This window comes from Medicago sativa, chromosome 4 (genome assembly GCF_051527215.1).
Source record: "Medicago sativa cultivar Bolivia chromosome 4, Bolivia_mono, whole genome shotgun sequence".
Taxonomy (NCBI): domain Eukaryota; kingdom Viridiplantae; phylum Streptophyta; class Magnoliopsida; order Fabales; family Fabaceae; genus Medicago; species Medicago sativa.
The window spans coordinates 88,754,745-88,817,059 of record NC_140752.1 but is presented as its reverse complement, the minus strand read 5'-3'; the positions used below and the strand labels follow the sequence as shown (position 1 = coordinate 88,817,059).

General features: G+C 33.7%; 2 protein-coding genes, 1 long non-coding RNA gene and 3 pseudogenes across 9 annotated transcripts; 1 reads left to right on the top strand and 5 right to left on the bottom strand.

Annotated features, from left to right (window-relative positions):
- Positions 1–5,707: 5,707 nt before the first annotated feature.
- LOC146933409 (receptor-like protein EIX2) lies at positions 5,708–8,660 on the bottom strand (annotated as a pseudogene).
- An 897-nt stretch (positions 8,661–9,557) lies between these two features.
- Positions 9,558–11,341, bottom strand: LOC146933408 (uncharacterized). Its single transcript, XM_085707835.1, has 2 exons — positions 11,212–11,341; positions 9,558–9,823 (listed from the first exon to the last, which is right to left on the bottom strand). The coding sequence occupies exons 1-2, from the start codon at positions 11,339–11,341 to the stop codon at positions 9,558–9,560; spliced, it is 396 nt and encodes a 131-aa protein (XP_085563961.1).
- Positions 11,342–13,997: 2,656 nt separating this feature from the next.
- On the bottom strand, positions 13,998–20,401 carry LOC146933407 (uncharacterized). 6 transcript variants are annotated; one of them, XR_015007455.1, is made up of 14 exons: positions 20,240–20,401; positions 19,949–20,029; positions 19,308–19,393; positions 19,164–19,222; positions 18,832–18,933; positions 18,695–18,737; positions 18,567–18,611; positions 18,124–18,415; positions 17,190–17,327; positions 16,723–16,807; positions 15,039–15,105; positions 14,844–14,933; positions 14,542–14,653; positions 13,998–14,435 (listed from the first exon to the last, which is right to left on the bottom strand). It is a non-coding gene; the product is annotated as an uncharacterized LOC146933407 (long non-coding RNA). The 6 variants fall into 6 exon arrangements; XR_015007453.1 differs by lacking the exon at positions 15,039–15,105 and having other exon boundaries at positions 19,160–19,222; positions 19,308–19,448; XR_015007452.1 differs by lacking the exon at positions 15,039–15,105 and having other exon boundaries at positions 19,308–19,448.
- Positions 20,402–26,087: 5,686 nt separating this feature from the next.
- On the top strand, positions 26,088–59,153 carry LOC146933404 (pathogenesis-related thaumatin-like protein 3.5; annotated as a pseudogene). Its single transcript, XR_015007456.1, has 4 exons — positions 26,088–26,220; positions 53,246–53,678; positions 58,164–58,387; positions 58,712–59,153. The product of XR_015007456.1 is annotated as a pathogenesis-related thaumatin-like protein 3.5 (transcript).
- Positions 27,306–30,212, bottom strand: LOC146933406 (receptor-like protein EIX2; annotated as a pseudogene).
- On the bottom strand, positions 45,237–48,247 carry LOC146933405 (receptor-like protein EIX2). The gene has a single exon (XM_085705193.1). The coding sequence runs from the start codon at positions 48,206–48,208 to the stop codon at positions 45,419–45,421; it is 2,790 nt and encodes a 929-aa protein (XP_085561319.1). The 5' UTR covers positions 48,209–48,247; the 3' UTR covers positions 45,237–45,418.
- Positions 59,154–62,315: the final 3,162 nt, after the last annotated feature.

Genomic DNA, 62,315 nt, shown 5'->3' with positions numbered 1-62,315 from the left:
TTTAATTCTTGTCATTTATTATCCGGCAATTAGAATGTATTTAGGTCCAATGTAAATATAAATGAGAAGAATCATGCATGTGTCCTTTTATTTATTCTGCTTTTATATATCAAAAAAAAAATGCAAAAAAAGTTAGGTTAGATTAAAGGATGTCGTGGTGATCCAACGTCACTACGAAATTCTCGCGCTTTTATTTCATTGTCACGTTAGTTTTATTTTTTAGTTTCTAATTAGTATTTAAAAACAACAAAAACATTCAAATAACAAAAATTCACAAAAAAACTTTTCAAAATAAACCTTGATTTTCAATCAAGTGATTCCCATTTTTATTTTATTTTCTTAATCAAATTTCAATCAATTTAATCATATTTTGAGTAATTTTCTTTTAATATTAAAAAACACAAACAAATTCTTACTTTGCCACTTGGCTTTTATTTTAAAACTTTTTCAAAACTAATAAAAAACACAAAACAAATCAAACGGTATTTCTACCCCAAACTACAAGGTTTTGATCCCTCACGGGTACGTAGGCAAGAGACTTGTCCTTCCAAATCAATAAAAAATGTAAATAAAAAACCTTCTTTTTCTTTTATTTAATCACCACTCTAATTTTTTTTAAAAGCAAGCAAGTTTAAGCACGAAAAGTTAAATAAAATCAAGAGGTTCTCGTAGAGTACTACGAACATAAAGGGTGTTAATACCTTCTCTTTATGTAACTAACCCTCTGTTTTATCTTGGTTTTCGGGTGTCAAACATTGATTACGTTTGAACCTTTCTAACCGGTGATATCTTATTTTTTCTTGGGAAGGGAAAAAGTAAGCAAAACCCTTGAGAATCGAGGTCCGGGAGTTGTTTTCGCTACGGGAAGGTGTTAGACACCCATAACGACTATAGTATTCTATAGGAACCGTCTTTAATTTCTACGCGCGCGCTTTATTTTTAAATGCTATTTTGAAAATGTTATTTACACCTAAAAGTTACTAAATGAAGAATTGGAGGGAGAAGAATGTTTTTGGATTTTTATTTTAGTTGAATTGAAGGAATTTTGTTCCTTGCCTACGTACCCGTTTAAGGGATCAAATCCACCGTAGTTCTCTTTCAAAAATGTTTTTGTTTTTGTTGGTTGATTTTAAGTTTGAAAATGGGAGTTGAAGAATAGAAAGAGGCCTCAAAGGCATGAGATTTAGAAAAGAGTGGGGTTTGATTAGTTATTTGCAAAAACAAGTCAAAGTATGATTAAAATTTGTTGAAATTTGATTAAGAAAATAAAAGGAAAATTCAATGGGGTTTTGACCCCAAGGTTTATTATGAAAAATGCTTGAGTGAAGTTGTTCACATTTGCTTGGAAAATTGGTTTTTTCTAAGTATAAGTCCTAGGCATTCATCTAAACATACAATCCTAAACATACATCTAAACATGCATATTCTAACTATATAGTGATGTGTGTGCATGTGTCGGTGCTTGTGTCGGTGTACATTATTAGAGTCCATTGTCCTTTACATCATTGGCCTAGATACATTCTATGGCCTCTTTGCCAAGAAATTAAAATTGCATGAAAGTAAAATACAAAAATTCCTAGGTTTTACATACTATGCTTTGGTAAAAATTAAATTGCAAGAAATAAAACTATAATGGAAGAATGAAGTATGCTTATGAAACATGAAACAAAAGGGTTAGTAGAACAAATGATATGGGATACTAGTATTAAAAAGCATAGTAAAGCTATTGTAACTTGCAAGGGAAGTAAACTAATCAAAACTTGATAAAAGGTGTTAAAAGAGCTTGGAATTCAATGTAAAGCTTAGGCAAAATCGACACTTAGGTTCTCATAATATTGGAGGAGTTTGAGATGGCCTATTTCAAGAGGGCCAACATGAGAATCTAGAGTTTTCACTATGCCTAAAATTTACAAGATTTTCAAGCCTTTTATGCAATTTTATTTTGCAAGAGATTTTTCATTTTTCACAATGTAAAGGATCCACAAGGTTCACTCAAGCAAAACAGCAAGTATATACCAAAATAAAGGACAAAATCATTCCAAAAAATACATGTTCAAGACTACAATTATGTGCCACAATCCTAGCTCAAGGTTACATCACAATTTCTCAAAGAATATTAACAAACAAATAAGCTACAAGTAAGAAAGGCTACATATGATCTTGAAGTGAACTTTGGCATGAAACCACATCTTTAAGTGATAGGTTTCAAGTGCCAAAGTTACTACAAGAAACAATGCACCAACACCTAAGATTTTTAACAAAAATTTTACCAAGAATTAAAGCATTTGGACTAACAAGTACAAGAATATTTTCCTTATACCTCTAATCAATATTCAACACAAAAACAGTATCAAGATGCATCAAAAACACAAGAAAATTAGCGGAAAATTATTTGGAATTTTTTAAAGGGTTTTAGCAAGGACTAAGGTGTAAACAGCATTAGGTAGTGTTAAAATAGCAAGAAAATTGCAGAAAATTGAAATGTTAAGCCCAGGCCCAGTCCAATGTTGAAAACGGGTTGGCAGGAAGCACAGGGGTCGTTGGATCGATCCAATTGGGTCAGATCCAAGATCCAACCGTTACGAAGGCCTAAGAAGCATGGTAATATGGTACACTAGCGCGTAGGGGATAAAAATGGAATGAAAGCTTTTTAAAACAGAGTAATCACGTGAAGCAAAAACTCAGTTCCTTCTCTTTCTTCCTTCTTGCGATGCTTCTTCCTTTAATCCTCATTTTCATGGCAGATCAAAATAAGACATGGACGAATTGATTCGGAGTTAAACCACACAAACATAAAGCTTCAATCAAAACAAACACATCTCGTATAAGGAAACAGGGCATCGATTTGGATTTGGAAGATCATTTTCAAGCAATTTGTTCAAGAACAGAGACAGATTCATGGTGTTACAGGCGGATTCAAAGCATTCCTAAGCAAAAGATCGAAAGAAAACAGACCTTAGGGTTGAATCGGAGAAGAAAGGAGTTTTGCCACGGAAAGCTTCTGCTAGGATTCGGCTTTGATCTTGTTGAGATTGAAAACGGGTTCAGATTCGTCCCCTTCCTTCTCTCGCTCTTCTCTTTACTTCTTCTTCACGTTCGATTTTCACCTTCGTTTTGATACATTGCTGCTCGTTCCCAATTCACGTTAGATTGCCGTTTCACCGTCGTGTTTTTCATTTCTCTGTTGATTTCGGATTTGATGAGTTTTACTGATGAGGATGATGATGATTGTTGATATGAGGTGTTTGGGTGAATTTGGGATTGAATTTGGTTATGAATTGCTGAAATTTTTGTTGAATTCGAGAGGTTGATGGTGGAGGAAGTTGGTGGTTATGGAAGAGGAAGGTGGTTTGTGGTGGTTAGGGAGGTTGTTGTGGTGGAGAGAGAAGGTTGTTAGGGTGGTTGAAGTGAGTTAGTTATGGTGGTGGAGTTAGTTAGAGGTGAGAAAAAATGGTGGAGGAAAAGTTGTTACGTGAGAGAAGAAGAGAAAGAGGGAAGAAAAGAAAAATTATTTTGTGACTTTTTTGTGGAATTTTTGGTAAAAATGATTGGTGAATGAATGAATTGACCCTTTGACCAATTTATAGGCTAAGTCATTGACCTTGGACCAATAGGATAGAGACATGTGGCACTAGACTTGTAACAAACTCTTAAGGACCAATAGCATTTGGACACATGGCACTTGGACTCTAACAAACTTAAAAGGGATTAAAATGTAAATAACAAAAGTGCGAGGACTAAAATGAAAATTAAAACTAAAATTGAATTGAAAAAGTAAATTGAAAATTAACGTAAAAATGAGACGATTAAAAACAACAAAGCAGATTAAAATGAAACAGAAATATTATGTGAAATGACCAAAACGCCCCTAGGGACTAAAACGACTAAAAACGACTCAAATGCAATTTTAAAATGATTTTTTAACAAGGGATTAAAGCAAGAGTTTATACAAGCGAATTAAAAGACTCAGAGACAATTTTTAGCATTTTAAACAGGGTTTTAACACATGAAAAGACTAAAATGCCCCTAGGGGCAAAATTGACTCAAAATGACTTCAAATGCAAATTTTGAAATGGATTTTGACATAGAATGAAACAGAGACTCATTCAAATCAAATGAAAAGACTCAGACAATTTTTTAAAGGACTGAAAGGAATTTTAACATAGGAAATGACTAAAATGCCCCCTAGGGGCTAAATTGACTAAAAAAATGACTCAACTGATATTTTTTGAAATGAATTTTGACATGAGATTGAAACAAGGACTTATACAAACCAATTTAAAAAACTTAAACAATTTCCAAGGATTAAAATGAGTTGAATGCAGGAAATGACTAAAATACCCTTCTATGTGAATTTTGCAAATAACATTGAAATAAAATGCAGAGAAAGATGCAATTGATCAGAGACTGTTCAGATGATTTATAATGCAAGAAAAGAAAAATTGACTAGTATTTTTAGGTCCAAAATTAGGGTATAACACCCTCGAACCTAAAATCTTTTAAAATGTGGTTTATTAGAACTTTTTTCCACTTTCTTTTGAAAAATTTTGAAAAATAAAAAGTTCAGTTGTAAAATAAATTATTGAGGTCTATGCTATGACCTCCAAAAAATGACGCGACAACATGTGATACGGTGGAACGATAACCTCAACACCGATGGATTCACATTGAGACAATCAACAGTATATATACTGCTACTGCAGGATGGAATGGCAGAATATGAGATAGACCGACCAGACTGCATATTTGAAAGTAATTGCAATGGAAAATGCCAAATAGGCTGTGGAACAAACATAAAATGTACAATACCATGAAAACCACCTGCATAGTTGCCGATTTTACCCACTGTTAACCTGATTTTTATGATGTTAGTCAATGGTTTCAATTTACCTATAGCAATAGAAGCTATAAATGGAAGTGTGGTATTTGTAGCAGTGTTGGTTGTGATGACGATTTGAGGCAGAGTTGTTGTCCATCAAAGTTAGTTATAGGATCTGTTTTGATTGACTTATTTGAGCTAATCTATTGGCATAAGTTTTGTGAGACTCTTTGGGAGAACTTACAATAACAACTTTTGACAATTTTCAAAAGCTTTTTACAACTTATTTTCATTAGTTCTCTAATATAGTTTAGAAAAACAACTTAGAGCATAAACAAAAATAATTTAATTGTATTTTATCTTTTGCTACAAAAATAGCTTATGAAAGCTTATCCGTAAGCACTTATCATGATAAGTGTTTGTGCTATAAGCTGCAAATAAGTTGTTTACCCAAACATACCCTTAAAGGCAAACGATGAAGTTGTTGCTTGTTGCATGTGGCCCTTCGCCCAATACTGATGAATATTGTTGTAGAGGGAGTTATGAAAACCCTCTACCCTTTAAACATTTCCTATAACATGTAGTTTTGCTCATGATGATGCATCAGGTTTAGGTCATGTTCTGTGGATCAAGTTTTTTTTCTTCTTTACAAACAATTTCTTTCAAAAATTGGAAACACATGCATAGTGGAATTATTAATATTAATCATAATCATCACTATGTAAAATTTATCCCTCACAGCCATCGTCTAAGAAGCATTTACACAAACACGGATACGAGACACAACACTCATGATATTTTATATGAATGCATTCTTCTCATATCTGTGTGGTGTTATATTTGATAGACAAACACAGACTATAGACAGTTGTTATCCGTTATAGATAGTTGATATTTAAGACGAACATTCTTTATTCAAAATCATCAACACTCAGGATACAATTTTTGTCTCTTATATTTCTGAACACAATAAAAGAGCAAATAGAGAGTTTGGTTACATAGGAGGTTGTTGAGTGTGAAACTTCCTCCGCAATTTATTAAGTGCGACAACTACAGTGACATAGATCCTATCATTCATGTCGCTTAGAAAACGGAAATAAGCATGTCTCCAAGATGCAATGAGTATTAAAGATCCCCAAAATACCCAAAATCCAGTTGAAAACCCCATAGCCATGCTTATGTATAATGGATTTATTTCCATGCCCAATACTTTGTCTTCATGGTTGTCGTCACTTTCATGTTCTATGCTCCCTTCAATGTCACTGCAATGTGTATCCTTGAACCAACTGTTTCCATCTTATAGGCATGCTTTTGTGAGTGGAGAACCGCAGAGGTGTGGATTACCTATGTAGCAACCGTTCCAAAATGTATCAAGCTGAAAGCCAGATGGAATTTTCCCAGACAAAGTGTTGTATGATAAGTCCAACCAACTGAGCCTATCAATATTAGCCATGCTAATGGGAATGGCACATGATAAATGATTCCTCGACAAATCCAAAACTTCCAAGTTTTTCATTTCGCCAATATTGGAAGGAATGGGACCCAGCAATCGGTTCATTGACAAATTTAATGAAATCAATTCAACTAGCTTTCCAATTTCAACAGGGATGCCTTGTGTCAAAAGATTTGATGACAAGTCAATCATTTTCAGAAATTGAACGGATCCACCTTCAGAAACCCACTTTTGAATCAATTTAAGTCGAAATATTTCAGATTGATAAATCAAATAACTTTCCTTAATTGTAAGAAGCTCCATATACGATTTTTCATTTACACTTTCTTCGGTAGCCATTGCAGGGAAGACACATCTTGGAATCTCTCCCCTCAATTGATTCTCAGCAAGGTCTAATATTTTTAAAGACTTGAGTTGACATAACGATGTAGGGATATTTTCATCAAAGGAATTCCTACCCAATATAAGTGCCTTTAGGATTGGCATGGATGTACCAATCCAAGGTGGTATGGCCCCCCTTAATTGATTCGACCCTAAGTCCAAAATGGTCAACACTTGGCAAATTATTAGAGAGTCTGGAATTTTTTCTGAAAGATTGTTGTTGGATATTGACAACATATGGAGATATGTGAGGCCACCAAAGGAATTTGGAATTGATTCAAAAAAATTGTTATTTGCCATGTTCAAAATAATCATTTTCGACCCATGTGTCCAACAATTTGGGATGACTCCTGACAAATTATTAAAAGATAAGTCAAGAGTTTGCAATGAGTTATTGACACCCAAAATCTCACACACGTTTGAAATTGTTCCATAAAATGAACTGTTGGACATATCCAAATTCCTCGAGAGGAGGCAAACGAGGCAAGGGACATGAGAAATTATTGTGGCTCAAATCAAGTGTTTTAAGTTTGAATTTTTGTGAAAAATCACATCCACATCCTCTCAGCTCATTGTAAGAGAGGCCCATATACTCAACATTAGGTGACAAATCCCAAAACCAATTTGGCACAGTATCAACGACACTTGTATTTGAGATATCAATAACGGAGAAATTTTTCTGAGTTTGGATCCATTTTGGAAATTTAGGGCCCAAATGACAATTCACCAAACCTATAGTTTCAAGTTGGAAAGGAGGGACCCAATTTTTGCTCATGTTCAAAGTTACATGATTAAAAGATAGGTCCAACACTTTGAGGTTGCTAAAGTTAGCAAGATGAACATCACTGAGATTACCCTCCAAACTGTTTTGAGCTAAATCCAACACAACCAAATTTGATAGCTGGTGAATGCTTCTTTCCAATGAACCATTTAATTGATTATTAGAAAGCCACAATTCTTTCAAGCTATTTAGGCCATGATCTTGTCCCAATGTTGAAGGTATTGAGCCATTGAGCATATTATATGATAGATCAAGTACTACAAGATTCACTAGCCTGTCAAAGAAATTTGGTATTGAACCAATGAGACTATTACCTGACAGATCAAGTGTTTCAAGAGTTGACAATCTCTCAATTGAATATGGTATAAGGCCTTGTAAATTATTCATTGAGAGATCAAGGTTTTGAAGACGATGACAATTTTGAAACAACCAATCAGGGATAGTAGTATTGAAATAATTGATAGACAGATCAAGAGTTACAAGAGAATCAAAATTCATTTCAGGTGGAGGAGATGTAGGTAGTTTGTGAAGTTGGCAACCCGATAAACGTAGTGTTTCAAGGGAAGGAAGTATTATGCTAATGTAATGAAACCAATCATTCTGACATTTGCTAATAACAACACCACTTAAATCTAGAGTTTTCAACGAAGAAAGTCCATGAAGCCATTTTAGATTATTGACATAGAAACTATTGCCACTCAAATCAAGTGATTCAAGTAGAGAAAGGTTTGCAAGATTATCAGAGAGGTTTCCCTTAAAATTGGCATGAGATAGGTCAAGATGTTTTAAATTTTGCATAGTACCTACAAAATCAGGCACTCTAGATTGATTGAAATAATTGCCACTTAGGTTCAAATAACTTAAATATGGCAATTCTAACAAACATGAACTTAAATCACCCTGAAGTTTATCTAATGAATTAGAACAATGGTTAAGGGAAATAACATGACCTGTGGTTGTGTTACATCCTACTCCTTTCCACTGGCAACGATCCTTTTCAAGTGTCCATGAAGATAGAACATTTGAAGGGTCTTTCAAGCCTTTCTTGAACTCAAGAAGAGCCTCTGCTTCAATGGCCATTAACTGAGCGTTGAAGTCTCCATCGCATAGAATGTGTCCCTGAATTAGAAGCCATGTAATTGTTATAAATTTTACAATAAGTTGAAGGAATTTGGTATTCACCATCATTTTGATTCACGAGGGTCTCAATTATGTAACTCTTTCTTGGTTTTCTTGAATAAACACACTACTACTTATAGGAGTTTCGGTACCGTAATAATTATGTCATGTATTTATTTGTCAAAGTCAGACGTCACATTTGATGTCGAAGCAAATAAGAATACTCAAGTGAAAAACTTCAATTAAAATTTGTATTTTTAACCTCGTTGTTAGTATTAGGGATTGAAGTAAACAATTTTTTATCCATTTATCACTGTTCTTTGGAGAAATATTTATGCGCGTTCTTACGGTTTACTCCTCCGTCCTAAATTATAAGTAGTTTTGGTTATTTCTTAAAGATTAAGAAACGTCGTGACCAAGTTCAAACCCCGGCCCTCCACTTGTTCGTGTGATTTTAAAAGGTTATTTTCAATTTTGTCTATCTACAAAAAGAATTAATGTAATTAATTTTGCATGGAACAAAGAAATTATGAGGTATTTTACAAAGTTACCCTTCATTAAAAGTACGAGATAGATAGATTAAAGAAAATATTTATAAAAAAAAGAAGATAAATTAAAGAATTAAAAAAAGAGATAGTAGTAAATAGTTACCGGTGTAATAAGAAAAGTGATTTTAATGATTCATTGATTACTATAAAGAAACTTATAATTTGTGTCATTTTTTTCCTTCCAAAAACAACTGATAATTTAGGACTAAGTGAGTATTATATTATGGGTCATGTTAACTTGTGCCCTTAGGGCACAAGTTAAGAAACTAAAAATGGAATTAAAAACTAACTTTTGTATTGAAAAGACAAAATTTCAAACTTTTAATATATTGAATGCACAATTTCCAATGAAAAGTTTCTATATTTAGTTTCTAAACTTGTGCCCTAAGGGCACAAGTTAACATTTCCCTTATATTATTTATCAGTTTGGCATTAGTACAAAGTCGTGTCTCCAATTTAAATACTAGTTAACTTGTTGTAAGGTGCCCTATCAAAGAGAACATATTTCACATTTAACTCAAGAGGATTATCTACTCTTCGAGTATCAGAGAGGTGAGCTTGCTCAAGAATGTCGGCAGTATACTTGGATTGAGATAGAAGATAATCTCTATGAGAATAGACAATTAAAATCCTCAAGAAGTAGTGAAGAGGGTACAAATCCTTCATCTCAAATCTTTTAGCAAAATTGAATTTAATCTCATCAATCTCATCAACATCTTCACCTGTAATAATCATTCTTCAGCAATCAACATATAAAGAAAGTATAATACGACAATGAAAAATTGTCATAATAAATAAAACAGAATCATGATCACTAGAGCGGAAACCATGAGATGTAATCATAGCGGAGAATTTCTCAAATCATCCTCGTGAACCTTGTTTCAGACGATACAAAGTTTTCTTCAACTTACACATGTGTTTCAGACCTTGGGGTACTGTTAATGAGTTTGACATCTTGTTTTATTCATTGAGAATCAAATTTTGAATGTTGTATGAATAGTGACTTCTTGTTATAGTTATCATCAACCACATATTTGAATTGCAATAAACACATATTTTATGTCAAAATAACCCAATACTATTGCTTAATGTAAAAGTAACACAAAAGTAGCTTTAGTAAGTTTCATCCCTCCTTCCAAGTTCAAACTTCTTTGTGTTCACAAATCACAAAGATGTGAATTAACATAAAGAAGTTACCTAGTTACTTCTACCCTCCTTCCTGCATCTCTAAGTCTCTCCAGTTGTAGTCCACTATGGCCAGTAAGCGTGTAACATTATCTTGACCTGTTTTACTACAAATTATTTCAAAGTCTCTTTATGTTTTGCAAAGAAAGAACTTATATTTAGGTACATAAATTTAATACTTAAATTTGATGGCAAATTAGAAGGATAACGCCGTTTAAATACATGGTTATTTATATTTAATAGATTGATAAATATAATAAGATGTTTCAACTTATTAAACATCAACATAACACAATTAATCATATTTAAAATGTCATTAGCTATAATTATTATGTTTATTTTTCTTCGTCAAAATTTTCAATTTTATATTTAAGCACAAATTATAATTAATAGATATCTCAGACACACAAAGATCTATAATATATATTTCAAAACATGAAAATCAGGTAGAAATGAACACAATTTGAATGGTTATAAAAATAAAAGTCTTTTTTGACGATCAATTTTTATTTATTTTTCGGTAATTATTATGAGAAGCACAATTAATTTGTTCTTGATGTTGTATGAGTTGTGCTCTTTTTTTATTTGATTGGATAAAATGATGGTCTAAGCCCAAGATAAAGCGAGGTGTAGATACTCCCATACAATCAGTTAACAACAAATGTTTACAGTGTTCCGGACAAAGTTATAAATGATCAAATCCTACATTTGTTAAGACATCTGTACAAGAATTTGTTTCACGATAAGAATGACAAATTCTAACCTCTCAATCCATTTCTAAAACTCGAATGATTCAAAAAAAAAAAAAACTCGAATGATTCACTTTCACCACTCTATAACTTGCCACATTATTTATTGCTATATCAACTATTTAAAAAACTAGCCACCACCTTAGAATCAACATAAAGCTCTATCTTGATAAAACCTTGAGAATAAGCCAATTTTAAACCTTCAAAAACACCTTTAAGTTCAGGCACATAAGCACCAGCGCTGCCCAAAAAATTGGAGAAGTCATGTAACCAATTATCAGTACTATCCCTTAAGACGACAACCATCCTCTATTTCCATATGCGTGGGATCAATCACGGGATGGTTGATCCCTTATTTTCTTTGTGCTCTTATTGGGACGACAGTTACGTCATTACGTCAGCTCGTCACATGGTGCAACATAATGATGAGGCGTTAATCATGCAAAACATATCATTAAATTTTCGTTGAATGTTCCAATACGAGTACAAGATCGGGGGAAGGAAGTAGTACATGGTTCATGCATGTTCCAATACGAGTGTTATTCTTATTTGAAACTGCTGAGGCATGGATAAACTGCGTGGGGTTCCAATGGCACTTTATTTTGTTCAAAGTCATTGTTTTTCATTTCATATTGGTCGGACTGATTGTTGGTTTGACTCAATTACACAAAATTCCAAACCTTATTTTTGTTTTTAATAATTGAGTTCAATAATCATTCCCATTTAGACCAACATGTTTTTTGAAAACATTGGGGAATTTAATCAAAACTTGTGTAGAAAAACATCTTCCTCTTTTCAACTATACACATGATTGCACGTGATTTTGAACAAAATAAAGTATCCACGGCTAAAAACATCTTCCTCTTTTCAACCATACACATATAGTTAACTGATGTTGGGGCAGGGACAATTAACAACCACGGGTACCAAACAATAGTTAATTGCAGCTAGGATTAATTGGGGAATTTCGGGGTGGGAATGAACATGAAAGGAAGAAGAACAATTTTCTCAATTCTGTAGTATTAAGTTATAAATCAGATGCTACATTTTTCTCTATTTTTCTTTTTTCAACTCTAATTCGTGAAAATAAGGTAGTCAACGACTTTTACCACATCATTGAGTTTTTTTTTTTCCAATGCACTATGCACAAAACCTTGATGAATAGTCATTTAAATATGGTTTCTTCAACAAAACAAAAAAAATCATTTAAATATGGTACTCCCTTTGTCCCACAATGAACACTTTTGATCATTTAACATAGATTAAAAAAAATTATAAATGAATGAGAGAGGGTGATATTATTTTAAATTATTTTTATATGTAACCAAAAAAATATTTATTTTTATCATGTACTAGTTACAAACCCGTGCTTCGCACGGGGGTTAGCTACTTTTTTGACAAAATATAATATCGGAATAATAGATTGCAAAATGACAGATAATTATAAACCATTATACAATATTTAGAGTACTCCTGCATTACGGATTATAAAATTAAATCTTCAAAACGTCTTATCACAAGTAACAAATGAAAATGTTTGATCCACCACCCTGCATTATGCAGAGTCAAACTAACCTCGTGGGTACCCACTATACGGGTACCCGTGTGTATTGAGGTATCCATGGGTACCCATGGAGTTTTGAATTTATATATTTTTTGGTACAAATAATGACTTTTTTTAATTACCAAAACACCTCAACTTTTAAACATCCATACATAATTCATTTAAAATTTCATAAATCATACATAATCCATAGAAAATTCATGTTTCTTATATAATCTATATGTTTTATGATGTAATTGAAATGAAAACAGTGAACTTAATAAGATGAATTAAAAAAAATTAAAATAAAAATAGGTTATTATTGAGGATTTTTAGGTTATTAATTAGCAAAGAATTGTGTTTAATATCAATGAATTAAATGCATAAGAATGTTTGGATTGTAGAGTATGGACTTACCCACTCTAGCATAGCACCCTTTTGATTCAAGGTTTTTCGAAACTCAAGGGTTGTCATTCCAGTTATAAGCTCTAATAAGAGAATGCCGAATCCAAACACATCAATTTTCTCAGATGATTGGTCAGTCGAGAGGTACTCTGGTGCAATATGTGTGTTGTGCACGGGTTAAATGTTGCGTTTTCGATAGACTTTGTTATATACGAATAATGAGCAAACCAAGAGGAATAGTTGTATTCAAAGGTATAGCGGCTTTTTTACAATCTAGCAAACTAAGGAAAAGAGTATAATAGGATTATTGCACACATATGAAGAACCCTCTCAAGAATTGGCTTATAATCACCAGACATGTCCCTGGTTGATCTTTGTGACTCTTGTCAATAAAAAAATCATGGAGTGTCCTCAAAATTCTTTGGCTGAGTTATTTTTATTAAAAAAAATAAAGGAAAAAATAGCATGAAATTGCCATAAACATTAAGGAATCAAACATTAAATGTGTGTGACAAAATGACTCAATATCTATGGCAACAAAATTGAATGTCACTTTCAATTTATAATAAAATTTATAATTGTCATAATGAACTGAATAGTGCATTGAGAATATGCAAAACCAATCAAAATCCTAGTGCTTGACCCTCCAAACAATCTAATTTGAATAAATTAGTTCGCACGGGTTGAATATCGCGTTTTTGAAATTTTTTGTTATATTTTTTAATCTACATTAAGATGAAAAGTTGTCAAATACACTTATTAATTAGATTTCAGCTCAAAGAGAAATAGTTGAACATACCTAGCAATCTTTCTACAAAAGTGTTTTTATTGAATCCTATGAACGTTTTTATTCCTGTGTTTATGATTAAAAGTGGTTAATTCTTACCTTTTGGAACAATGTTGATGCCATTGAGGTCGACTGTTTCATTCAATGAAGAAATGAGCTCATATAAACCCTTTAAACCTGTGAAGCTAGATCTTGCTCATAGCAAGAGGTTGTTTCATTCATAACAGTTGAGAAAGAAAAACAATAACAGCAACTTAAGCAAATAGAAGTAAACAACATCAAGTAACATCAAGGACAATACATGTCTTAATTCAGAAACATTGTTCACAGATGAGATAGTTAATGGACAACAGATGTGGAAAACATAGCCCAGGCACAACACACATGGAAAACATAAGCAGTTGCCAACATCGTGACCTAATCTTCGACTTTGTAGACCTGAACGTAGTGGCTGAAAGGTCCATCGAAAATTTGAAGTGGATTTTGTCGCCGCATATAAACTCATTTTCAGCACAAAAAGGTTCCCATCCTTGCTGAAGTGTTCCGTAAATGATGTCGTCATCCCTATGGAATCTGACCTCACATGCTTTTCTCGGATTGTTGAGTTTTCCACACAGAATCAGGTGATAAAATCATATTCTCAAAGGAAGTCCTTGAAATCTTGGCTAACAACCACAATATGGTAGACAATATACATATATTTGGTTAAAAGAAGTATTCAAATGATAGAATAAAAGTTTTGAGAATATTTAATAGTTTGAAGATGTGTACCATAAATCAAAGAAGCATTTCACTCGTTTTTATATTCACTTGGGAAAGATATTGATCCAACAATGTCACTGTTAGATAGTCTTTAAGGCTTCAAATCATATTTGAAGTGTACCTGTAAAATCCAAGAAATAAGCAGAGAAAAAGACTAATGATGTTGGATCTACAAAAGAAAATTATCAGCAAAAAAATGGATAAAGAGATCTTTTCACATCTTAAAGAGGGAAAAATACAGAACAATATATAAGGAAAGGACAAGGACAAAAGACAATACATATTAAGGATGAGGGAAATTAGTTATGTACCTTAATTAGCCAGTTGACCAATACACCCCGCATATGAGGAATAATCTCTGTCTGAATTGACATGTAATTTGATAGAGCTTGACTATGTGCCTGTGATCGGAAGTAATTTTTAAAAAACAAATATCAGTTAGAGAGCAAGGAAAAAATATAATATAAATTTGTATGTGGAAAACTAAAAGCTCGTGGTAGCATTACGATTATGCCAAAGAGGATGCGCCAAAATCATCGAAACCATGGCACAAGTAAGATTGCATCACAATTTCTGATAAGATAAAAAGGAAAAAAAAAAATTGAAGGAAGATAAATAAGCATCTAGTATCTAGTAATAACATATGAGATCAGAAGAGACACCAAACTAAAATGTGATTTATTCATGTTCACAATTTTGGGACCCTGATATAGGATTGTTGGATAAAAACGTAGACATTGACTATATTGACTGTAAGATATGATTGTCATGTATTGTGCATATTAATTATGATAATTCCTGCTAGATAGGGATGACTTCCCGGACCCCTTCCCGGACCCTGCATATACGGGAGCTCTAGGGCACTGGGTTGCCCTTATATATCATATCATTATCATATAGACATGGAATAAAGGGGTTTCTATTACTCTAAATGGAAAATAGATTCTATAATGTAGAATAACGTAAAAATAAGTTACTCTAATTTTTATTCCCAATTATGGCTCAAAAGAATCATTATTTTCAGTGGTGTTCTCTAAAAATCAATAGTTGAGGCATAAGATCATAATTATTTCTATTCTAATGTTTTGAATATTTTTCACTGTAACTTGTTGCATAGGACTTACCACAATGTAATACTATTATAACTCAAAATCATATTTACTTACTTTAAGAGCTAATTTCACTTTGACTGCAGACACAATTGTAAACACTAACCTTCTGACATTTATGTTGGTACACTTAATCATCTACTTTTTACTATATGAATGAATGAAAGAAAATCTAACATAATATCACAGATGTTTGAATCCAATTGAAAGAAAGTTAAGGAAATTAGAGCTGATACAATCCAGTTAACATCATAATCCTGATATCTGTCTCTCCGAATATAGCATGAAAGCAATGAGACTACAGAAATTACTTATGATGGAGTTCTATATTTCCAACTGGACTGAGAAAACAAAATGCACAGTTGTTTTTATCCGTGACTAAAATGGATCGACGGCGTATTTTTCATGATGTAAGCATATTGACTACAAATACAAAAACAGAAGAAATGAATAATAAATCTCAAAATGAGTTGCTGCAACATATCAGCTTCATCAAATAATGACTTCACTCATTCAGTTTTTCTTGAAGGAAAAAGAACCAAATCCACAGAAACAAATCTTAACATTTAATTAACAATACTAATTACTTGGTTAATAAGTCCAAAAATTAATTCTGTAATCAGGTTGTGTTTCACTTCAAAAATCAATTTTTACTCTATAAAGATTTCTGAGCTTACTATAGTATATATACATGATGAACTCAAAATTATTTTTTATTGTAACAATGATTCCCAAAAAAAGATATGATTTTCAAAATAAGAATGTTAATGTTAAGATCCTCTCAAATTTAAAAATCAAAGTGAGATCAAATATGGAAATTAGCACTTTAACATCCTCAGCTTGCAAAAGAAATACACAATCTCTCTGCCACCAAACTTTATTAGAGCATGAGGAGAAATATCCAACATAAAATTAGGCTGGAAAAAAGCGAATGTCAGGTTCTTATCAAACCTTAAACAAATGCATTTCATATGCATGTTATCAAAGCAAACATGTAATTTATTATTTTTTTGATACAATCCCTTCACTATTTTTTGTATTTGTTGCTCTAATGTAAAGAACGTTAAAAAGTGACTCTAACCTCTCAAGAACCATGGTTGCGATGTTTTCCTTCACCAATGGACCACCAAGACATAGTCTTGTTTCAAATGTATAGTCCACGGTTCCTGCACAAGGAAAAACAAATACAAAATTTAAACAAAACATGACAGTCCAAGAGACATAATCAAAGCTTAAAAGAAAATTAATCTTGTAGGTTTTAGTGTAAAAAAGGTTATTCATTATTCTCAGTAATGCATACTTGCCAAGCTTTCAACATACTTTTTTTATTCTAAATTTGTGGTTTTATTTCATGCAAAGAATAAATCATATGGAAGAGAAATGTAAGAGTGTAAAAAAACAGAAAATAGTTCAATCATGGTTTTCGCAAGTTTCGTCATTACTATTATCTCAGTTCCATTATTTAACTCTTTCGCAATGTGGAACAACACCTGTGGCTGCGATCATAATTCAAAACCATAACGGATCCCTAAACATGATTCAGCTTACCTTAATCTCATCCTCAAATGCCTTCTGCTGTCTTTCATGTTCCATTATGAGTTTATCTAATTCTATGTCTAGCCTTCTTGATAAGCTTTTTTAATTAAATACCTCCTTTAATTTTATCATGTTTTCCACCTTCATAGCCTTCAAGATGCACAAATATTGAACATAAGTAATGGTTAGTGGTCACAGGACACTATTTCATTTCTCATTCTATGTAATATCCTCATAAAATGAATTAGCAACAACATGGATTTAAATTTGAAATACAGAACAAAAGGTGAAGCTGACCAATGAAAAGAGCATTAGACATTTTGGTGGCTATAATAATCTCAAAAGTGGAGGGAGGAAAAAGTGGACTACTTGAATTTCGAACCCACCCTCTGTCCAAACATTATAAGTGGCAGAAGATCAATTAATAATTAGCAATGTATATACAGATCTTCACAGCAGTCAGCAAGGTGTGGCTAATGCTGTTTACATGACCTCAACTCAAACTCACCTTCCGTGAAAATATATATAAGCAATTTGAACTTAGGATTGTAAAAGCATTCATTTTTATTTAGGATATGTTTTCAAGACAAAAGGGGTGAATTAATGTTATAGCAGCACCTTGCAGTAAACCTAAGGATCTTCAAATCATGTTACCAAACCAAAATCAGTGAGAAAATGAGACTCAACATTAGAAGATTAAGACCAGTTGGATCAAGAGCAGGAAAAATTGATGACAGGTCCTACAATACAGAGTTGCACGGAGGCACATAAGCAATATCCAATAACAGGACAATTGGTGAAAAATAACTCATGTGTATTTGAGAAGTGAGAATTTGGTACCATTGGTTTAAATTTGGGATAGGTTTGAAGGTTAGAAAAAGGCTTTGTTGGTTCAATTGAAAACAAAAACGGGGAAATAAATCATGTTTTCTTTGTGTGAAATTACCTGAAAATCGTCTCTTGTTCATCCTTGCAATCAATTGGTCGGAGAATTGGTTGTCCAAGTACCATCTCACCAAAAATACAGTCCACAGACCACTCACAAGGGGCTGCCACCTGATCTGATGCGATTCAGCGATAACAAATGCTGCAGGAACAGCAGCTGAACTGTCATCAGCAGCAGACTGTTGCTGCAGACCGTGTGGTGCAGGCTACACATCCGTTCACAAACCATTAGCAAACTCCCACAAGCTCCATAATAACATAACCATGTGTTTTGCCCGCACAGTAGAGAGGTTCTGCAGAAGTGAAAAAATAGCCTTAGAGGATTTTTTTAAGAATTAAAATTATTTGTTATAAGTAAAAGGAAGTAAATTCACGCTACTAATAAAAAATGTTGCCAAGTTAGTGACGAAAAGATATCGCTCTATTTTTTCTGTCAAAAGCTACCTGCAGCTTAGCCTTAATGTCCAGCACCATAAGCCCCCTTTCAGCCTGAAACCACAAAGTTAATAATGTAAGGGGCCATTTGCATCAATTGACGCACAAGTAGCACTATCTTGGAAATGTTAACTTACAGCTCTCTCGAGTGGAATAAGATTTTCTGCTAAAGGATCCTTGCTGGTCAACACAGGGAAAAACGGTAAAATAGAGATAGAAACTACAAATAAATTCCAATCTGATAGGTAAAAAAGGATGGGGATATCAGTTAAACCTTGCAGCAGAACCCTTGAGCGTATTAACTTCCACTCCAAGTCGCGAAAAGACAAACCCGTAAACATCTCATAAAAAAGGGCAACTCGGTGCACTAAAGCTTCTGCATACGTAGGGCCCGGGAAGGGGTCCCACCAATAAACATCTCATAAACTCATAAAATCACACAACCAAATCGACCAAATATTTCTTTCAAATTCTGAAACTCAAGTAAATAACTAAAAGTCTTGTTTCATGCTAGAAACTCTTCTATCACAAACCAAAAATTACCAAACAAAGCATAAACAAAGGGTTGGTAAATAACAAAATTACATGACACTTAAAAATACCTACTTCTGCCCCCAACTTCAAAATCACATACAGACTTCAAATCTGGACCAACGTCAATGAAACTGGTACCAAAACGTCCGAAATTTCGTTAGCTGACCATAGCATTAAAAATTACTTGATTCCAAGTTACAGAGAGGAAGTTCTTACCGTTTTAGTGAAGTCCTGTCCCAAAACCCGTAACCAAAAATCCAGCAGAAATTACCAAACTTCAAATGCGTTTTCCGAATCCATTTCTAGCCAGAATCATACAAAATTTATATCCGATTTGAAGGGAATTGAATGTACAGTCTAAATATCCACCAAACATTTTTCTGTCAGCTTTCTAAAACAGCTTATTTACCAGTTAAGCACTTTATTTATCTAAAACAGGATTACATGAAAGAATGCATTATAAAAAATCCTTTTTAAAATTCCAGCCACAATCCAAAACAAACAAAAAATACATAAATAAAAACATGCAAAGATGATACCTTCAAGAATCTATCTATCACAACTCATACTTCATCTGCTTTTTAAAACCACTCTTTTACCAATTAGATCGATTAAATTGGTCCCCTTTAAATCAGTTTCTGTTTTTATTCTTACCCTTTTGACTCTAAAATCTGAACTTTATACATGTTGCATTAACACTATCAATTATTTCCATCGATTAGCAAGGAATCTAAAATTGACTTATTAATAAAAATCACCCCTTGTTAATAACTAATTTCAATTTATCCCAATTTACTGATACATAAACATAAAAAAAAATTGGGGAAAAGATGAACAGAAAGAAAAGATTGCAATACCAAATTGAATCACAAAGAAGAATCAAAGCTCATCCAACAAATTTGCATGTATGAATTACATCTCCAATGAGACAGAACCATCTGCAAAAATTAACCAAAATAACAATAAATTAAACCAAAATCAACAAACAACAAACTAAAACCACAAAATCAAACCCTTAAAATCACAAAAACAACTTTTTGGAGACATGCATGCAATTAGATTGATTGAATAAAAATTAGAAAGTTGAAAAATTCAATTCTCTAAAATTATTGTTTGAATAAAAATGAAAACCCAAGGTGAAAATTTACCTTTGATGATGAAGAAAATGGAAGAAGCAACTGAGGAGCTTTTGAATAGCACACAACAAATCTCATCATTGTTCTTCCCTCTCTCTCCCGTTCCCTCTTCTCTCTGCCGTTCCCTCATCTTTCGTTCCCTCTTCTCTCTTCTATTTTCTCATCCTTTTCTTTCTCCCACAGAACAAAACAAAAACATATATATAGGTAGGGCACAACCAATTAATTAATTTACCATAATACCCCCAATAAGGGTAAAATGGTAAATTCAACGGACATGTATTTTTATATTTAGTTTAGTAGATTGGTGTACTTTCGTTACCCTACATTTATTGTGAAATATATTGACTAGAGAATATATTATTTACTATTAAAGGGTAGAATTTGAAAGGAAAAAAAAGCAATTAATATTCCCGTTGTTAAAAAAAATCAATTAATATTCCCTTGAAAAGTAAAAGAGTCATTCATTCCGAGACAAATTATGTTTGTAAATGGGCTACTCATTGTGGGACGGAGGGAGTATCAGTTTACTTGATAAGCTAAATCTATGAAGGGGAAGCATTTTTTTTTTTTGTCAAGTAACTAAGTGACTAAAAAAATTCATCTCTTAAGGTGAATTAGAGAAGAATCTCGGATTCAAACTTTGACTCCTACATATATAATACAATGTACGTATCAATTGAGTTAAGCTCACGGGAAGCAAAACATTTATTCTATTCATTGGACAATTGATCTTGGATCAATTATAGTGATATCCAAGTTTTTTTTTTTTTAGGAAAAAGTGATATTCAAGTTGGATTTAGAAAAATATTGTGGATATTGTAGAAATTAATTAGGGAGAAGTGTTATAAAACCACATTGATTTCATCCAATAGGAGAGTGAATGTTAGAGGCATTTTAAAAGTTGTTATTGATTACAAATCATCCTTACTTCTATTTTTTCTTTTTGTTAATGTTATTAGCATGTGCAGGTTTTGGACATTACTTCATCAGTTGTTATTTACTCTTGATGGATTATTTAAAGGTGCAGAAATCCTATCTGGTTTGTGCTAAGTATAGCTCATATATAGACGTGTATGGTTCAGGGGTATTGTTGTAATATGAATCGTAATATACGATATGTATTGCTTGTAATACTTAAATTTTAATTGATCGCAGAAATAAAATAGAACTATAGTTGATCTATAGTCACAGAGGTAGATATCATTGGATAAACAATGATCAAAAGTATATTGTCTTTTATTTAATTAATCTGCTATTACTGGTTGTTGTTATAACAGTTTGAAAACAAAGCTTTATCTTTACAGACTTCTTTATCTTATATTTATTCTCAAGTTGTTCTTGGTGGCTGATTTAGTATAGGTCAATCTTCTTCTATGCAAAAGTTTGATATTACTAAGGCATTCAATGTTGACCATCACCCACGGTGGCCGGGTCTGTCATTGAGGTTTGTTAGCATGCTCTTATTTGTGGCTGGATCAAATGTAACTCTGATTTTGCAACTAAAGGTAGTTCTGGTATTGCTTCTTGTTGTGGTATCTTTAGAGATTAAAGTGGTGCAATCTTGGGTTGTTTTGCTCTTCCTAGTTGTTCGTCTTTTGTTTTCAATGTTGAGCTTATGTGTAACGACGACTATTGAAATTTTATATTTGAGAGATTGGCAGACTTTGGAAGGAAGGTGGTTCTCAATTGGTTGTTTTAGTGTTCAATTTTCCTACATTGTTCCATAATCTATTGGGAAGGTAATTATTTATATTTCGACTAAAAAAATCGAGTGATTGATACTTTGACACCAAATCGTCATATAAAATTTTAAAGCATTGAATTTATGGACCACCTCTCCAGTATATCAATCATTTTTGTCATTCAACTGCATCTAACTCTACAACTTTCTCTCTCTAAAACAAAAAACTCTCGCCTCCCTCACCTAAACAGCCACCTTTCAATCTCATCTTCTTCCACCCAAAATCCAAATTGCTCCTCTCACATGTAGCCTCTCAGTTCAGTGGTGTTCTTAGCCTTCTTGGAGGCACCACTGTTTTCCTCCCCTTTATCCAAAGTTTCTTCTTTTTGTTGGTTTTCCTCTCGGCAGCACCACCCTCCAGTCGCCGGTGGCCGCCGCGGACTGTCCTGGCCTCAGATTTTTACTCTCTAGGAGGAACCACTTGGGACAATTCGTTGTTTTTGCCGGCGTGGTCTGCTACCTCGGTCTGCTCCGGCGTGTGGTGTGGGTGTGGTGTTTGCCGTCGTTTGGGTGTTTCTTGGCCGGATCTATTGGCTCCTTAGATCTGTGCTGGTGTGGTGCTCCTTTTTTCCTTGTCTTTCATTCGTGTTGTCGTTATGTGGTGGTGGTGGTGCGTTGAGAGTTGTTCTCCGCACCACTGTTGCAAGCTTTTCGTCTGTTTTGTATGTGTGTGTCGTGGCTTTTGGGGGGTGGTTGACGGCGTCGCTGCTGGTCGGGGGTCTCAATCTTTGGTGGCCATCGACGTGTTGTTGCGTTCTGTTCCTTTTTTTTCCTATTGCCGGTTTTGTGTTGTTTTTGTGATCTCTTGCATCTCTGATTGTTACTCGAAAGGGTTTGGTGTGTAGACGCTCCGTGTTGGCGGTAGCAGTCATTCATGCACCTTCAGTTTTGTTTGTGAGGGATTGGTCGTCGTTGATGCGTTGTTCGTTTGTTTGGTTTATTTTTTATTTTTTGTTTTTTGTTCTCTTTCTTTCGTGGGGAGGGGTTTGTGCCTTTTCTGTGCTGGTTTTGGTTATTGTTCCTTCTTTCTGGTCGTCCAAGCTTCTGCGCGCTTTCCCAACCTCCTTAGGTCTGCAAAGGGTCGTGCAGTTGTGGTGGATCCAGTCTCTGGATGATTTGAGATTGTTCTCATCCGCAAAGTTAGTCGGTACAATAATCCAGATGGTGGTGTTGAAAAGGTGTTCGGGGTGGTGCTTATGGTGGTTGAGGTAGTGGCTTGTGTTGGTATGATTAGGTTCGAGGTGGTTAGATTTGTGCTACTGTTCCACCTGTTCTCCGTCTTTGAATTTGGCATCGGGATTTTGGTGGGCCGAGTTTGGATAAGTTTAGGTGTCTACTCAGATGGGTCGTGAGTTGAGGGGTGCCTTTTGATTTGTGTCGGGAGCCTGGTGGGCCAATCGCTTTTGATTCGAGATTGGGAGCTAGTTTTTTTGACGCATGTTCTCTTAGGCTTTTGATGTCTCCTTCGGCTTATCGGATGTTGAGTGGTGGACGTATCTGATCGTTTGAATCAATATATCGTCGTCGGCTGCTTTCTCTGTTGGTGGTGTTTGAAAAATTGATTGTTGTTGATTTTTCATTAGGTGTTTTGGTGTATTTTTATTTTCTTTTTGGTGTAATACTTGGGATTTAATCCCTTTTTATATATAATATATTTTGCCATTCAAAAAAAAAAAATCATTTTTGTCATTCCTAGTTGATAAACAGCTTAGTTAATCTCTTGATATACAAACATTAATCTCCAGTATATCAATCATTTTTGTCATTCCTAGTTTTTCTGTTCTAGAACACGAGAGATGTTGCTCACAGCAGAGAGAGCTCCTCCAAGCCAAGGGAGGTTGAACCTATAAAAACACTTCTATAACTACAACAAGATGGACTAACATGGGTTTTCTTAACTAGTAGGCAGTGTTTGGAACCATAGATTGTGGAAGGATGGAGGCCTAAGAAGAAAGAAAGTTTCTGGAATTTCGTGCTTCCGTAGTTTGGTTTGATTATAAACAAGCAAGGAAAGAAACTTTTTCATGGGTCCCACACCAGAAAACAATCCTCTCCAAATTGGAGAGAAAGGTTGCAGAACGCATGATTTTCTTGAAAAGACACAAAACCCACCACCTTTTTTATAATATATATTAATTGAGTTTATATTATATAATTGTTTTTTTTTACTAATAATATAGCTATAAAACTGTCAGTCCTTGAAAATATTAGGTGGCAAATAATTTATATTTACATGTATACAGTATTGGTACATACGCTATATTGAAATAATCCGTTATATTAAATTAATATTGTATAATACATATGTGTATATCATTTTTATGAAAGGGTAAAAATGTCATTTACTGAATATAGCTTATTCTTTCCTTTCACTTTCTTTTCACTTTCAATATAACCAAACAATGATCAAATCATCTCACTTTCTACACACTTTCCTCTTATTTTCTTTCCTTTAACAATCTTTCCTATCACTTTCTTTCCTTTAACTTTCTTTTCTCATCCAAACAAAGCCGTAGTGAAATTATGAAGAGCTTAATAAAATAAGGTAAATTAACTTGTGAAAATGCCGTGACTATTTACACAAAGCTTAACAAAAAAATCTAGAAAAAAAATCTAGAAAAGTACATATGTCATAAGATAAGTTTGGATAAACTCTGATTCTAATTTTGGTTTCTCAAGTTATTTTTTAGTCAATGGCTCTGTTTGGTAAACCCAAAAAAAGAGCTTTTAGCTTATAAGCTCATTTGACAAAAAAAGCTCTGTTTGGTAACACTTTAGCTCTGTTTGGTACAACGAGCTTATAGCTTATTTCAGGAGCTTATAAGCTATTTTTCAGAAGCTACTTCAAGGCTGTGTTTGGTAAACAAAAAAAGCTAGCTTATAGCTTGTTGGACTAGCTTATAAGCTCGTTGGATGAAAACGTGATGTGTTTGGTAACAAGCTTTTCTCATGAGCTTATTGCGTTTTTTGAGAAGCTATTTCAAGTAGCTTTTTAGCTTATAGCTGGTAGCTTTTTATATTTTCTTCCAATTTTAACCTTTTATTAATATAGTTTAATTTAATTTTAATTAAAAAAACTACCCACATTCTTATTCAATTGCCCACGTTTAAAAAAAAAACTACCCACAATCTTTTTCAAATTTTCTTGTTCACTTTCTTTTTTACATACTCTTAATTCAATAATAAATAATTTTATATAAAATTTACAATAAAAGTTTAGAGTAAAATTCATTAAAAGAAAGTTTTGTTAAATAAAAAATTTCAATTGAATTCATAAATACATTTATCATTTGGGAGATGAAAATATTTTGAAATAAATTTAAACATTTAAAAAGAAATACATTAATTAACAAAAATTGTATATATGATTTATAAAAAAAAGATTGTCCTTTTACGTCATTTTATATTTATCAGCCACTTGAACAACTAATTTTACCAAACACTTTTTATTTTAATAAGCTAACTTTTCAGCTATAAGCTATCAGCTATCAGCCATCAGCTACCAGCTAGCTTTTCAGCTATCAGCTAGCTTATCAGCTACCAGCTAGCTTATAGCTTCTTTTTACCAAACACACCCCAAGTAGCTTTTGAGCTTATAGCTTTTAGCTTCTCATTTTTTCTTCCATATTTACCCTTATTATTCAAAGCAAAAGCTATCAGCTAATTTTACCAAACACTTCAACTAGCTTATTAGCTAAAAGCTATCAGCTAACTTATCAGCTAAAAGCTATCAGCTAATTTTACCAAACAGAGCCAATATCAACTTTATAAATTTGACATCGTCCATGTAAAAAGGTCATCAAAGTTTTCAAATTAAATTGTGAACTCATTTTTAAATAAATGCTCTCCATTTTTCCAATAATTTTAGCAGAATAACTGAAATATAAACGAAGGGAAAAAATGTGTAACCCTGGCGCAGAGCTTGGACAATTAATACGATGTTTCATGAATAAAGTAACAAAATTGCAAGTTTGACAACTTGAATACAAAAAGAAGAAGAAAAAAAAAAGAACGTAAAGGAAAAAAGAATGTAAAGGCGAAGAAGAACAAAAGAATCTTCGAATATGAGTATGACATAGATGGGGAAAAAGTATCCTTTGATTTTTGCATGATTAAAAATAACACAACTCTTCATATGAATTTAAATGTCCCATAATTTAAGTGAAATTGTGAGATCATCAGTGAATGGCTAATTCTGACTCTGGATTATTGAAGCTTATTACCACTATATTCATTATCATTGTCTCAGGTATATTTCTTACTTTATTACCAGTATTCCTTGATTGATCACAATTTGGTTAGTAAAATAGTAATATTTTTCCGTTGCCATCAAAATTTTAAGTCGCACTTGTGGTTATACACATTGTAATTCCTGATATTGTGAACAAATGGGCTGCAACTATGAATGCACCAAACGTTGGATATATGAGAGATGCGACCAGCTTATCCAATGGCTTAAGATTTTGGGTGGAGATGAGGTGTCAATGACTCTTAGAGGTCATAATCATTAGCTTATTGTTGCTCCTAACACGCCCTCCGACTCCCCACTAGGATTTGAATCAAATTCTACTATATTTTTGTCATCAAGCATTACAATAAGCTTTGTATTTTTGAGAAAATATATAATATTGTTACTTTTACGGCTTGTATATAATTTGATGTATTGGCAGCACCTGAACTATATGGAAAGCGTCAAGACTTTCACAGTAGTAAATTTTTGCAACGAGACAATATGGCCAAGACTTTTACAGAGATAGTTACTTGAGTATAATTTGTTGTCCTAATTTCTTTTGTTGATCAACACATTCTTTGTGATATTTTATATGAATGCATTCTTATCTTGTCTGTGTGGTGTTATAGTCTTTTAAAATTTTAAAACTTCATGGCTATCACGTCACTTATTTTGTTTTGTGGCATTTGAAGAGATTCTTCCAGAAGAAGACGCTTAAATTGATTATGCTAGTGTTAATTTTATTTCACTAGTGAAACAAAGATCATAAACTGAAGTTTTTCTTTTTGAATCTTACTTGCAAGTAGTACCAGAAATTTTTTCTTATCACTTATAGATCATAAACTCTAGAGTTTCCAACTTTTCTTATCCACATTTGTTTATTATAATACATTGTCGTTTCATTTGATTACTTTGATCAGATATAAAAACCAATAGATAAAAGAATTTAGAATTACATCAACCATATTATAACGTAGCACCTGAAGACATGCAATCGAAGCCAGTGGGTGCAGATTGGATGATTCGTATTCAACATTAGCAAATCATATTTGATACACAAACACAAAATATAGACAGTTGTTATCCTTTATAGATAGTTGATATTTAAGACAAACATTCTTTATTCAAAATCATCAACACTCAGGATACAATTTCTGTCTCTTAAATTTCTTAACAGAATACCAGAGCAAACGAAGAGTTTGGTTACAAGGGAGGTTGTTGAGTGTGAAGCTTCCTCCGCAATTTATTAAGCGTGACAACTACTGTGACATAGATCCTATCATTCATGTTGCTTAGAAAACGGAAATAAGCATGTCTCCAAGATGCAATGAGTATTAAAGAGCCCCAAAATACCCAAAATCCAGTGAAAAATCCTGCAGCTATGCTTATGTAGAATGGATTTATTTCCATGCCCACTCCTTTGTCTTCATGATTGTCATTTTCATGTTCTTCACTGTGATTGCAATGTGTATCTTTGAACGACTTGTTTCTGGAGCATGCTTTTGTGAGTGGAGGACCACAAAGGTGTGGATTACCTTTGAAGGAGGATTCGTCAAATGATTGCAACTGAGTGACGATAGGAATTTCCCCAGACAAAGTGTTGTATGATAAGTCCAACGTACTGAGCCGGTCAATATTTGCCATGCTAGTGGGAATGACACATGATAACTGATTCCTTGACAAATCCAACAAATCCAAGTTTTTCATTTCACCAATATTGGAAGGAATGGAACCCACCAATTGGTTCCTCGACAAATTTAATGAAATCAATTCAACTAGCTTTGAAATTTCAACAGGGATGCCTTGCGTTAAAAAATTTGATGACAAGTCAATTATTTTTAGAAATCCAAACATACGTCTACCTCCAAGGAAAAACCGATCAACCCCTCTCCATGGAATTAGAAGTGGATGCTTTGTTTCAGACAGATAGATCGAAAGGCTTTCCTTAATTGTAAGAAACTCCATATATGATTTTTCATTTAGACTTTCTTGGGTAGCCATTGCAGGGAAGACACATCTTGGAATTGCTCCTGTCAATTTATTCTCAGAAAGATCTAATATATGTAGAGACTTGAGTAGGCATAAAGTTGTTGGAATATTTCCATCAAAGGAATTCCTACCCAATATAAGTGTCTCTAAGATTTGCATGTATGTACCAATCCAATATGGTATGGGCCCCCTTAATCGATTCGACTGTAAATCCAGTAAAGTCATCACTTGACAATTTTTTAGTGTCTCGGGAATTCTTCCAGAGAGATTATTGTTGTACATTATCAACATGTGGAGATTTATGAGGCTACCAAAGGAATCTGGAATTGACCCAATAAAATTGTCTTTAGCCAGATTTAGAATAATCAGTTTTGACCCATTTGTCCAACAATTTGGGATGACTCCTGACAAATTATTAAAAGATTAGTCAAGAGTTTCCAATGAGTTATTGAAACCCAAAATCTCACACACGTGTGAAATTGTTCCGTAAAATAAATTGTTAGACAAATCCAAATGTCTCGAGTTAGGAGGCAAACGAAGAAAGGGACATGAGAAATTATTGTTGCTCAAATCGAGTGTTTTAAGTTTGAATTTTTGAGAAAAATCCTGTCCACATCTTCTCAGTTCATTGTAGGAGAGGTTCATATGCTCAACATTAGGTGACAAATCCCAAAACCAATTTGGCACGGTATCAAAGACACTTGTATTTGAGATATCAATATGTGAGATATTCTTTTGTGATTGAATCCATTTTGGAAACTTAGGGCCCAAATGACAATTCGCCAAACCTATAGTTTCAAGTTGGAAAGGAAGGACCCAATTTTTGCTCATGTTGAATGTCATATGGTTGAAAGATAGGTCCAGCACTTTGAGGTTTCTAAAGTTAGCTAAATGAACGTCACTGATATTACCCTTCAAACTATTTTGAGCTAAATCCAACACAGCCAAATTTGATAACTGGTGAATGCTTCTTTCCAATGACCCGTTTAGTTGATTATTAGAAAGACGCAATTCTTTCAAACTATTTTGGCCATGAGCTTGGCCCAATGTCGATGGTATTGAACCATTGAGCTTATTATGTGACAGATCAAGTGCTGCAAGACTAACTAGCTTGTCAATCGAATCTGGGATTGAACCAATGAGTCTATTATGTGATAGATCAAGTGTTACAAGAGTTGTCATCGTTTCAATCGAATATGGAATTGAACCGTGTAGATTATTCTTTGAGAGAATAAGGTTTTGAAGGTGATGACAATTTTCAAACAACCAGTCAGGGATGCTATTGAAATAATTGATAGACAGATCAAGAGTTACAAGAGAATCAAAATTCATTTCAGGTGGAGGAGATGTAGGTAGTTTCTGAAGTTGGCAACCCGATAAACGCAATGTTTCCAGTGAAGGAATTATTATGTTAATGTCATGAAACCAATCATTTTCAAAACTGCTAAGATCAATACCACTTAAATCGAGAATTTTCAAGGAAGAAAGTCCATGCAGCCATTTTAGGTTATTGACATAGAAACTATTGCCACTCAAATCAAGTGATTCAAGTAGAGAAAGGTTTCCAAGATTATCAAAGAGCTTTCCCTTAAAATTTGCGTGAGATAGGTCAATATGTTTTAAATTTTTCATGGTACCTAGAAAAGAAGGCACTCTAGATTGCATGAAATCATTGCCACTTAGGTTCAAATAACTTAAATATGGCAATTGTAGCAAAGATGAATTTAAATGACCCTGAAGTTTATATAAGGAATTAGAACAATGAAGATTCAAAGAAATAACATGACCTGTGGTTTTGTTACATCCTACTCCTTTCCACTGGCAACAATCCTTCCATGTGTCCATGAAGATAAAAGATTTGAAGGGTCTTTTAAGCCTTTCTTGAACTCAAGAAGAGCCTCTGCTTGAGAATTAAACCCTCCATCGCAGAGAACGTGTCTATGCATTAGAAGGCATAGGATTGCAATAAATTTTGCTATACCATGAAGAGAACTGGTATTTATCATAATTTTGATTCTAAAGGTTCTTAATTCAAACTCTTTCTTAATTTTCTTAAATGAGAACACGACTACTTATACTCACTATCACTGATTATTATATTCTTACTGATTATTATTATTATTTATGAAAGAGTTACTTCTTGGCAGTTACATTTAAATGTGGGCTAATAGTCATTTTCGTTTATTAGCGTGTACCGAGTAGTCACATAATGTATCAAAATTCCTAAATATATCTGCCTACTTTTATATAAGAGACTACTGCTTTAGAATTTCGATACATTGAGAGATTATTATGAATGTTCTATATATATATTTAGGGACGGGAGAGGGTATGTCTATTATCTTTTAAATGTCAAATGTGAAGGAAGAAAAATAAAGGTTTAAATTCAAAACTAAATCGAATTTGATTTAAATTCAAAATTGGGATTAAAAGTAATTGAAGTCAACACCGTCACAATTGTTTAGCTTTAGTAAGTTTCATCCCTCCTTCCGTAGTCCCTTGCATCTATAATCTAACATCATCTTGTCCCATTTTCCTACAAGTTATTTCAAAGTCTTTAGCAAAAGAAATAATAAAAATAAAAATATTTTCTACAGTCAAGATTATTATTTTTTTTTTATTAATTTATTGCAAAAAGCAAGATTAATTTGATCTTGATGTTGACTCGTTGAACAGGAATCCATCACTATATATGCATGGAATCAGTCAGTCGTTGATTCACTTATTTTGCTTGTATATTTACTAGTGTGATAACCCGTGCGTTGCACGGTTTCCGACGCTTCGAACACTCCGCGCTTGATCACAAATGTGAATTTAGTTTTCAATTAAAGTCAAAAACGACGGTAACAAAGTAATTATACATCGCAGTAGAAATTATGTCATAATTAGGTTATCTATCATTGTCGACTAAACGGAAGATAAATACCATTCATTAACAATAGTTGCGTGAACACAAAAATCACAGTAACACAGAAACACATTAAAGTCGACAAACGTTGTAAAAGATTTATCCCAATAACAAAAAAAATCTTCCAAGCTAAGAAACAATATTTGTTGAAAAGACAATATCGATATTAATCAAAGCTAAAACACAAAAGTATGAATAATCCTGAATCCATAATCGAAAAGAATTTACAAACAACCTTTGCTCGGCTACAAAGACAAGAAATAGGAAAATACCACCTACATGGCAATACAATCCATGTGACAATGGGATCGATTTATATTGTTTCTATTGCAGTCAGTTGAAGACAAATACACATTCATGGGAAACAGTTGCACAGAGGCAATACCACCAATAACAAACAAATACGCTAAACAGTAGTTAATATGTATGGTACAATCACGATATTCGTTAATAAGTTCGAAAAGTAATCACGAAGTGATCTTGATTTTTTCCAGTCATGAACGATCTATGCATTATTTATCTGATGAGTGTTCTCAAAATCTTTTGAAAACATGAAGAAGTGGTTGGGACTATCTTAATTTGAGAAAAATGCGTTTCGTAGACTATTTTTTTACGTCTTGTGGGTGTAGCATACTGATGGGCATGGTTCGAACAGAATACAGTTAAAACTCTATAAATTAATAATGTCAGGACCGGAGAAATTTATTAATTTAGAGAGTTATTAATTTATCGATAAATTAATAATTATTAATTTAAAGAGTTTTTAAGTAATTATACTGTACATACCAAACAAAAAGGCAATTAGTCTATGCCTCTTAGAATCACGTTGCAGCGAACATTGGGACTCAACGTAAATTAGTAACTACTGTGTTCATAAGCATTGGAAATCAATAATGACTTTTGAAAGTACAGTAAATGTAAACAAGAGGAACATATGTGTTCAATGTAATATATTTTGTTCAGTTTCTATGAATTTATTAATTTATGATTTTCTTGGGACCGAAAATTATAAAGGGATCTCCCGAAAAATTATTATCTTATTATTTGATCGAGTTTTTCAATTTTTTACATTGGCCCAAATCGGGACCGGACAAATTTATTATTTTAGAGAGTTTATTAATTTACCGAGTATTAAATTAAAGAGTTTCTACTGTATATGTTATTGGACTTGGGTGAGATATGTCCATTCACCAACCTCACATAGTGAATAATACTTATGATTTTATATCTATTGATCATTATTTTTGAATAATTTTTACCTATTTATCACACAAAGGAAAATAAATTACTATTAGTGTCCAGGTCAATCAATTGTGACTATGTACAAATGCATATCCTTTTGTCATTACCACGTGGTTTATGCGCCCTCGCTTACGTGTCAACACCACCGCCAATGCATATCCTTTTGTCATTACTCCTAACTCCCAAACCCAAACCCGTCTCTTGCATGTGTCCCCTTCGTCTTTGATGAGTCATAGATAGTATAATTTATTGCCTTATTTAGTTTAGTTTTATTTTAGATTTGATTTAGTTTTATTGCATTTTATTTTATATTAGAATATTTTACTTCAAATTGTATTTTATTTTATTTTAGGAATAAATATATGGTGGAAGGTGTCTTGGAGCAAAAGAAAGAGGACTGGAGCAAATACAGCGCAAGAATACGAAGATACGGGACAAAAATATGTTCCCACCAAGTCAGAAGCTTGGCACGGCCAGTGTCAACATGTGGCACGGCCGTGCCACCTCCAGAAGCCCCTTTTGCTGCTTTTTCTTCGGGCCCAAGTTACCCTGTTGCAGCTTTACTGTTTTACCCTTTTAGTTGCTTAGTTTCTAAGTCGATTGTAAAGCTATAAATAGAGTAGCTCTCCACCATAAACAATCACCTTTTACTTTATTTAGAATATTTCTATTTTCAATAAAAGTCTTTATTTCTTTACTTTCTTTGCAATTTATTTTACCGTTTTTCTCTCTTCTTCCCCCATGTCTACGATGAACGTGAGTGAGTAGACTTCTTCGTCTTGGGATTGTTGGGGAGCTTAATGACTCAATCCTAAACAAAACAAGCCTAAACCCTAATTTCTATGTAACCCTAATTTCTAATCTAGATTCACCGTCTTAACGTGGATTAACAATTATCAAACTGTGGAAGCGAAAGCGGAGGGTTTGATAATCGTTAATCCATCATCCCAAACATCAATTCATAAAGCGAGAGCGGAGTTTTGATGTTGGAACAAGTGAATCTAGACAATAATTGCAAAACAGTGAAATAGTCTTTGCAATTATTGAGACAAAGAGTAGTTTCAATCCTCTATGCATCTTCTAGTAATCATGTCAGCGAAATAGGCTTGGTTGCTAGAAGTAAACTCTCACCGGACCTTCATCGGAAAGGTGAGGGGCTAAGGGAAACCGGTCTTTAGAAATTAGTGTGTAAACCATGAAATTAGATGTTTAGGTCTTGTCTAGTGAAGGATTTGTTATTATGGCAAACCAATAATCCCAAGGCATCTTTATTATTATTGTTATTTACTTTCAGCAATCAACCCCCTATTTTATAATCTTTCTTCTCTTCTAATCATTCTCTAAAGGTTAATTGAATTCACAACTCCCTAGCGGAACGATACTCTTTACTACTACTATTACTTCGATAGACTGTGCACTTGCGGTTTGGCCTATCAGTCTTCTCGTTATTTTTTTTCCTTTTTATTTCTCTCCACGGAGAACACCATGAAACCACTGCTATCTACCTTCTCTATTTCTTTTCCATCAATTCCAACCGCCCCATGCTAAAATAAAACCGCCATCTCGGTCTTCTTTTTGTCCACTATAAATTGGTTATCTTTATTTCTTAGACCCACATAGTTTATTTATGAGACCGTCATTTCTTCGCTTTCCGACCACCACAAGCTTCCAATGATAAAACTAAGTTCTGAAGGAGAACCTACTTGATGTACTCAACAAAACTCTGAAATAAAAATATTAATTAGAGTATTTTTCACCAAAGACCACCACGTCGGAGGTCAAGCCAGCCGCGTCAAAAAATTAACCAGCATTTTTTGTTTTTGTTTTCTATTTCTAAATCTAAACTCTTACCTTTTTTTTATATTGATTTTCTCCCTTTACTTATACTATATTTTGATTTTTTGAACAATTTTTTTATGTTCTTAACCGAAAATTCTATCATTAATGTTAATATAAAAGATGACTTTTTTTTATCAACTTTTCTAAATTCTTTTTCAATCTCTCTCTACCTTTCTCCCCTTACAATAGATGTTGCCACTACAGCCTACTCATTTAAAGCATTAAAAACTCAGCATTTAATACACTATGTGATAGACTCTATCAGGAGGATTAGTTGGGTCACTCCTCACTATTTTTTTTCTTCAAATTATTATAATCAACTTTAATCCATGGTTTTTGATTTTGTGTCTACCATGTGAAACTTTTAACTATAATGTAAGGTGTTTTGTCTTGTAAAAAAACAATTAAGGTGGTACGATTTATTTGCAAGACTAAAATTAAACAATTTTTTTTAAAGAAAACAAAAAGACTGGTAAAGACAAAAAAAATTAAAAAGAAATAAAATATTATGTTTATTTTTCAACAATCACGCATTTCTTCCCACGTGTATACGTCCCTCCCTCGCTTTTCTAATTTCTGCACGGTGATATAGATTATGTTACAAACAAACATACTTATGTCGTATTTAGTTTTGCTCGTTTTCGACAAATGTCTTTCATTAACAATAGTCGTATGAAATGAGAAGTCACAAAACAACTATGCGTGGTAATGGGGCGGGGGGACAGGTTTCACCTTTTCAGTCCCCATACCCAAATTTCATCTTACCTGTTACCCTACCCATACCCAACGGGGATGAGAAATTGAATCTCATTACTGCCCCCACATTAAATAATTTTTTTTGATAAAAAATATAAGTTTTTTTGTAACACTAAGAGCAATGTTCTATTGCATTATCCATCAATATGCTCACTTTAAAATTTGTTAGACCGGATGGTTTAGTTGCTTCTTTAAACTTCAATGGTAGTTTTTATAAAATGGCAATTATCAAACAAAATAACATGACACATCAACATAAAGTAATTTTCTACATTCGGGACTGGTTTCAGTTTGGGTTCGGGGTGGGTAACTATATGCCCGTTACCCATCCCATAACCGTGCTTTGGAATCGGGGAATACCCAAACCCAATCAAAAAGGAGAAAACCCGTCATATTGGGTTTGGTTTGGGCGGGTAACTACGGGTGTGGGTTTTGTTGTCATGCCTAACAACAACGCACAAATACATTAAACTTGCCGAGGCCCAAAAAGGCTTGTCTTTCTTTCAACGGGTTTTCCAATACATGGCTATGTTATCCCTCTAACTACACTATCATGTGAAATGTGTAAGAATGCATTACAGAGAGTAAAAGAGAACAATTAAAATTAAGGAATAAATGAATAAGATAAACAAAAATAAATGTCAAACACTTGAATTCAAAACGCAAAAGTATTATTGCGGTCCTTTAACTTAACTTCATATACCAATTTTATCATTTATGTTTTTTTCACGTCATGTTGGTCCTTCACTTGTGTTTTTATATGAAGTTCAGGCTTGGAATCTAGGTTTTCTTTATCTGTCAGCTCTTCGTATGAAATATACGTTATGAAAAGAAAATCATTTGAAGATTGAAAATCCATATGCAAACATGATGAAAGATCAAAGGTACAATGAAACAAACTTCAAATTGAGATAACAATACAACATACTTGTAAATATATAAATGCAAATGTGTCTATAATATAATTTGCTTTCAGTATAAAGGATTCCATCTGCAAAAAGTTAATGAAAACCATAAAAAGATGTACATTAGAAATATAAAGAATATCTTTGTATAAAAAAATCATACTCCCTCCGGTCACTATTATAAGCACCCTAAAGTTTGTTCTGTTGAAACAAAAATCTTTTTGATGAATGTTTTAATGATAACAAACCTTATGGAATAAACACTAAGTTTTATGAATGGTGATCTAGTGATGTTTGCACTTGAGTCTTTTCAAAGACGTAGACAAGAAGTAATACCAAACCAGTAGCATCACAAACTCAAAAGAAGATATAGAAATTGTTAGAATCAAACGAGTGTTGATTAAAGATTCAACAAGAAGATGAATTTGATGATCAGTTGACTCGTCCTCGTCACCACATGGTTTTTAGCAAAGCCTTAAAGATCCGAGAAATAAAGGGTTAATATTTGAAAGGAATGATCTTCAAATAGCTTCTAAAAGAGTTTAAGGAAAAGGCACAAAAGTTTCATTCAAGAGAATGATTAAATGTACCTTCATGATCACATGCATGCCTAAACTAAAACATCTCAAAGATACTCAATGGACAAGATAGATTGTGTGAAATCACCAAGAAAAATTATGTGATAAACTGCATCATCAACAAAATAATTCAAGGTTAATTAACCGAGAATGTATCGTCATCTCATATAAAAAAAACATCACCAACTCCGATGAAAGAAGGTTCTCATGATGAGGATGCATATTACACTAGAAATTATTCTCATCATTTCATCAAAATGATTAGAATCAACTTTGAAGAGAAACCAATTCATGAATAAATTATTTATTAAGTTATTCATTAATGATATTTAATGGAGAAATATCAAAGAAGAAAATGCATGATCATATGCTTAGAGATTCTATCATAAAAGACTTATGATGATCTAAGAATCTTCCATCACTATTCAAGATATGATTTGGGAGAATAAAAATCAATCAAATGAATTTTGACTTTGAGAAAGGTCTCTCATGTTCCTACAAAGAACATTCTGGTCATACAAAGTGAAGAGGACATCCTCGTTTATTATTTTAAGGATTACAAACATATCTATTTTATTTTACCTTGTTATCTACTAATGATTTTTTGTGAGAAATTGTTTCATAAGAATGATCTCAAGAATGCTCTTGGCACATAAACAACTTCATGGTCACTCGCGCATAAAAGACAAGTTTGATCTTTTTGAACAACAAGCATTAAATCATGAAGATCAAGAAAACTTATGAAAAATATGTCTCACCAAATTAAGGAATAATATATGAGTTGATTTGGACAAATACTTATGGGTCGTAAAGATTTCATTTGACGAGAATTGTTTTTCCGACAATGAAAGTTTCCTATTGACACAAGTAAAATACTAAAATGCCCCCAGCGGTTGTTAACAACCGCTATGCAAATCACCGGCAGTTAACTGCCATTGGCACTCAGCGGTAGTTAACTACCGTTGAAATATTATTTTTTTTGTTCTCTCCATTCTCTCTCATCCCTCCCATCTATGTTCTCTCTGTATACCCTTTCCTCTCTCTTTAATTCATTCATCCCTCCTCACTGAGGGTCCGTTTGGTTCGAGAGTTTTGGAGGGGAGGGGAGGGGAGATTTTTAATTTGAAGTGTTTGGTTCAATTTTTAAAAGGGGAGGGGAGGGGAGCAAATTTTATTGCACCGCCGAAATTATCCTTAAATTAATTTGAAATCTCAACATTATCCTTGTAATAACATTTATTATTATTTGGTTATATTATTTTCAAACAACTTTTACTATTATTAGGTTATAGGTTGTATTATCTTGTAACAACTTTTATTCCATATTATTAACAATTTTTTCTTGTAACAACTTTTATTACTACTTGCAATCGTAACATCCCTATTACTAATCCATTATTCCATCGTCTACACCGTGATGTTATCGATTACATCGTTATTGTATCGTTACTTTATTATCCTTATTTAATTAAGTTTAAGGGTAAAATAGTAAAATAATTTTAAAATCCCTCCCATCCCCTTGTGAACCAAACACACTTTTAATTAAAATATCTCCCCTCCCCCCTCTGTTAAAATTCCTCCCCTCCCCTCCCCTCCCCTCCTAATTCTCGAACCAAACGGACCCTGAACCTCCTCCAGGACAACAAATCTGCCTTCGAATATCTTATATAAGTTATATTCTACACACCCTAAAATCAACAAATACAAGCTTTTTTTCATAGATTCAGTAGTTCACCTACCAGTATTCAGAAAAGTTACAACAAAAACTTTCTTTTCACAAAGTATTGTTGGCTAAGGCTGTAGAAAATATTAGATGGACTCAAAGTATGTTTATTTTAATGAAAGAGTGCCCCTTTTAAAGGAGAGAGTATACAAACTCAACTCCTTAAATCAAAGAGAATAAAAGAAAAAAGAACCAGAAAAGCTTTAAACCTTTTCTTTCGAATTAAATGTCCCATCATTAGCGTTATTTTGTCCAGCCTGGCCCCTGAATAATTCGTCTGCCATGTCCTTCAATTTTTTCCTTTAATTTTTTTCTGCCATGTCCTTCAGAAGGTTGGAGAGGAGATGAATACTGCTGCTTTGCATAAATTATATCGATTCCCTCTATTTTTACCCCAACTACAGCATGGGTTCCATATTTCTCAATGAACATGAAAAGATACAGATTATCTACAAGTTAGATGTGTATAAATACTTGTTTCAATTACAGGAGAAATGTTGTGGAAGGGATGAGAGAGAATAGAGAGAATAGAAAAGCAGTTTTCCAGCGGTAGTTAACTACCACCGATTTGTAAAGCGGTTGTTAACAACCGCTGGGGGTATTTTAGTATTTTACTTGTGTCAATAGAAAACTTTCATTGTCGGAAAAACAATTTTCTCATTTGACCCATTAAAGGAAGAATACAATCTCATTAATTATCCAAGTGACATATGCAAAGATGTCATAGCATTACATCATGAAAGATCACTTCTCAAAGTAGCTGTCTTGAGCAAAAAGGAAAAGAATGCGCGTATCTCTCTTTTCCACAACAGCTGGACATCTTGTAGTGCAAAGAACTCACGTTTTTCATGTAGCCAAATTTTGGAGCGCAAAACACAATTTAAATTAGGGTCATGCTAACCGGTGCCCCCAGGGCACTGGTTAAGCATACAAAAAAAGGAATTTATGATCATAAAAGGAAACTTTATTGACTTATTTATGGATTAATTACACGAGTTTCAATACAATAATTACTATATAAATTCCTTTTTTAGTAACCTTAACCAGTGCCCCGGGGGCACCGGTTAGCATTTCCCTTTAAATTAAAGCAAGACCAACTGAACTTTTTAAGTGGGCAACAAGCTTCCAAGTTTCTATAAATAGAGGAAGATATTCAAGTCTAAAACCAAGAGTTTTGATAAAAGCTTTGATATCTCTCTCTCTCAAAGCTAAAGAAATCAATCTCTTCATCAATCTTTTTCGACAATCACAAAGCAAACTCGATAATCTTTCACTATATTTATCATCTTTATCTCTCATTGAGAACATCTTTTTGAGTTTGTATTTGTAAAAGGATAGTTTGTTTGAGACGCAAAGATCCAAACAACATCCTACAATATTTTTGTTTGAGAGGCAAGATCCAAACAACATCCTACAATATTTTTGTTTGAGACGCTAGATCCAAACAATCATCCTACAAAGTGAAACCTAGATCTCAAGTCTATTGGGCTTAATAGTTTGAGATAGGAAAAGTTCCAACCTTTCTTGTGTGATCAAGAATTGTAGAAGCCTGCTGAGGTTGATAATACATGTGTACTGGATTGATCTGGTGTGATCAAGACCTTATAGTGTTGGTTAGAAGTTTCTACCAACTGTATACTATAGTGGATAATCTCACACGAAGTGTGGGGACCGGAAGTAGTTGGGTTTGGTGAACCAGGATAACTCTCTTGTGTTATTCTTCTTTCTCTCTCTATCTCTCATTTATTTTTACATAATACACAGACACTATCACACTCATATTAATATTTATTAATCTCCAGAATATTCTGGTCCTAATTAATCACAACCAAATTAATCCAGAGTTCTCTGATCCCAAATTAATCATTAATATTGTTGTATTATTTTATTTAATATTAACTGCCTCCAGAACATTATGGTCCAAGATAAAACAACTGCATAAATATTTAACTAAAGTTTAAATTCAGCTTTTAATATTGTTTTATCATTTTGTCTTATATTAATCATTCTCTAAAACATTATGGTCTGTGTTAAAATAACTTTATATTTTAACTTAATATTGTTTTCTCGTTTTGTTTATATTAATCTATCTAGAACATTCTGGTCCTTGTTAAAACAAATTAAAACAATTAAGCTTTAATTCATCCAGAACATTATGGTCCTTGTCAAAACCATTTAATCATTTAAGGTTTATTTAATCCAGAACATTTTGGTCGAGTATAAATCAATTATTATATATCTAATACTCTAATGTTGTTAGACTAACATTTACCAAGAACTTTCTTAAGTATATATGCTTATTTAAGTTGCAGGACTAAATTTTAAAAGAGTCACAATTCAAACCCCCCCCCCCCCCCCCCCCCTCTCGTGACTATTTCTTCCGCTTCATGTTCGAGTTGAACTTGAATGTAAAGAGAAAAGGGATTTAATGACCTACGAAAATAGCCTTATGTTGAAGAACATTCCCTACTGATTTTTTATTTTGATAAAATAATCTTAATTGATCCAAAAAAAATATCTCATTTAATTGTGGAGGTTCGTTTAGTTTGAACAGCGTTGATCAATTTTGATTTTTGATCACAAGTTGGATCGAAACCGACTTCTCTCTCTAACAACTTCTCTCCACCGTCTCTCTAAACCAGCAGCATCGTACATCTCTTCCTCTCACCCAAAATCCAAACCAGCCGCCATCATGTAAGCTCAATGGTTGGTGGTGCAACGAGGGTCTCCTTCCCTCCGCACCTCCGTTCCTTATCCGACACGGTTTCTCTCTTTTTCCTTCTGGTGGCTGTAGATCCACACGTTTAACTCCTTGTCGTCGTTGTTCCTATGTTTCACAATCGTTCTTGAGACGTGATGGTTGGGTCGGCCTTAGTTTCTTCCGATTAGGTGGTTTGTGGTTCTGATTCTTTGGAGCCGGATCCAACTTATTGTTAAGAAGCTTTTTTGATCTGTTTCTATCGGCACTGGCGGTGAAGGAATGTGATTCCGTCTTAGTTCAGATTGGTTCGCTGTTTCGTTTTGTTTGGGCCGCTGGTGGTGTTCATCGTCATTGTTGGTTTTTTCGTCGGCATCTGTTTGGCATCGCTTGGAGGTTGCTTTTGTTCATGGGTTCTGTTATGTATTGTTCTTCTTTTATGTTGTTGATGTGTTATGTTGTTTCTTAGATTGAGGTGGATTCAGATTTGTCTTTTTGCAGTGGATTGTTTCGTAAACCCGAAAGGGTGTGATTCAAAAACCCAAAAGGGTTTAGTTCGTTTAACCTGAAAGGGTCTGTTCATTTAAACATGTTGTGTTTGGTTGTATGATTTGTTTGATTCTCTGATATTCCAGATTTGTTGAGATCTGCAGGTTTTGAGATGTCATCTACCTTCACTCTGGTATTACTCGAAAGAGCTTTTTATGCATGTTGTCGATCAGGAGTTGTTGGCACTTGGATTCCGTTACCGTGTTGGCTGTAGATCCATTCGCCATACCTAACTCTAACTGTTCCCTGCAGATGTTCACTTTTGATGCTTTTTTGTAACTTGTATTCGCGTCCGTACGCGGGTTCGTTGGGTTGCGCATGTGATTAGTGAATTTTTGCTAGGATATATTAGAGTTGATCTACTTGGACTATTTTATCATGTTTCATTCCCCTCCCCCCAGTTTTGTATCTCTTTCTTTATAATATAATTTCGATTTTGCCTAAAAAAAATATATTTGAACAATGTCAATTTTTTAAATGCTATAATCAAGGCTTATGATTTTACGGTGGAAACAATTTTCAATATAAAATCATACATTTATTAATATTGCGCATCAATACCTAATGAGTAATCTTATTAAAAAAAACTAATGAATAATGTGTTATGATACTTTTAATCCCAAAAATGAGTGCTCCATTTTTTAATATTAATATTGGTGATGTTTATACATAGGAATCCACTTACGGATCCAAAATAAATGCTCTATTTTGGATGATCTTATCAATTCTAACTTAAACACAGTTACCCATATTTTTTGGTCTCACTGTGATCGTTGTTTGTTTAGGTTATCTTGTGATGGTGGCAATATCAAGGATTTTAGCTGGGGAAAAAAATTACAGGGGAGCGTGTTCAAGTAATGTTGATGTGGTTAGGAAATACCCAAGGAAGACTTTGTTTCAGTTGAGTAGATGTATGGACACTGGTTGTCGCGTCATTTTTAGGAGATCAAATCTATTTGATTAGCATTTGACTCACTAATTTATTTCACGACTGAACTTTTAAATTTTTAGGAAAAGGGTGAAAAGGTTCAAACTGCCCCATTTTTGAAAGGATTTAGGGTTCGGGGGTTAGTTATATTTAGGGAAGGTGTTAGCACCCTAAATATCCATAGCATTCTATGGGAACCTCTTGATTTTATTCAACTTTATGTGCTATAACTTACTTGTTTTTTAAAAAAAGAAAATAGAATTGAGTGGTGAGTTAAAAAGAAAAAGAAAATTGATTTTAGTTGATTTGGAAAAACGAGTCATTTGCCTACATACCTGTGAGGGATCAAAACCTCGTAGTTCGGAGAAAATAAGTTTATTTGTATTCTTTAATACTGAAGAAAATTACTCAAAATAAAATTAAATTGATTAACATTTGATTAAGAAAATAAAGAATAAAAAGGATCACTTGATTTTGAATCAAGGTTTATTGTGAAAATATTTTTATGAATTGTGGTCATTTGCATTAAATTAAAATTAAAAAACTAACGGAGCAAGAAAAATAAAACGTAGGAATTTTGTAGCACGTTGCATCACTACAAAAACCTTTAACCTAAACTATACATGAAGCATAAAAATAAGACACACACACACACACACACACACACACACACACACACACACACACACTCTTTTTATTTATGATTTACATTGACCTAGGATACATTCTAAAGTCTGCGCAATGAAATAAACGACGGAAAAATAAATATGCATGATAACAAACCTAAACTAAAATGCATGAATGATTTACATTAACCTAATATACATTCTAAATTCCTTGAGATAAAAGTAAATGACATAAAAATAAATATGTGAACAAAATACAGCATAATGAATCTAATCCTAAAATATGCATGAGAAAAGAAAAGAAATACAATGCCGAAAGATAAAATAAAATGCATGCAAGACTTAAAATAATAAAGGGGGTCCAATCAGAAGGTGGGGGTGCAGAAATAAAAAAAGTGAAATTGGGCTTTAAACAGCAGCTGGGGTGTATTGGGCTTGTAGATCAAATCTTGGCCACATGATTAAAATCATACGGCCTTGATTTAATCAGGGAGAGATGCGTCAGTGGCCCTATGATCAAGATCAAAGGCCACAGAATCTGATCTGGCGATCAGGGAGGTGAGGGTGCATGCTAAAGCATGCGCCTCACTTCACAGAATTTAGGGGTATTATAAATACCCCTTTTCACTCTCTCTCCTCATTTCTTTTCCTTCTTTCTCTCACTACATCCTAAACTCTCCTCCCTCTCTCTAGAGTCCGCCGGACTCCTTCATCTTCTCCGATCGAATTTGCGTTTTTCGTCGCGGTGGTTGGCTGCCGGAGTGGCGGCGCCACCGAGACGGACCTACAAATGTCCTTTTTTTCTAATTTTTTTGCTGTTTCCTATCTATTTCACTAACCTCTTTCCATTTTTAACATCAAAATTTTCAAAAGACGTACCGAAAGCCCTAGATCTAGAGATTAAAATTCGAAAATTTACCTCCATCTCTTCTTTTGATTTCTGTTTCGGATTTGGTTCGATTTGATGATTGAGGGTCTGGATTTCTATTTTGATTTTTCTGTTTGGATTTTCTCTATATATGTTGTAACTTTATTTCATTCTCATTTTTTTGTTTGCATTCCATTTCCATTTCTCTATCTTGGCTTCCTCTCTATTTTATTTCTTTAAATTTTCTATCTGTAAATTAAATTTTTTTATCTGTATATTAAATTTTCTTTATTTTTTATGTTAGATTTGATTTTTATTTGATTGTGTGATTAAACTTTTGCAGCTAATTTTCTTGCTCATTATAGTACCGAATTTCTATTTGAAATTGGTTGATGTGCATTTTTTTTTAATGTGTTTATCCTACTGTTAAAAAAATAGAGATTTATGTGAGATTAATTATTGGATGTTGAATGATGAAAATGGTTGCGGTGATGAATTTTGCTCCATAATCACGCTTAAAGAAATAGAAAAATACTGGATTTTGGATTGATGATGAAAAAAATACTCCACAACCAAAGAGAAAAAGCGAAAAATAGAAGAGAATAAAAGAGAAAAAAAGTGAGAAAAAGCAATTAAATTAAAAGAGATTTTGGATTATTAAATTAAAAAGTAAATCTAGCATTAAATGCTATAATTAGTAGCATCTTCGCTGGGCCACTCCCTATAAAAATTTTGATTTGAGTAAATTAATCAACTTTAATGGTGGGAGCTTTGTTTTGGATGAACAGTGGGATTCTTTGAAGGGTAAAGACACGTGTTTGGATTTGCATTTTGCTGTTTCCGAAAAAGTATAACAAAAAAATAATTGATTTCCAGGGAAATACCAAAGAAACTCACTGCAGGACATGTCCTTGACATAGATTAGTCATCAACAAAAACCATACTATCAGATTGGTCGAAAATTGATAGTTTTATGAAATTTGTTATTACTAGCTTGTTTCTTTGAATCTTGACTAAAAACTGTGAGTGGTTTTGATACTTTGATACCACGTCATAATGCAAAATCTTAAGTCATTGACTCTATAAACGACCTCTCTCTTTGTATGTCAATTATTTAAGTCATTCTTAATCAATATAGGGATAGATAATCACACTATCTCCACATAGTGCATTCGAGTAAACAACTTAATTATTATCTTATCTTATTCTACCGTTAATTTAAGATAATTTTTGTTACCACTTGCAGATTTTCCAACTTTACTCTTTTTTTTTTTTTTTTTTTTTTTTTTACCAAAGAGTTTCCAGCTTTTCTTATCAATAGATGTTTATTATAATGCATTGTCATATGATCAGGATTTAAAAACAAGATGATAACAGATTTGAATTTACATCAATCAACATATTAGGACGTAGTAACGACAGTAATGCAATCAGAACCATTGAATAATCATATTCAACATTACCGAATCAGATTTGACACACAAACACATAATATAGATAGTTGATGTTTAAGGCTGAAATTCTTTATTCAAAATCATCAACAAACTGGATACAATTTTTGTTTCTCCTATTTCTTAACACAATAACAGAGCAAACACAGAGTTTAGTTAGAGGGGAGGCTGTTGGGTGTGAAACTTCCTTCGCAATTTATTAAGTGCGACAACTACAGTGACATAGATCTTATCATTCGTGTTGGTTAGAAAACGGAAATAAGCATCTCTCCAAGATGCAATGAGTATTAAAGATCCCCAAAATACCCAATATCCAGTGAAAAAGCCTGCAATTATGGGTATGTATAATGGATTTATTTCCATGTCCATTCCTTTGTTTTGATGGTTGTCTTCGCTGTGATTGCAATGTGTGTCCTCGAATGAACAGTTTTCGGGACATGCTTTTGCGAGTGGAGGACCACAAAGGTGTGGATTACCTTTGTAGCAGACTTCGTCAAATGATTGCATTTGAGTGCCGAGAGGAATTTTCCCAGATAAAGTGTTGTATGATAAATCCAAATATGCCAGGAATTCCATATTTGCCATGCTAGTGGGAATGGTACTTGTTAACTGATTTCTTGACAAATCCAACACATCCAAGTAATTAATTTCATCAATATTGGAAGGAATCGAACCCACCAATTGGTTCCTCGACAAATTTAATGAACGCAATTCAACTAGCTTTGCAATTTCAACAGGAATGCCTTGTGTTAAAAAATTTGATGACAAGTCAATCAATTTAATCACTCCAATAAAATACAGAGAAATATACATATCATATCCTTTCCATGGAATTAGAAATGGATGCTTCCTTTCAGACTGGTAGATGGAAAGGCTTTCCTTAATTGTAAGAAGCTCTGTGTAGGATTTGTCATTTACACTTTCTTCAGTAGCCATTGAATGGAAGACGCATCTTGGAATCGCTCCTGTCAATTTATTCTCAGAAAGATCTAATATATGTAAAGACTTGAGTTGGCATAATGTTGTTGGAATATTTTCGTCAAAGGAATTCCTACCCAACAAGAGTGCCTCTAGGATTTGCAAGTTTGTACCAATCCAAGATGGTATGGACCCCCAAAATTGATTCGATCTTAAATCCAAAAAAATAAGCACATGGCAATTTTTTAGTGTGTCTGGAATTTTTCCAGAAAGATTATTTTTGTGCATTAACAACATATGAAGATCCAATAGGCTACCAAAGGAATATGGAATTGACCCAATAAAATTGTTGTTAGCCAGATTCAAAATAATCATTTTTGTCCCATGTGTCCAACAATTTGGGATGACTCCTGACAAATTATTAAAAGACAAGTCAAGAGTTTCTAACGAGTTATTGACACCCAAAATCTCACACACGTTTGAAATTTTTCCATAAAATAAATTGTTGGACAGATCCAAAGTCATCGAGTTGGGAGGCAAACGAGGTAAGGGGCAGGATAAATTATTGTTGCTCAGATCAAGTGTTTTAAGTTTGAATTTTTGAGAAAAATCCTGTCCACATCTTTTCAGTTCATTGCAGGAGAGGTTCATATACTCAACATTAGGTGATAAATCCCAAAACCAATTTGGCACACTATCCAACACACTTGTATTTGATATATCAATCTGGGTGAAATTCTTTTGAGTTTGAATCCATTTTGGAAATTTAGGGCCCAAATGACAATTCGCCAAACTTATAGTTTCAAGTTGGAAAGGAGGGACCCAGATTTTGCTCATGTTCAAAGTTACATGATTAAAAGATAGGTCCAACACTTTGAGGTTGCTAAAGTTAGCAAGATGAACATCACTGAGATTACCCTTCAAACTGTTTTGAGCTAAATCCAACACAACCAAATTTGATAGCTGGCGAATGCTTCTTTCCAATGACCCGTTTAGGTGATTATTAGAAAGACGCAATTCTTTCAAACTATTTTGGCCATGAACTTGGCCCAATTTTAATGGTATTGAACCGATGAGCATATTGTATGATAGATCAAGTATTGCAAGGCTCACTAGTCTGTCAATGAAATCTGGTATTGAACCCATGAGTCTATTATGTGATAGATCAAGTGTTTCAAGAGTTGTCAGTCTCTCAATTGAATATGGTATATGACCTTGTAAATTATTCTCTGAGATATTTAGTTTTTGAAGGCGATGACAATTTTCAAACAACCAATCAGGGATAGTATTGAAATTATTTCCAGACAGATCAAGAGTTAAAAGAGAATCAAAATTGATTTTAGGTGGAGGAGATGCAGGTAGTTTGTGAAGTTGGCAACCCGATAGACATAGTGCTTCAAGGGAAGGAAGTATTATGCTAATGTCATGAAACCAATCATTTTCGCAAATGCTAAGATCAACACCGCTTAAATCAAGAATTTTCAAAGAGGAAAGTCCATGAAGCCATTTTAGATTATTGACATAGAAACAATTGCCACTCAAATCAAGTGATTCAAGTAGAGAAAGGTTTCCAAGATTATCAAAGAGGTTCCCCTTAAAATTGGCATGAGATAGGTCAAGATGTTTTAAATTTTGCATAGTACCTACAAAATCAGGCACTCTAGACTGCATGAAATCATTGCCACTTAGGTTCAAATAACTTAAATATGGCAATTGTAGCAAAGATGAATTTAAATGACCCTGAAGTTTATCTAATGAATTAGAACAATGAAGATTCAAAGAAATAACATGACCTGTGGTTGTGTTACATCCTACTCCTTTCCAATGGCAATAATCCTTTCCAAGTGTCCATGAAGATAGAACATTTGAAGGGTCTTTGAAGCCTTCCTTGAACTTAAGAAGAGCCTCTGCTTCACTGACTATGAACTGAGAGTTTAACACTCCATTGCATAGAACAATTCCCTGCATTAGAAGGCATAGAATTGCAAATTTTGCTATAAATTGAAGGAATTTTGTATTCACCGTCATTTTGATTTTAAAGGTTTTTTAACTCTATAACTCTTTCTTAATTTTCTTGAATGAACACACCACTATTTATAGGAGTTCCGGTCCTTAATAAATAATAATTATGTTAATGTATTTAATTGTCCATGTCAGAGTTAACATTATATCTCAAAGAAAAAGGTTAAGAATGCAAAAGTGAAAAACTTAAATTAAAATTTTTATTTTTAATTTTTAACCACATAACCAGTATTAGTGATTGAGGTTTAACAATTATTTTACCAATTTATCACGGATTATTAGATTCTTTAGGAACATAGTTATACCTGTTGAAAAGTGACTCAAAAATGTGCATCCTGTCTGTCAAAATTGATGGCCGATTTGTATCACACGGTGGCCGATTTTGACCTGGTTTTGGAGACTTTTGTCTCTGGAAAAATCGGTGGCCGATTTGTTGCAGGAGGAGAAAAATAAAACAGCTTGTGGGCTTGTTTTGTTCCAATTTTTGAGGGATGCTTTCCACTATAAATATAAGCCTTGTATCATATGAATATGTGAGAGAGAAAGGGTGTAGAAACAAAACACTGTAGAAAAACAGGGTTTAGAAGCCAACATACAAACTAGGGTTTATAGAGAATTTCTCTTGGCAACAAACACTAGGGTTGGGATTGTTTTGATTCACCTTGAACAAAGCACTATTAGGATTGAGTCTCTTGGTCACGGGAAGAGGCTGGGACTTGGGTAGAATTAGGTTTGAAGACTGATTCTTGTAACTCAATATCTCTTTGTAAAGAAACTCATATCATTATAGTGGAACGGAGAGCTGCTCTCTCCCCCAGAGTAGGTCATCATTTGACCGAACTGGGTAAACATATTCTTGTGTTCTCCTTCTTCCTTTTATCTCTTGCTGTTTATTTTTGTTTGAATTATTTTTGTCATCTGCTTCATTTGATTGCTTGGTATTAATTTGCTCCACGCATCAAGTTTATTATTGGTGTGGTTTTCACAACGAATTCACAACAATTGGCGCCCACCGTGGGGCAAAGGTCAAATCAATAACCAGGTATCATGGGTTCGAAGTGGGATATTGAAAAGTTTACCGGTAGTAACGACTTCGGGTTGTGGAAGGTAAAGATGAGGGCAATTATAATTCAGCAAAAGTGTGTTGAAGCATTGAAGGGAGAAGCACAGATGCCTACGCATCTAACACCTGTTGAGAAGACAGAGATGAATGATAAAGCGGTCAGTGCTATCATTCTGTGTCTTGGGGATAAGGTGTTGAGAGAGGTAGCAAGGGAGACTACTGATGTGTCTATGTGGAATAAACTTGATTCATTGTACATGACCAAGTCCTTGGCATATAGACAATGTCTGAAACAACAACTCTATTTTTACCGAATGGAGGAGTCAAAACCTATAATGGAGCAACTGACGGAGTTCAATAAGATTATTGATGATTTGGCGAACATAGATGTTAATCTGGAAGACGAGGATAAAGCCTTACACCTACTGTGTGCTTTACCTAGGTCTTTGAGAATTTCAAGGATACTATGCTTTTTGGCAAAGAGGGCACTATCACCTTGGAGGAAGTTCAAGCAGCTTTAAGAACCAAAGAGTTAACCAAGTTCAAAGAGTTGAAGGTTGATGATAGTGGAGAAGGCTTGAATGTCTCAAGGGGAGAAGTCAAAACAGAGGAAATGGGAAAGGCAAGAATTCCAGGTCAAAGTCCAGGTCGAAGGGTGATGGTAATAAAACACAGTACAAATGTTTTATTTGTCACAATCCAGGTCACTTCAAGAAGGATTGTCCGGGGAGAAAGGGCAATGGAAGTGGTAATCCATCCGTTCAGATTGCAAGTGAAGAGGAAGGTTATGAGAGTGCTGGAGCACTAACTGTGACAAGTTGGGAACCTGAAAAGGGCTGGGTCTTGGACTCTGGATGCTCTTATCACATCTGTTCGAGAAAGGAGTACTTTGAAACATTAAAGCTGAAAGAAGGTGGAGTTGTTAGCCTTGGTAATAATAAGGTTTGCAAAATTCAAGGTATGGGTACTATCCGTCTCAAAATGTTTGATGACTGTGATTTCCTTTTGAAGGATGTGAGGTATATTCCTGAACTTAAGAGAAATTTAATATCTATAAGCATGTTTGATGGTCTAGGATATTGTACTAGAATTGAACGTGGTATGATGAGAATTTATCATGGTGCATTAGTTATAGCTAAAGGGTCTAAAATACATGGTTTATATATTTTAGAAGGTTCCACTGTTATAGCTCATGTGTCGGTTGCTAGTGTAGACACTTTGGACATAACTAAATTGTGGCATTTGAGGTTAGGTCATGTCAGTGAGAGGGGTTTAGTTGAGCTAACTAAAAGTGACTCAAAAATGTGCATCCTGTCTGTCAAAATCGGTGGCCGATTTGTACCACACGGTGACTGATTTTGACCTGGTTTTGGAGACTTTTGTCTCTGGAAAAATCGGTGGCCGATTTTGCAAACTCGGTGGCCGATTTGTCGCAGGAGGAGAAAAATAAAACAGCTTGTGGGCCTGTTTTGTTCCAATTTTTGAGGGATGCTTTCCACTATAAATATAAGCCTTGTATCATATGAATATGTGAGATAGAAAGGGTGTAGAAACAAAACACTGTGTAGAAAAACAGGGTTTAGAAGCCAACATACAAACTAGGGTTTATAGAGAATTTCTCTTGGCAACAAACACTAGGGTTGGGATTGTTTTGATTCACCTTGAACAAAACATTATTAGGATTGAGTCTCTTGGTCACAGGAAGAGGCTGGGACTTGGGTAGAATTAGGTTTGAAGACTGATTCTTGTAACTCAATATCTCTTTGTAAAGAAACTCATATCATTATAGTGGAACGGAGAGCTGCTCTCTCCACCAGAGTAGGTCATCATTAGACCGAACTGGGTAAACAGATTCTTGTGTTCTCCTTCTTCCTTTTATCTCTTGCTGTTTATTTTTGTTTGAATTATTTTTGTCATCTGCTTCATTTGATTGCTTGGTATTAATTTGCTCCACACATCAAGTTTATTATTGGTGTGGTTTTCACAACGAATTCACAACAATACCGATACTAACTATTATTATTTATAGAAGAGTTACTTTTTTTGTTTTTTGACAAATAAAAGAGTTACATCTTACCTCCAGCTACATTTAATCTGTCAAATGTGACTAAAGGAACACACATAACACAAAAGTATTCCATTCCAAAGTCAATGAAGTCAACACCATTGTTTAGCCTTAGTGAGTTTCATCCTTCTTTCCTTAGTCCCCTGCATCTCTAGTGACCATCCATTTAGGAGTGTAATATCATCTTGCCCCATTTTCTACAAGTTATTCCAAAATCTCTTGTCTTTTGCAACAAAAAAAAAAAAACAAGAAAAATCAAAGTCTTTTTTTGAAGTCAAGATGTTTTTTGAGAGAGTAGACCATACTCTTAGTTTTGACTTTTCAGTTCAATGCGTGTATTTCACTCTTGAAAAGTCTTTAAAAAAAAAATCTTTAAAATTGTAACTTTTTTCTTTTCCAGAAAAATAACTAAAATTTTATTATTTGTGGATAGATTTTATTAATCCCTCAATCGAATATATATATATATATATATAGTAGGTGATATATCTTATAATTTATAAACTAATGTCTTAAAGGTTTTGATTTAAGATGTGATGTCTACCTCACACACGTGTGATTGCTCAAAGCCCAATAGTATGTATGAAAGTTCATGCAGCTCATATAATTACTTATAAATTCATCTTGTAATTCAGTTAACAAGAATGCAATTCATTACGCTTCTACTCTAATTTCTCTATGATAATTCTCTTATCCTAATTCTTCAACACTCTTTTCCCATATAGTGGGTGAAAAAGGGCACCAAAATTTTCGAATCAAAATGTGAACTCATTTTTGCATAAATGCTCTCCATTGTCCCACAAATTTTTTTATCCAGCAATTGAAAAAGTTTAATCCCGACAGGGAGCTTAGACAATTAATATCACATTTCATAAATAAAGCAATACAATTACAAGATTCCTTGAATACAAGAAAAAAGAAGCTGAACAAAAAGAAAGAAATGAAAGGTTTATAAGATCAGTGTAATGAGTACAATATCTAAAACTAGGGTTTAGAACTGTTTAGGTCATATGCCTTGAGAATGTTCTCAAGAGGGGTATTTATAGCCTTTATTAGACTTGTATTTTCGTGACTTAGCCCCCAAGCAACTTGGGTCCTAAGTCACGTTTAGAGCGTTCTAGGTACTTCTAGAAGGCTTCTAAGGTGGCACCCTTAGGAGGGCACGCCCAAGGTCTTTTGGGCCCTTCTGGAGGGTGTTGTGTCCTTAATTGCATATTGACGGTCCAATCAGTGAAAAAAGAATGTAAAGATGAAGAACAAAAAAAAATATCAGTGAATCTTAGAATATGAGTATGACATAGACGGGACAAAGTATCCTTTGATTTTTGCATGATTAACTAAGGAAGCTTTCCTGGGCTATAAGTATTCACAGACTCTCTTCTTCACGTATTCTTCCACTCTTTTCTCTTCAACCTTTACTCATAAATAACACAATTCTTCATATGAATTTAAATGTCACATAATTTAAGTGAAATTGTGAGAGCATCAGGGAATGGCTAATCCTGCCTCAGGTATATTTCTTACTTTATTAATAGTATACATTGATTGATCACAGTTTGGTTAGTAAACTAGTTATCTTTTTCCATTGTCATCAAAATTTTAAGTCTCGGATGCGGTTATTTACATTTTGATTCCTGATACTGTGAATAAAAGCAGCTGCAATTATGAGTGCAATGAATGTAGGATATATAAGATTCTTGTATATTCAATGCCTTAAGACTTTGGTTGGAGATATGGTGTCAATGACTTTTAGAAGTTCTAATCATTAGCTTATTGTTGCTCCCAACACTCCCCACTAGGATTTGAATCAAATTCTAATATAGTTATGTCCTCAAACATTAATTAAAACAAGCTTTGTAGTTTTGAAGAAAAGAAAATATTGTTACTTCTGTGCCTAGTATTGCTTGATTGGCAGCACCTGAACTATGTGGAAGCGTCAAGACTTTCACAGTAGTAAATTTTTGCAACGAGACAATATGCACAGATAACCTCAGTGGCAACGACTTCACATTGAAACCGGAACAATCAACGTATATACTGCTCCCGTAGGATGGAGTGGCAGAATATGGGCTAGAACAGGTTGCAACTTTGACACAAATGGCAATGGAACGTGCCAAACAGGTGGTTGTGGAACAAACATAAACTGTACAGGACCTGGAAATCCACCTGCAACAATTGCTGATTTTACCCTTGGTGAACCTGATTTTTATGATGTTAGTCTTGTAGATGGTTTCAACTTGCCTATAGCAATAAAAGCTATTAATGGAAGTGGTAATTGTAGCACGGTTGGTTGTGATGGAGATTTGAGACAGAATTGTCCATCAGACTCAGAGTTGGCTTTAAAGGATGTTAAATATCATGCTTAGGACTGCTGATGTGAAGACTTTTATGTATTATGTGTTGGTTATTTTATTTTAGTAACTGCTGTTTAGTTTTCTTTAATTAATTGTCTTGTATTGTGGTAGTTATTGGAAGTTTTTTAGTATTGTCAAACTATGTAAAACATAGTGTGTGTTCTGTTTGTTTTTTTATCAGACAAATTATATGAATGAAAGCAGTTATTTCTCCTTTGTCTTGTTCATTTCCTGCAACTGTTTTCTTGTTCAATTAACAACAATTGGTATCTAGAGCCCTATTCTAAGGGATCTGTGTGAGTTTAACGTCATGGAAACCGAAGCAAGTCTCTCCGGCATCGTTCCGACGGTGTTCGACGGAAGTAACTACCAACTTTGGGCAGTGCGTATGGAGGCATATTTGGAAGCTTTGGATTTGTGGGAAGCAGTGGAAGAAGATTATGAAATTCCTGTACTTCCAAACAATCCCACCATGGCACAAATAAAAATGCAAAAGGAAAAAAAGACAAAGAAGGCAAAGGCAAAGGCCTGCTTGTTTGCTGCTGTCTCCACCACTATTTTCACAAGAATCATGTCCTTGAAATCAGCAAAGGAGATATGAGATTATCTCAAGAAAGAATATGAAGGTGATGAAAGAATTAAAGGCATGCAAGTCCTGAACCTGATCCGGGAATGCGAACTTCAAAGAATGAAGGATTCTGAGACGATTCAAGATTACTCTGACAAACTTCTCAATATTGCAAACAATGTGAGGCTTTTGGGATCAGAATTCTCTGACTCAAGAATTGTTGAAAAAATTCTTGTAACGGTACCCGAAAGATATGAAGCAACTATCACTACTTTGGAGAATACCAAAGATTTCTCAAAAATTTCTTTGGCAGAATTGCTTAATGCATTGAAGGCACAAGAACAGAGAAGATTGATGAGAGAGGAAACAACACTTGAAGGAGCATTAACAGCCAAGCAGGATAATGTGGGATCAACATCAGCCAATGCAACAGAAAAGAATGTAAATCGAAGAAAATCTTATCCTCCATGTCAACATTGTGGAAAGAAAGGCCATCCACCCTTTAGATGTTGGAGAAGACCTGATGCTAAGTGTACCAAGTGTAATCAAATGGGACATGAAGTTGTTATTTGTAAATATAGGAATCAACAACATAATGATGAGGCAAAGGTTGTTGATCAAGAGGAAGAGAAGGATCACTTATTCGTTGCAACATGTTTCTCTAGCATCGAATCAAGTGAGAATTGGCTGATTGATAGTGGTTGTACCAACCACATGACACATAACAAAGATTTATTCAGGGAACTAAGCAATGCAAACTCAACAAAAGTTCGGGTTGGAAATGGCAATTACATTGCTGTGAAAGGAAAAGGAACAATAGCAATCTCAACCTATTCAGGTACAAAGTTAATTTCTGACGTGTTGTACGTTCCTGAAATTGATCAGAATTTGGTAAGTGTTGGGCAATTAATTGAAAGAGGTTATAAAGTGTTGTTTGAAAATGAAAGCTGCTTGATTAAAGATAGTGATGGCAAAGACATTTTCAAAGTAAAAATGAGAGGAAAAAGTTTTGCTCTAAATCCATTGGAGGAGGAGCAAATTGCTTTTCAAATGAAAGAAAATGTCACAGACTTATGGCACAAAAGGCTCGGACATTATCATCATCAAGGTCTGCTGCAGTTGAAATCCAAGGAGATGGCAAATGACATTCCAGAACTTGATGACCATATTTCAAATTGCAAGGCTTGTCAGTTTGGAAAGCAAAGCAGGAAACCATTTCCAAAGACAACTTGGAGAGCAACAAAGAAGTTGCAATTAATTCATACTGACATTGCAGGCCCACAAAGAACATCTTCTTTGAATGGTAGTCTTTATTATGCTATATTCATTGATGATTTTACTCGTATGTGTTGGATCTTCTTTCTGAAGCACAAGTCAGAGGTAGCACAAGTATTTTGGAAATTCAAAGCAAGAGTGGAGAATGAAAGTGGTTGTAAAATTCAAGCTCTCAGATCAGACAATGGCAAAGAGTATACTTCTGAAGCATTTGATCGATTCTGTGATGACGCTGGCATTCATCATCAGTTGACTGTTCCTTACACTCCACAACAAAATGGAGTTAGTGAAAGAAGAAACAGATTTATATTGGAGATGACTCGATGTATGCTGCATGAGAAGAACTTGCCAAAGCAATTTTGGGCGGAATCGGCAAACACTGCTGTTTATTTGCAAAATAGGCTTCCTACAAGAGCAGTAAAGGATAAGACGCCATTTGAGGCTTGGTATGGTTATAAACCCTCCCTGAATTTCCTTAAAATATTTGGATGTTTGTGCTTTACTCATGTTCCACAAATCAAGAGAGATAAACTAGACAAAAGAGCTCTACCAGGCATTTTTATTGGCTACAGCTCCGTTGCAAAAGCTTATAAAATTTTCCAGCCACAAAATGGTAAAATTATTGTAAGTAGAGATGTGCATTTCATGGAAGATGAAGAGTGGAACTGGGATGACACAAAGGAGATGGAGGTAATTTCTAAAAATCCAAAACTCCAGATTGATGAGAACATTGAAGATTGGGAAAATGAAATGGTAGATGACGTTCCTGTCAGGGGAACAAGATTACTTTCTGATGTTTATCAAAGATGCAACATTGCTGTTTGTGAGCCTGCTGGTTTTGAAGAAGCAAAACTTGATAAAAATTGGATGGTTGCAATGGAGGAGGAGTTGCACATGATTGAGAAAAATAATACATGGCAGCTTGTTGACAGACCTCAAGATAGGAAAATCATTGGCGTCAAGTGGGTTTTTAAAACTAAGCTCAATGCTGATGGCTCTATCAACAAGTTCAAGGCAAGGCTAGTTGTTAAAGGTTATGCTCAGATTTTTGGAGTGGACTACTCTGATACATTTGCGCCAGTGGCCAGGCTAGACACCATCAGGATGCTACTTGCTGTTGCAGCCCAAAAGAGTTGGAAAGTATACCAGTTGGATGTTAAATCAGCTTTTTTAAATGGTTTCTTGCAAGAAGAAATTTATGTTGAACAGCCTGAAGGCTTTATGAAGAAAGGGGAAGAAGACAAGGTTTATCTTCTTAAGAAGGCTCTTTATGGATTGAAGCAGGCACCAAGAGCTTGGTACAGCAGAATTGATAATCATCTGCTGACTTTGGGCTTTGTGAAAAGCTTGTCTGAGTCTACCCTTTACATCAAACACAATGAGGTTGATATTCTTGTTGTTTCTCTCTATGTTGATGATATTTTGGTGACAGGAAATAATGCAACATTGATTGATGAATTTAAATTGGAAATGATGAAGGAATTTGAGATGACAGATCTTGGATTAATGACTTATTTTCTTGGAATGGAAATCAAGCAAAGCAAGGATGAAATTTTCATTTGTCAAAAGAAATACGCAAAAGAAATTTTGAAAAAGTTTAAACTTGAAGAATGCAGAGAAATGAGCACTCCAATGAATTCAAAAGAGAAGCTTTGCAAAGAAGATGGAACTGAAAAGATTGATCAAGCATATTTTAGAAGTCTGATCGGTTGTTTGATGTATCTGACAGCCACACGGCCTGATATTTTGAATGCGGTAAGCATTTTGTCTCGATTTATGCATTGTGCAAGTGAATGTCATCTCAAGGCAGCAAAGAGGGTGCTTAGATATGTGAAAGGAACATGTGATTTTGGCATTAAATTTACCAAAAGCAATGAATTCAAGCTGATTGGTTTTTCAGACAGTGATTGGGGAGGTTCTGCTGATGATATGAAAAGCACTTCTGGCTATTGTTTCACACTTGGTTCTAGTGTTTTCTCTTGGAGTTCGAAAAAACAAGAAACAGTGGCTCAATCAACTGCTGAAGCGGAGTTTATTGCTGCAACGGCTGCTGTTAATCAAGCTATGTGGCTGAGAAAGATATTGAGTGACCTTCATCTTGACCACAAAGAAGCCACTAAGATCTTTGTTGATAATCAAGCTGCAATAGCTATTTCTCATAATCCAGTTTTTCACGGAAAAACCAAGCATTTCAACATCAAATTGTTTTTCTTGAGGGAAGTGCAGAAGGATGGTGTCATTACTCTTGTTTATTGCAAAACAGAAGAGCAAAATGCTGATATCTTAACAAAGCCCTTATCAACTATCAAGTTTGAAGATATGAGATCAAAGCTTGGTGTTTGCAGCTCCTAAAGCAAGGAGGAGTGTTAAATATCATGCTTAGGACTGCTGATGTGAAGACTTTTATGTATTATGTGTTGGTTATTTTATTTTAGTAACTGCTGTTTAGTTTTCTTTAATTAATTGTGTTGTATTGTGGTAGTTATTGGAAGTTTTTTAGTATTGTCAAACTATGTAAAACATAGTGTGTGTTCTGTTTGTTTTTTTATCAGACAAATTATATGAATGAAAGCAGTTATTTCTCCTTTGTCTTGTTCATTTCCTGCAACTGTTTTCTTGTTCAATTAACAACAAAGGAAAATGATAGAGTTATTGCTTGTAAGAGTGCATGTGGTGTGTTCAATACTGAAGAGTATTGTTGTAGAGGGAGTTATGAAAACCCTGCTACATGTTTGCCTTCAAACTACTCTAAGATTTTTAAACAAGTGTGTCCTGCAGCATATAGCTTTGCTCATGATGATGCAGCTGGTTTAGAAACATGCTCAGGTGCAAATTTTGTTGTGATGTTCTGTGGATCAAGGTATGTTTGTTCTTCACAAACAAATTCTTTCAAAAATTTGAAACACTTACATAATTGAGTTCATCGTATGAATAAGTATGTAAAAGGTGTCCCTTTCAGTAATTCGAGTTCATCATAGAAACTGTCCCTCTGGAACACTGACACCGACACTGACACATATACATCGGTCCTAATCTTAGAAAATAGAACTGATGAAATAAATACATGTGTCAAATTCATGTCGATGTCAGACACATGACACATCTTCAATCTGAAGAGTTCATGCTACATAGCTCGCTACTAGTTCTATCATATTTATTTTCCTAATATTCTTGTTGAATGCAGGAATCAAACAGTTTGCTCCTTTCAAGACAAGCAGGTTGTATGTAATATTAATAGTAATAAATCAAAAGCTTATAAAGACATACCTCAGAAGTGGTTGATCCTGATTCTCCCATTTACATACATGTTCAATTTAAGGATCAAGTCTTAAGCAAACTATACACGTTGAAGGTCTTCTCAAATTCTCAATGTTGAAGTACCCAGCTAGTTCAATTTTTTGTAAAACTCTTTTTGCTTCTTTGATATTTTTTGAGTTAAATACAGACATAGTTACTTGAGTAAGTCCTCAAGCCTTCACATATCATGTAAATAAATATTTTTCTGTTTAGTAAACAAAACAGAGGCCTAAGAAACTACAAAAGCACCAAAAAATTCAACAAATTAAGAAAGGCTTTTGCATAGATCCATTTATTCTGCATATCTGACTCCATTCATTCCAAAACTTTGGTTCTTAAGACTTTTGTACACAGATTAATTAATCACTTAACTAATGTACAACCAAAATACTAGTCCTTCTATTTGAATATAAATATCTCATAAATGATACTGTAGAAAGAAAATGATGTTAATTATTCCCTCTGTCCCAAATTATACATATCTTTTGGAAGGAAAAATAAGTTTGAATATAAAACACTTTTAAATTATTAGGTGCATTTATTTTCCTTTCCAAACATATTCAAAGCACGAGAAGTTTTAAAATAAAATTCAAATGTATAAATAACTAAAGTTTTGAAATGGAGAGTAAATATTTTAATTTCTTAAAATGAAATGGTAAGTCATGCATAATGCATTAGTCTATCTCTTTCATATTAGGCTCACCAAAGTTGTTAATTGTTAATTGCAAATGGTTTCAGTGATGCTTTCTTAATTCGATCAGAAAGTTGCAATCAATACTGAAATCATTTGAGATGATGGAAAACGACAATTTTCAAAACTACGTACAATCTTATTGATATTCTTCTGGACTTCATGATTCATAGGAATGAAGATGTTTTACACTCCACAAAAGTGTGTGATGATTATGTAACAGAAAATGATTACCGTAATTAATATTATGAAGCAAGCAAGATTAACTACTACTAATGTTCAGTTATCTTTTGCAAATGTCTTGATATTCAAGTTCCAAACATCATCAAACAAGCCTTTTGTTTTTGCCTCTTCAAACAAGCCATTTTAAACGTATATACATAATTTTGTACTTCCCTTTTTACTTAAAAAATGCACTACAGAATAAATGTGAAAGGTTGAATTGATAATAGTGAGTTGATAAAGTAAATGGAAACTGAGTGGGAACATGGCAGCCGCCTAGCCCATTTTGCATCCTTCTTTTGCAGCAAGTCAAAATTCACAGTAAAAAATCTCACAAGAAAGCTAAGCAAATACCGATCGTTTCCAATATAAAATAATAAAATAAAGCAAATAATTATCTCTATCATAACCAGATGCAAAGGGATGAGTAAACCAAAAAAAAAAGATGCAAAGGGATGCACCCGAGTTGGACACCAAAGTCGGCTCCAAATTAAAATAGAGAATTGATATTTGTACATCCATTTTGTGATAACTACTCTAATTATCTTTTTACTCTCTTTCTATGTAGCTTTAGTTCTATTGGTAATACTTATATTTTTTTTGTATATCTTTAGCTGTCCATTAAATTATCCCAAAAATAGTCGTCCAAATCTCTTAAAATAACAAACCGATACAAAAAAAAAATATATAAAAACAACTTAGATCGGATCTTGGATTATTTATTTTTTTTCAAAATCAAAGATAGAAATTTGGGTTCATATATGGATCTCTCAAAAGTGGTCTAAATGTGGACTCTATTCATTTTTAATAAAACATAAATTTTATAATAATAAACGGATGGAGAATGGAGCCAACAAGTGTTTGGATCCAGTGATAAGAGATTTGTACTTTTTAAATAAGTGGTCAATAGATTCAACTCTTGGCTCTTGAGTATGGAAACAATCTTATTGGGATGAGAGAACAACCTTGTGCCTCACATATTCTCGATGAAGATTTGTTATTGTGCAATGGAAACTTCGTAACAATAACATGGTAACAAAAATAATGGTGAATAGATGTAATATTTTATTAAACCTACTAAAAATAGTAAGTTTTACCTTTAGACCACATCCATATTAGACGCCTCCTATAAATTTTAGGGAAGGCACGTGTTAAGGTTTCAAAGAGGGAAATTAGTTATTGGAATTTGTGTCAATTTATTTTTTAAGCTTTTGATAATTAATTACTTTTCATAATTTGTGTCAATTTATTTGTGGAAATTTTAACAAGTGTTCTCAGAGCATATGTTAACATGACCTTAAATTTTAATATTTCTTTTCGCTATTATGTTAAAATGGATTAAAACTCATAACATATTTAATTCTTACGGAATATGATTTTAAGTCAATCAAGCATCCCTTATAAGAGAGGAGAATAATTAACTCTAAAAAAATGCTTCTTTTAGAGTCGAGTGTAATTTATTCAAATATATATTTAATTATTCTTTCAAAAAAATATTTAATATTATTAACAATAGAGAAAAGATATTTGTACAATTATTTTCGGATAACTTTTGAAACAATTGTCTCTAGTATTCTCATTATGTTTTTACTCTTTCTCCTTCTCTTTCTCTCTCTCTCTATTGTTTTGTCTAATAAGAAGAGAGAAGGAAATGTTGTTACAAAAATTGTTCCAATACAATCATACTTCCGGCATACAAACAACACAAATAAAATTTGTTGCAGTAAGTCAATTCTTGTATCCCTTATATGTACACCCAGGAGGAATACTACTATTGTAGAAACACAACCATGGGAATAGAATGAAAAGTCTTCAAAACAGTGAAGCGCCGAACATAACAACACAAGTCCATGCACGCTTATGCACCTTTCTTTCTTTTCCACAATAAAAAGCTAGCTATTATCTTTATTATATATCATCCATCACAAGTCACAAAGTACTCACAATATTCCTTTGACTTCTTCAAAATATAAGCTGCCTCTAGGGTTTGTCAGATGGCTTATTCCACAGCCATTTTGGCATTCTGTCCACCTCCATTAATTATCACAGATTAATATTAACCAGTCACCCCCTTCCTTCCCAGATCATATATATATTGGAGGTGGCCAGTAAGCCAAACGGGCTCTGCGAATCTGTCTCCGACAAACCTCCTTAGGGGCTCCCTCCATTCTCATAATCTCCAACATCCATTATCAGCACACGTTATATTTTATAATTAATTGAATTTTCTATATTTGGCTAACATAAATGTGTGAATCTCATCAAATGTTTTTATATATTTTCCATTTTTGCAGGTAAATTCTACTAACCCGAAACACCTTGCTTATATAATATAATCGTCTCCTTGCTATGAAGAAAATAATAGATTGAAGCTGGAAGCTCAAGAATTTGCTTGTATATTTGATGAAAAATCTACTATTTAGGATTTGCCTCCAAAGGTAAATTTACTTTTGTTTTTCCTTATACTAAAGAGAGATTTCTGAGTGGAAGTAAATATTTTTCATTTGACTAATTGGTTGCGTATCTTGTTGATCATATACGATTAGGAACTTCATCATACTCTATGAGTCTACATTAT

Excerpts from the sequence above, each read along its gene's own strand:
- LOC146933408 (XM_085707835.1), bottom strand. The coding sequence starts at position 11,341 with ATGGTTGTCGTCTTAAGGGATAGTACTGATAATTGGTTACATGACTTC. Across the intron at positions 9,824-11,211 it reads AAAATTGGCTTATTCTCAAG|GTGAAGATGTTGATGAGATT; the intron begins GTTTTATCAAGA and ends TGATTATTACAG.
- LOC146933405 (XM_085705193.1), bottom strand. The coding sequence starts at position 48,208 with ATGACGGTGAATACAAAATTCCTTCAATTTATAGCAAAATTTGCAATT.